We start from the raw sequence: 72,089 nt of genomic DNA on the forward strand, positions 1-72,089 counted from the left end.
CACGTATCTAGGTCTCGAATACATCAAATGGGCCACGCATCATGGGCCTAATATACGTCACAATGGGCCGCATGATAAGGGCCTAATACACATCATAAGGGGCCTCGTGTACATCAAGTCGGGCCTCATCATATGGGCCTCAAATACACCAAGTAGGCCACATCAATGGACGGCATAGATATACAATACATTCATCATGGTGATCCGCACAAAAGGACGGTCACGAATGTAAAACAGCTGAGTGGCGTGAAATACACCACATCAATCAAGTGCGCCCCACGGAACTTACTGGCATCAGTACCTCGGCTATCAAGCTGGTGTGAGGTACTCTAGTCAATCTGCATCCACCGTCCATGGATTGGACGATAATGATGCAATACATTAATCAAAGTGGGCCCCACACGCTGCCATGATGGGGCCACATCCAATGAATGGACAGGGTGGAGAAATGCATACATCATAGTGAAATCCCACCATCCTTGCACTGGATGGTGAGGATACAATACTTACATCATGGTGTGGTCCACAGATGATGTGGATAAAACACTTACATCAGGTGGGACCCATGCCCATTTATGGACGGGGTGGATTAAAACCCATATATCATGGTGCGCGCCACACCAGCAGATGGACGGCCTGATGAAAATGAAGGTGGGCTCCACACAGCACCGTCCAGTCCTGGACGGTGCGGATACGGAATACATATAACAAGGTGGGCCCCACTCCACACGTACAAGGGTGGGCCACGTCCTCCGGATGGATGGACAGTGTGCTGTAACACATATCACGGTGGTCAGCACCGTCCATACAAGGACGGTGTGGATATTAAAACGCATACATCACAGGTGGGTATCCACCGTCCAGGCCTGCTGGACGGCTAGGATATACAATAAATCATTAAGGTGGCCCCACCAGAGATTTGAATCTCCTCAGTTTAAGTGAGGTGGGTCCCACGTGGGGCCCACATAATATAATATTATATTATATTATAATATATAATATACATACATATATAATATATAATGCAGGGGGGTGGTACGTCCAGCGTCTGGTGAGTCCCACCGTCCATAACAGTGGACGGTGGGGATGTGTCACACACATCATGGTGATCATGTCCTGATGATGGACAGACAAGATAAAATACATGCAGCATGATGGGGTCCACGTAGTGGATGGTGTAGATAAAACCCATACAGCATGGTGGGCTTCCACATGCTGGACAGCATGTATGTACAACACATACATTTGAGGGCCGCACAGATAGGCGGTGTGGATCAAACCCACACACTGCAGCAGGGATCCATCGTCTGAATGGACGGTGTGGTAAAACCCAACATTTCGTAGGTCCACAAAGCTGGTGACGTCACTACATCAAAATAGCTGGTTTGCACCAGCCAATCTCGTCCAGATGAATGGACGGTTAAGATACAACACATGTATCAGGTGGTACCATCGTCCATGCATTGGACGGTGTAGATTTATGTACATCAAGATGGGCTCCACCAGTCACGGTCGTGATAGACGGACACATACATCATTTGGTGGGCCCCACCCAGCTAGCTGACGTCAATACATCAGCCAATCGGCTTCCCATATGTGGGGTCCACATGCACGAGTGGACTCAGAGTACATCATAGTGCTCTACCGTCCAAACAACTGGACCGTGGATCTAGCCCATATCTGGTGGGATCCACAGGTCTAGCTGATAGTCCAGCAGCTACATGCTGCTGAACGTGTAACTGAGGGACGGCTTGTACACATGAAGTGGGTCCACACACCAGAATATCAAGCTAATATTGTGTTTTCCATCCAGTGACCAGGCAAGACGGACGGCCTGGACTCAACATATGCACGAGGGGTTCTCACTGTCCAGTTTTGCTGGATGGTGTGGACCCAAAATATACATCATGTGGGTCTTGTTGTGGGCAGCAAGGCGGACCCCGGATGGACCGCGGTGTGGATAAAATACATACATTATAGGTGGGGTCCATAGCACCGTCCATCAAGGTGGACCATCCACAAGGAAAATAAATAAATAAATAAATAAAAAGGAGAGAGAGAGATAGAGAAAGAGAGAGAGAGAGAGAGAAACGGACGGAGGAGGAGCCCCGCCACTATGGTCCCCTCAATACATGCATACATCATGATGGGTCCCACTACAAGTGGGCACTCAAATCACAAAATCAAATAAAAGAATCACCCACCTCAAGATCTCTCCGTCCTTCTTCCATCAACACGTTCTACAGCTCCAAAGAACGTTATCCAACGGTTGAGATGAGGCTTTGATGGTGGAGATGAGAGGTAGGAAGGTGGGCCACACATGGCTTCTCTCATGGAGAGCCATGAACGTGGGTTGCTTGGGAGGAAAATGATAGAGAGAGATATGAGAGAGAGGTTGTAAGAGAGAGAGAGAAATGAGTGAGTGATGGGTAAGTGATGGGAGAGTGATGAAAGAGTTGACTTTGGGGTTGCTTGGGGATGGGTTTGTACTTGACATGTTACGTAATGAGTACTTGATTGATGGGATTGATGGGATTTGATGTGATGTTCTCTTGGGTTTTGCAACGCGCGGTATTTTTTCTTGAATTAAACGCGAGCCCACATCTCCTTGCCTGGGTATTGCCTCGGCGCGCGAGACGTAGCATCAGAACCACGGTGACGGCGCGGTCGCACTAGTATAAGTCTCAGGTCAAGCCGACTCAGAATAACGAGATATGACTTAGGGTTGCGCGCAAACCCCGATAACAGAACACGAGTCACCGGAATTCGACCGGAGGACCGCGGAAGCCTATGGAACGGTGCGGGCTAGGATACGGGCCTTACATACCTCATTTTTTATCTCATAATAAAATGATCTAGAAACATAGATGGACGACATGGATGAACACATATATCATGGTGGGGCCCACATAGCACCGACCACCAGCCATTGGCTGCTGGCAGGGGAGTAGCCAATCTATTTTCGGGTCCAATTGAGTAACGAGACTCACTATTGAAGTGACGTCACCAAGTTACGTATGCCCATCACGATGTATGTTTTGTATCCACGCCGTCCATCCATTGGGAAATATAATTTTAGGTAAAGGTGGAAAAAATGAGTAAATCCGAAGCTCTGGTGGACCTCACCATAGAAAACAATGAGGAGAGTGACACGCATCATTAAAAACTTAAATAGGCCCAAAAGTTTTTGATCAAGCTGATATTTGTTTTTTCCCTTATTTCGTGTCTATGTTAACTTGTGAGCAGGTTGTATTTCAAATAAAAATCACCCTACTGTTTGTTGTGGTGGGGTCAACTATATATTTGGATCTACCTCATTATTTAACTCATGCCCTAAAATTAAATCTCCAAATAGATGGACGGTGTAGATAAAGCACATACACCATAGTGGGGCCCACATACATTATAGTGGGCCCACAAAACTTGGTGACGTCACTTCAGTAGCGAATCTCGCTATTCAACCTGTCAATAGCGAATCCACATCTAAAGTAGGATGCGGATTGGCTGGTGTACCTCACACTAGATATATAGTTGTTGTATTGATGTCAACAAGTTCTGTGGGTCCCATCATGAGGTATGTGTTATATCCAAACTGTCCATCCATTTGGCAAGCTCGTATTAAGGCTTGAGATGAAAAATAAGACATATTGAACTATCAAGTGGGCCATAGTGCAAAAAGCAGTGGGAGATTGAACGTCTACCATTGAAACCCTTCAGTGAGCACCGTTGAAGCATTTTTATAGCCATAAAAGTTTTGTATCAAGTTATATTTTAGGTGTTTTCACTTAATTAGGAAAGACCTTATAAACAGTTTGGATAGCATATTAACATCAAGGTGACCCTTATTTGAAGGTTTTGTTGCTACTTGGGAGATAAGGGCAAATGTGTCAAATTAACATATTTCAAACATTTAATGTTGGCTAACAAACAGATACTTTCAAATTCAGTACTTAATTTTCAGACTTCAGCCATAATTATCAACAAAGTTTTTTTTACTTCAGATTTTAGATTCGGACTTCAGATTTCAGATTCAAACTTCAGATTTCATCTTTAGACTTCAGATTTAACAAACGGAGCCTACTTCTTCTGCCAAAAGGACAGTGGGGCCTGCCGTGACACCCCTTGATATACTTGATAAATCCACACCGCCCATCCATTTTAGCAGCCCATCTTATGCTTGGTTTCCAAAAATTAGGATGATTCAAAATTTAGGTGATCCATACCACCTGAAACAATGGTAATTGGATTCTTACTGTTGAAAATTTCTTAGGGGCCACCGCGACAAATGTGATCTATCTAAGCAGTCCAGTCATTCATCCATAATTATCCCCTCTCCACTCCCTCATCTCTCAATCCAAATCGGTTCCAACTCGAACCAACTCAGTACTTTTTACTAAGTTGGACTCGGTCCGAATTAGTCCAAGCCAAACCCGGATTCGGATCGGTTTAGGTATGCTGGACTCAGTACCGAGTCGAGTTGAGTCAAGTTTGGGTCAGGCGTATTTCAAAACCGGATCAAGTCGGATCAGCCCTAACTCAGTCCGACTCGACTCGTTGCCCAGCTCTAGTGTGGAGTGAGCTTTCACGGCAAAAATATTCATATGGCCCACCTTGAGGATGTAAAGTATATCCATCTATCAAGTTTCCATAGATTATTTTAGGGTGGAGCTTAAGATATGAGCCAGATCTACATCTAAGGTGGACACCGTCGGCGGAACAGAGGTCTGGACGCGCGTCCACCATTGAACATGTAGAGGGCCCACCTTCGTACCCGTATCCCAGACACATGTGAAGAGATCTCTTAGATCTATTACGAAGAAAAAAAACAAAAGAAAAAAGATATGTGAAAACACAAAAACAGGAACGACCTTTGTATGTATTAATTCTGTACCTAGGCCGTCCATCTGGTGGATCCCCTCTTGGACCACCATGATGCATGGGTTCATCCCCACCGTTCATTAGGTGGGCTGCACCTAAGATGAAGCAGATTCAAATATCATGAAGATAGCACCATAAAAAATAGTGATGATTTAGTGGTCACCATTAAAGATTCCCTAGTCCACTATAATGTTTATTTGCCATCTAATGTTGAGCCGACCTTGTAAACCATATTGGCCCAACTTGTGGACCCTATTAATGTGTTCACAAGAGCACTGGAGTGGTGGGCCCACGAGCTATAAGGCCAATATGGTTTACAAGGTTAGCTCAACATTAGATAGCTAATCCACGTCTAAAGTAGGATGCGGATTGGCTGGTGTACCTCACACCAAATATATAGTTGTCATATTGATGTCAGCAAGTTCTGTGGGTCCCATCATGAGGTATGTGTTATATCCAAACTGTCCATCCATTTTGTGAGCTCGTATTAAGGCTTGAGATGAAAAATAAGACATATTGAACTATCAAGTGGACCACAAAGCAAAAGGCAGTGGGAGATTGAATATCTACCATTGAAACCCTTCAGTGAGCACCGTTGAAGCATTTTTATAGCCATAAAAGTTTCGTATCAAGTTATATTTTAGGTTTTTCCACTTAATTGGGAATGACCTTATAAACAGTTTGGATAGCAGATAAACGTCAAGGTAAGCCTTATTTGAGGGTTTTGTTGCTACTTGGAAGATAAGGGCAAATATGTCAAATTAACATATTTCAGACATTTAATGTTGGTTAACAAACAGATACTTTCAAATTTAGTATTTAATTTTCAGACTTCAGCCATAATTATCAAACAAGTTTTTTTTTTTACTTCAGATTTTAGATTCGGACTTCAGATTTCAAATTCAAGCTTCAGATTTCATCTTTAGACTTCAGATTTAACAAACGAGGCCTACTTCTTCTGCTAAAAGGACAATGGGGCCTGCCGTGACACCCCTTGATATACTTGATAAATCCACACCACCCATCCATTTTAGCAGCCCATCTTATGCTTAGTTTTCAAAAATTAGGACGATCAAAAATTCAGGTGATCCGTACCACCTGAAACAGTGGTAATTGGATTCTTACTGTTGAAAATTACTTAGGGGCCACCACGACAAATGTGTTCTATCTAAGCAGTCCAGTCATTCATCCATAATTATCCCCTCTCCACTCCCTCATCTCTCAGTCCGAATCGGTTCCAACTCGAATCGACTTAGTACTTTTTACTAAGTTGGACTCGGTCCGGATTAGTCCAAGCCAAACCCGGATTCGGATCGGTTTAGGGATGCTGGACTCAGTACCGAGTCGAGTTGAGTCGAGTTTGGGTCAGGCGTATTTCAAAACCGGATCAAGTCGGATCAGCCCTAACTTAGTCCGACTCGACTCGTTGCCTAGCTCTAGTGTGGAGTGAGCTTTCACGGCAAAAATATTCATATGGCCCACCTTGAGGATGTAAAGTATATCCATCTATCAAGTTTCCATAGATTATTTTAGGGTGGAGCCTAAGATATGAGCCAGATCTACATCTAAGGTGGACCCCGTCGGCGGAACAGAGGTCTGGACGCGTGTCCACCGTTGAACATGTAGAGGGCCCACCTTCGTACCCGTATCCCAGACACATGTGAAGAGATCTCTTAGATCTATTAAGAAGAAAAAAAAAAAAAAAAGATGTGAAAACACAAAAACAGGGACGACCATTGTATGCATTAATTTTGTACCTAGGCCGTCCATCTGGTGGATCCCCTCTTGGACCACCATGATGCATGGGTTCATCCCCACCGTTCATTAGGTAGGCTGCACCTATGATGAAGCAGACTCAAATATCATGAAGATAGCACCATAAAAAACAGTGATCATTTAGTGGTCACCATTAAAGATTCCCTAGTCCACTATAATGTTTATTTGCCATCTAATGTTGAGCCGACCTTGTAAACCATATTGGCCCTACTTGTGGACCCTATTAATGTGTTCACAAGAGCACTGGAGTGGTGGGCCCACGAGCTATAAGGCCAATATGGTTTACAAGGTTAGCTCAACATTAGATAGCTAATCCACGTCTAAAGTAGGATGCGGATTGGCTGGTGTACCTCACACCAAATATATAGTTGTTGTATTGATGTCAGCAAGTTCTGTGGGTCCCATCATGAGGTATGTGTTATATCCAAACTGTCCATCCATTTTGTGAGCTCGTATTAAGGCTTGAGATGAAAAATAAGACATATTGAACTATCAAGTGGACCACAAAGCAAAAGGCAGTGGGAGATTGAACATCTACCATTGAAACCCTTCAGTGAGCACCGTTGAAGCATTTTTATAGCCATAAAAGTTTTGTATCAAGTTATATTTTAGGTTTTTTCACTTAATTGGGAATGACCTTACAAACAGTTTGGATAGCATATAAACGTCAAGGTAAGCCTTATTTGAGGGTTTTGTTGCTACTTGGAAGATAAGGGCAAATATGTCAAATTAACATATTTTAGAATTTAATGTTGGTTAACAAACAGATACTTTCAAATTCAATACTTAATTTTCAGACTTCAGCCATAATTATCAAACAAGTTTTTTTTTACTTCAGATTTTAGATTCGGACTTCAGATTTCAGATTCAAGCTTCAGATTTCATCTATAGACTTCAGATTTAACAAACGGGGCCTACTTCTTCTGCCAAAAGGACAGTGGGGCCTGCCGTGACACCCCTTGATATACTTGATAAATCCACACCGCCCATCCATTTTAGCAGCCCATCTTATGCTTGGTTTCCAAAAATTAGGACGATCCAAAATTCAGGTGATCTGTATCACCCGAAACAATGGTAATTGGATTCTTACTGTTGAAAATTTCTTAGGGGCCACCACGACAAATGTGTTCTATCTAAGCAGTCCAGTCATTCATCCATAATTATCCCCTCTCCACTCCCTCATCTCTCAATCCGAATCGGTTCCAACTCGAACCGACTTAGTACTTTTTACAAAGTTAGATTCGATCCGGGTTAGTCCAAGCCCAACCCGGATTCGGATCAGTTTAGGCATGCTGGACTCAGTACCGAGTCGAGTTGAGTTGAGTTTGGGTCAGGCATATTTCAAAACCGGATCAAGTCGGATCAGCCCTAACTCAGTCCAATTCGACTCGTTGCCCAGCTCTAGTGTGGAGTGAGCTTTCACGGCTGAAATATTCATATGGCTCACCTTGAGGATGTAAAATATATCCATCTATCAAGTTTCCTTAGATTATTTTAGGGTGAAGCTTAAGATATGAGCCAGATCTACATCTAAGGTGGACCCCACCGGCGGAACAGAGGTCTGGACGCGCGTTCACCATTGAACATGTAGAGGGCCCACCTTCATACTCGTATCCCAGACACATGTGAAGAGATCTCTTAGATCTATTAAGAAGAAAAAAAAAAAAAGATAAGTGAAAACACAAAAACAGGGACGACCTTTGTATGCATTAATTTTGTACCTACGCCATCCATCTGGTGGGTCCCCTCTTGGACCACCGTGATGCATGGGTTCATCCCCACCGTTCGTTAGCTGGGCTGCACCTATGATGAAGCAGATTCAAATATCATGAAGATAGCACCATAAAAAAACAGTGACGATTTAGTGGTCACCATTAAAGATTCCCTAGTCCACTATAATGTTTATTTGCCATCTAATGTTGAGCCAACCTTGTAAACCATATTGGCCCTACTTGTGGTCCCTATTGATGTGTTCACAAGAGCACTGGAGTGGTGGGCCCACGAGCTATAAGGCCAATATGGTTTACAAGGTCGGCTCAACATTAGATGGCTAATCCACATCTAAAATAGGATGCGGATTGGCTGGTGTACCTCACACCAGATATATAGTTGTTGTATTGTTGTCAGCAAGTTCTGTGGGTCCCATCATGAGGTATGTGTTATATCGAAACTGTCCATCCATTTGGCGAGCTCGTATTAAGGCTTGAGATGAAAAATAAGACATATTGAACTATCAAGTGGACCACATTGCAAAAAGCAGTAGGAGATTGAATGTCTACCATTGAAACCCTTCAGTGAGCACCGTTGAAGCATTTTTATAGCCATAAAAGTTTTGTATCAAGTTATATTTTAGGTTTTTTCACTTAATGACCTTAAAAACAGTTTGGATAGCATATAAACGTCAAGGTGGGCCTTAGTAAAAGGTTTTGTTGCTACTTGGGAGATAAGGGCAAATGTGTCAAATTAACATATTTCTAACATTTAATGTTGGTTAACAAACAGATACTTTCAAATTCAGTACTTAATTTTCAGACTTCAGCCATAATTATCAAACAAGTTTTTTTACTTCAGATTTTAGATTCAAACTTCAGAATTCAGATTCAAGCTTCAGATTTCATCTTTAGACTTCAGATTTAACAAATGGGTCCTACTTCTTCTGCCAAAAGGATAGTGGGGCCTGCCGTGACACCCCTTGATATACTTGATAAATCCACACCGCCCATCCATTTTAGCAGCCCATCTTATGCTTGGTTTCCAAAAATTAGGACGATCCAAAATTCAGGTGATCCGTACCACCTGAAACAGTAGTAATTGGATTCTTACTGTTGAAAATTTCTTAGGGGCCACCACGACAAATGTGTTCTATCTAAGTGGTCCAGTCATTCATCCATAATTATCCCCTCTCCACTCCCTCATCTCTCAGTTCGAATCGGTTCCAACTCGAACCGACTTAGTACTTTTTACAAAGTTGGACTCAGTCCGGATTAGTCCAAGCCAAACCTGGATTCGGATCGGTTTAGGTATGCTGGACTCAGTACCGAGTCGAGTTGAGTCGAGTTTGGGTCAGGCGTATTTCAAAACTGGATCAAGTCGGATCAGCCCTAACTCAGTCCGACTCGACTCGTTGCCCAGCTCTAGTGTGTAGTGAGCTTTCACGGCTGAAATATTCATATGGCCCACCTTGATGATGCAAAATATATCCATCTATCAAGTTTCCTTAGTTATTTTAGGGTGATGCTTAAGATATGAGCCAGATCTACATCTAAGGTGGACCCCACCGGCGGAACAGAGATCTGGATGCGCATTCACCGTTGAACATGTAGAGTGCCCACCTTCATACTCATATCCTAGACACATGTGAAGAGATCTCTTAGATCTATTAAGAAGAAAAAAAAAACAAAAAAAAAAAAAAGATTTTTGGAAACACAAAAACAGGGACGACCTTATGCATTAATTCTGTACCTAGGCCGTCCATCTGGTGGGTCCCCTCTTGGACCACCATGCTGCATGGGTTCATCCCCACCGTTCATTAGGTGGGCTGGACCTATGATGAAGCAGCTTCAAATATCATGAAGATAGCACCATAAGAAATAGTGATGATTTAGTGGTCACCATTAAAGATTCCCTAGTCCACTATAATGTTTATTTGCCATCTAATGTTGAGCCAACCTTGTAAACCATATTGGCCCTACCGGAAGACCCTATTGATGTGTTCAAAAGAGCATTGGAGTGGTGGGCCCACGAGCTATAAGGCCAATATGGTTTACAAGGTCAGCTCAACATTAGATGGCTAATCCACATCTAAAGTAGGATGTAGATTGGTTGGTGTACCTCACACCAGATATATAGCTGTTGTATTGATATCGGCAAGTTCTGTGGGTCCCATCATGAGGTATGTGTTATATCGAAACTGTCCATCCATTTGGCGAGCTCGTATTAAGGCTTGAGATGAAAAATAAGACATATTGAACTATCAAGTGGACCACATTGCAAAAAGCACTGGGAGATTGAATGTCTACCATTGAAACCCTTCAGTGAGCACCGTTGAAGCATTTTTATAGCCATAAAAGTTTTGTATCAAGTTATATTTTAGGTTTTTTCACTTAATTGGGAATGACCTTATAAACAGTTTGGATAGCATATAAACGTCAAGGTGGGCCTTAGTTGAAGGTTTTGTTGCTACTTGGGAGATAAGGGCAAATGTGTCAAATTAACATATTTCAGACATTTAATGTTGGTTAACAAACAGATACTTTCAAATTCACTACTTAATTTTCAGACTTCAACCATAATTATCAAACAAGTTTTTTTTACTTCAGATTTTAGATTCAAACTTCAGATTTCAAATTCAAGCTTCAGATTTCATCTTTAGACTTCAGATTTAACAAACGAGGCCTACTTCTTCTGCCAAAAGGACAGTGGGGCCTGCCGTGACACCCCTTGATATACTTGATAAATCCACACCGCCCATCCATTTTAGCAGCCCATCTTATGCTTGGTTTCCAAAAATTAGGACGATCCAAAATTCAGGTGATCCGTACCACCTGAAACAGTGGTAATTGGATTCTTACTGTTGAAAATTTCTTAGGGGCCACCACGACAAATGTGTTCTATCTAAGCAGTCCAGTCATTCATCCATAATTATCCCCTCTCCACTCCCTCATCTCTCAGTTTGAATCGGTTCCAACTCGAACCGACTTAGTACTTTTTACTAAGTTGGACTCGGTCCGGATTAGTCCAAGCCAAACCCGGATTCGGATCGGTTTAGGCATACTGGACTCAGTACCGAGTCGAGTTGAGTTGAGTTTGGGTCAGGTGTATTTCAAAACCGGATCAAGTCGGATCAGCCCTAACTCAGTTCGACTCGACTCGTTGCCCAGCTCTAGTGTGTAGTGAGCTTTCACGGCTGAAATATTCATATGGCCCACCTTGATGATGTAAAATATATCCATCTATCAAGTTTCCTTAGATTATTTTAGGGTGAAGCTTAAGATATGAGCCAGATCTACATCTAAGGTGGACCCCACCGGCGGAACAGAGGTCTGGACGCGCGTTCACCGTTGAACATGTAAAGGGCCCACCTTCATACTCGTATCCCAGACACATGTGAAGAGATCTCTTAGATCTATTAAGTAAGAGAAAGAAAAAAAAAAAAAAGAAGATAAGTGAAAACACAAAAACAGGGATGACCTTTGTATGCATTAATTCTGTACCTACGCCGTCCATCTGGTGGGCCCCCTCTTGGACCACCGTGATGCATGGGTTCATCCCCACCGTTCATTAGCTGGGCTGCACCTATGATGAAGCAGATTCAAATATCATGAAGATAGCACCATAAAAAAACAGTGATGATTTAGTGGTCACCATTAAAGATTCCCTAGTCCACTGTAATGTTTATTTGCCATCAAATGTTAAGCCGACCTTGTAAACCATATTGGCCCTACTTGTGGTCCCTATTGATGTATTCACAAGAGCATTGGAGTGGTGGGCCCACGAGCTATAAGGCCAATATAGTTTACAAGGTCGGCTCAACATTAGATGGCTAATCCATGTCTAAAATAGGATGCGGATTGGCTGGTGTACCTCACACCAAATATATAGTTGTTCTATTGATGTCAGCAAGTTTTGTGGGTCCCATCATGAGGTATGTGTTATATCCAAACTGTCTATCCATTTGGTGAGCTCATATTAAGGCTTGAAAAATAAGACATATTGAACTATCAAGTGGACCACAGTGCAAAAAGCAGTGGGAGATTGAACTTCTACCATTGAAGCCCTTTAGTGAGCACCGTTGAAGCATTTTTATCGCCATAAAAGTTTTGTATCAAGTTATATTTTAGGTTTTTTCACTTAATTGGGAATGACCTTATAAACAGTTTGGATAGCATATAAACGTGAAGGTGAGCCTTATTTGAAGGTTTTGTTGCTACTTGGGAGATAAGGGCAAATATATGAAATTAACATATTTCAGACATTTAGTGTTGATCAACAAACAGATACTTTCAAATTCAGTACTTAATTTTCAGACTTCAGCCATAATTATCAAAAAAGTTTTTTTTTTTTTTTACTTCAGATTTTAGATTCGGACTTCAGATTTCAAATTCAAGCTTCAGATTTCATCTTTAGACTTCAGATTTAACAAACAGAGCCTACTTCATCTACTAAAAGGACAGTGGGGCCTGCCATGACACCCCTTGATATACTTGATAAATCCACACCACCCATCCATTTTAGCAGCCCATCTTATGCTCGGTTTCCAAAAATTAGGACGATCCAAAATTCAGGTGATCCGTACCACCTAAAACAATGGTAATTGGATTCTTACTGTTGAAAATTTCTTAGGGGCCACCACGACAAATGTGTTCTATCTAAGCAGTCTAGTCATTCATCCATAATTATCCCCTCTCCACTCCCTCATCTCTCAGTCCAAATCGGTTCCAACTCGAACCGACTCAGTACTTTTTACTAAGTTGGACTTGGTTCGGATTAGTCCAAGCCAAACCCGGATTCGGATCGGTTTAGGCATGCTGGACTCAGTACCGAGTTGAGTTGAGTCGAATTTGGGTCAGGTGTATTTCAAAACCGGATCAAGTCGGATCAGCCCTAACTCATTCCGACTCGACTCATTGCCCGGCTCTAGTGTGGAGTGAGCTTTCACGGTTGAAATATTCATATGGCCCACCTTGAGGATGTAAAGTATATCCATCTATCAAGTTTCCTTAGATTATTTTAGAGTGGAGCCTAAGATATGAGCCAAATCTACATCTAAGGTGGACCCCGCTGGTGGAACAGAGGTCTGGACACGTGTCCACCGTTGAACATGTAGAGGGCCCACCTTCGTACCCGTATCCCAGACACATGTTAAGAGGTCTCTTAGATCTTTTAAGAAGAAAAAAAAAACAAAAAAAAAATATATGTGAAAACACAAAAACAGGGACGACCTTTGTATGCATTAATTCTGTACCTATGCCGTCCATCTGGCGGGTCCCCTCTTGAACCACCATGATGCATAGGTTCATCCCCACCGTTCATTAGGTGGGCTACACCTATGATGAAGCAGATTCAAATATCATGAAGATAGCACCATAAGAAACAGTGATGATTTAGTGGTCACCATTAAAGATTCCCTAGTCCACTGTAATGTTTATTTGCCATCTAATGTTGAGCCAACCTTATAAACCATATTGGCCCTACTTGTGGACCCAATTAATGTGTTCACAAGAGCATTGGAGTGGTGGGCCCACGAACTATAAGGCCAATATGGTTTACAAGGTCGGATCTGAACTCGATCCGATCCAGGACCAAGTCCGGGTCATCTGACTCGATCTGATTAGATGCAGTGCTAGCTTGACCCAAACCGAGTCCGACTCAATCAGAAAAACTGTATCGGATCAGGTTTAGTAACGTTTGGATCGGAAGAGAGAAGTGGGCGATACAAATTGGAAGCAGATCGGCTGGTGGTGGTGTATTGACGTTAGTAAGTTTTTTGAGTCAAACTTTGAGGTATGTGTTATATCCAAACTGTCCATCCATTTGGAGAGCTTGTTTTTAGGCTTGAGATAAAAAATAGGACAAATCTAAAGATCGGTTGGACCACACTGCAAAAAACATTGTGGGATTGATTGTTTACCATTGAAACCCTTTTCAGATTACAGAAGTTTCAGATAAATATGAAATTTGTTTTTTCACTTCATCCATGTATTTTTAATATTATTAAAAGATTAGATCAAAAGTAAACATTATGGTGGGGCCATGTAACTTTGATATCATTTGAGTTGTTCGTACAACTCGGAGCTCGAGGCGCGTATGCGCTCGTCTTCGCACAACATGTATTTACAACAGGCAACAGCCTGTCACCTGTGCCGCTAGCGTGTGGGACGAGGATTAGCTACTGACAGGTTGGAAGCAGATTGTGTACTGAGTAACTCAGTTCCCTTATCATACTTAGTAAACCCTGTGGGGTCCACCGTTATTTATTTATTTTATCCACTCTGTTCATCCATATTAATAGATAATTTTACGACTTGAGCCCAAAACGGAAGCATATAAAAATCTCAAGTGGACCACACCACAGGATACAGTGTGATTGAACCTCTACCATTGAAAATTTCTTGGAGGCCACAAAAGTTTTGAATCAAGCTGATGTTTGTGGTTTCTCTTCATCCATGTTTTTGTGATCTTACGAACATGTTGGATGACAAATAAACATTACTGTGGGCCTTAGGAAGGTTTCAACGATGGAAATCATTATTCCACACTATTTCCTATGGTATGGTCCACTTGAGCTTTGGATTTACTTCAAATTTGGGATCAACCCTTAAAATTAGCAGGAAAAATTGATGGACGGTGTGGATAAACCACATACATTCACAGTGGGCCCAACTGAGTTTACTCAGTACGATAAAAGTGTACAGGTGTAATTTAGTACGCAATCCGATTTCTGACAGGTTGATTGATACACACACACACACAAAGCAAGTCTTAAGTCTAACGGGTTAGATGGTAAGTTACGGTACAACTAGTAGATAACTTCCAACCATTCATGTTTGTACAACATCCAAACCATCCAATAGGTTGGCACCAACATGATGATCACCTTATATGTAAATATTCTATATCGACTCATCAGGTGGACCACATTTACATTTTTCTATTTATCAATGGCTACACATTGTTCTCATGTGTGGCCCACCTGAGGAGCCAATAGGGTTGATTCTGCACCAAATGAACAACCTAGTGGATCTGATCATCTGACTGAGGTTAGGGTTTGGAATCATTTGGTTATGGACTTAGGGAAAAGAAATTAAAAAAACGAAAAAACAAAAAAACATACCTGTCTTCTTCGAGTTAGGGATGGCCGGACTTGTTGCTGTAGGTAAGGGTGTACACGAGTCAATCCGAGACGAACTGGGTTCAACTCGTCCTGGCCCGGTCACCAGCCAAACCCAGCCCAAACTCGGCCCGGCTCGGTCACTGGGCCAACATGTCCAGCCCGAACTCGGCCTGGTCAGCAATCGGGCGTGTTTAGACCGAGTTCGGGCTAGTTTCAGACCTTACAGTAAGTTCATGGGAAGGGCTTTGGCAGGTAATCCGCGTCTCAGTTTCGGGGCAATTTAGGGTTTTTTTAAAACATCTCTCTCTCTCTCATACACACACACACACACACATACACCATAAAGGCCGAGTTGGGCCGAGTTGAGTCGGGTTTCGGATCGAGTCAGGCCGAACTGGGACCTCTCCAAACTCGGCCTGAACTTAATTTCGAGTTAAAGAAAATGGCCCGTTACCGAATTTAATTCCGGGTCGGGCCGAATCGAGTGAGTTAACCGGGCTAGCCCAGTTCATGTACGGCCTTAGCTGTGGGTTCGGATCGAGATTTGAAGAAGAAGAAAAGAGAATCGTTCAATGGGTAGGGTCAGAAAAAAAGAGGGTAAAAGTTTGTTCGATGGGTAGGGTAAAAAAGAAAAAGGGGTAAAAGTATTAGCATAAAAAACTTAAAAGTTATATATATACGAAGTACCCATTCCGGATTGGGTCGGGTTTTGGGTCGGATCGGTTTGGATGGACCACAATCCGAGATCGATCCGAATCACGATCCGAGATTGATCCGAAAGACGGTCGGATCTGATTGATCCTACTTGATCTGCATCGATCCAGGCCATTGGTTCAGTTTTGATCAGATCGGATCCATCGGATTGGGTCAAGAATGCCCAACTCTTGACCAAATATCTCTTTTAAACCCTTGGGTAGACAGGGAGCAGATTAGGTGCTATGCGGGTAACACCTTACCATGAGGCCCACCTTGGCGATGTGTTGTATATCTATGCAGTCCATCCGTTTCTCAGATCATTTAAGAATCTGCTTCTAAAAATCACGCGGATCCAAATCTCAGGTGGACCACACCACATGAAATAGTCTTGATTGACCGCTTCACCATTAAAAATTCCAAAGGGCCCATTGTAGGGTTTTTATAATGCTTGTTTCCCATCCAACCCGTTAATAATGTCGATAATACATGGATGAAGGGAAAAATACAAAGATCAGGTTGATCCAAAACTTCTGTGTCCACAAAACGTTTTTAATGTCCACTCATCAATTTTTTTAACGGTAGGATTCACCTTAGATTTTGATCTTCTTTAAGGTTTGGAACCGCATCCTAAAATGGAATTGAAAAACAGATGGATGGTGTGGATATACAAAAAATACATCAAGGTGGACCCCACACGGTTGGTAACAGGCGGGTAACGGATTTCCTGCCAAAGGCTCTCGCAAGACGTTTATTCGTCGGGATTCTATTTAGTCCAAATGTGATTTTTGTGAGAAATCAACGTCGTTCATCCGTTTTGGAAGCTCATTTCAGGCCACAGGAGAGGAAAAATTGGGTGAAGGAATGCCCACCGTTGAAACCTTTTTGGGCTCCACTTTGATGTTTATATGCCATCTAAACCGTTTATAAGGTCATTCACAGTCACAGTGAAACATGAAAAACCTAGCTTGATAAAAACCTTCCGTGGCCATCAAAAATTTTCAACAGTCATTGAATCTCCACTGTTTTCTCTCGTACGTTCCAAATGAGTTTTGATCTACCTTATTTTTGGTCTCACGCACTTAAATGAGCTGTTATAACGGCTGGATGTGGTGAATTTCTCCAGGCAAAAAACAAAAACAAAAAAAAAAGAGAAGACGGTGGGCCTGCAGAAACTTCCTGCCAAAGCTTTTCGCAGGAAATCCTGGTCTGAACAGCGAATCCGCTCCCGAGTAGACGACGTGGGAAAGAAATCCAGTCCGTCCAAAATGCAATATGTCAAACATGAAATCGGATTGCGTACTGAGTTACTCAGTACACTTTTATCGTACTGAGTAAACTCAGTTGGGACCACTGTTAATGTATGTGGTTTATCCACACCGTCCATCCATTTTTACTGATAATTTTAGGGGTTGATACCAAAATTTTAGTGAATCCAAAGCTCAAGCGGACCATTACACAGGAAACATTGTGGAATAATAATTTCCACTGTTGAAACCTTCCTAGGGTCCAAATTAATTTTTATTTGTCATCCAACCTGTTTATAAGATCACAAAGACATGGATGAAGAGAATCCACAAACATCAGCTTGATCCAAAACTTCTTTGGCCTCCAAAAAATTTTCAATGGTAGAGGTTCAATCAAACTGTTTCCTGTAGTGTGGTCCACTTGAGATTTTAATTTGCTTAATTTTTGGGATCTACCCCTAAAATTATCTGTTAACATGGATTAACCGAGTGGATAAAATAAATAAATAACAGTGGACCCCACACAGTTTACTCAGTACGTTAAGGGTACTGAGTTACTCAGTACGCAATCCGCTTCCGTCAAACATCCCCGGACGCGGATTTCCTGCGAAAGCCTTTCGCAGGAAGTTCTTGCGCAAGGATGGTGTGTGGGGCCACCACCATGTTTTTGGAAAATGTACTCCGTTCATCCGTTTGGTGAGCTCATTTTAGGGAAAACGACCGAAAACGAAGTGGGTCCAAAGTTAAAGTGAGCCACACGAGAGGGAAAATTGGGGAAAGAAATATCTACCGTTGAAACCTTCCCGGGCTCTGCTTTGATGTTTATATGCAATCCAAACCGTTTATAAGGTTATTAACACAGGGATGAATGAAAATACAAAAAATTTAGCCCGAAACAAAGCTTTTATAGTCATAAAAATTTTTCAACGGTTCTAACTGAATTCCTACTGTTTCCTCTCGTGTGGCACACTTGAGTCTTTGATCCACCTCGTTTTTAGTAGCTTGTCCTAAAATTATCTTGCAAAACGGATGAACGGAGTATATTTCCCAAAAACTATGGTGGTGGGCCCACCCAGCATCCTTGCGCAGGAACTTCCTGCGAAAGGTTTCGCAGGAAATCCGCGTCCAACATCCCCTGCTTTTCCTTTCTCCACGAAACCGACCAGGGTCTCGCTCTTAAACCCTTGAATTCTCTCTCCTGCCTTTCCTCTCATCTCTCTCTGACCGAAAATTCCTCCAACAAAAACCTCTCCTCTTCCTCTCTCCATCCTCTGTAAAAATCCAAGCTCTCTCTCTCTCTCTCTGAATGGGAACCTCAGATACGTCGCGTGAGCCCTGCCCAGACCGAATCCTGGACGACATTGGCGGGGCCTTCGGCATGGGTGCCGTTGGTGGTTCCGCTTTCCATTTCATAAAGGGACTCTACAACTCCCCCAGAGGCGAGCGCCTCCTTGGCGGCTCCCAGGCCGTCCGTATGAACGCTCCCCGCATCGGCGGCAGCTTCGCCGTCTGGGGCGGCCTCTTCTCTGCCTTCGACTGCTCCATAGTCTTCATCCGCCAGAAGGAGGACCCCTGGAACTCCATCATCGCTGCCGCCGCCACCGGCGGCTTACTCCAGATGGGCCAGGGCCTCCGCCCGGCCGCACGGTCCGCTATCTTCGGTGGCGTCCTTCTCGCCCTCATCGAGGGCACCGGCATAATGCTCAACAGGGCTCAGAACTTCCCGCCCATGGAGGAGCCGATAACGAACATGGCCGGTGGCGGTGCTGGGTTCCCGATGATGGGGTCGATGCAGAGCCCCACCCTCTCGCAGGCGCCAGATGGGTCCAGTGATGGGTCATTGTCGTCTTCATCTTCTTGGTTTGGGGGTTTTTTTGGTGGCGGGAAGAAGCAGGAGACTGCAAAGGGTGGCAGTAAGACAGAGATTTTGGAGAGCTTTGATACACCAAGCCTGCCGATTCCCTCATTCGAGTACAAGTGAAATGCTGATATCGATGATTTCTAAAGGTAACTATTCCATTACTTTTTGCTCTTTCTATTACTGTCATTCATTCTCTCTTTTGGATTCTATATGATCATATTTCACCAGATCCTAAGTAGTTTGTTAGTAGGGCCCATTTGAGTTGTGAGAAACGAAGAGAAAAGAAAAGTTTAATGATGAGACAATAATGGGTTCCTTGAGTGCTATCGAAACATTGATTCCCATGGATTCTATTTTGGGGTCTTGTTTGTATGTACCAAAAAATGCCCACAAAATAATTGATGAAAATAATAAAGGGGAACTTGTTTAAAAAGCCATAGACCAGCACTCACTTTAACAACTAATTAAATAACTGTTGATATGATCTAGAAAGCACACTAGGAACACTGATCTTTCCTCAGATCAGTTTACACTCTCAACGTGGTAGATGGTTGCATGGTCCATATCCTTGATCAGGACCCTTCCGTGGGCCTAATCTTTGATCAGCTAGCTTTTGTTTCCTGGATTCATCAATTCCCCATGACTTGAAAAAAAAAACTCATAACTCATCCATGAGGTGGAAGTCGGTGTTTATTCTAAAAAATGATGTGCCTTTGTGTCCAATCTTCTTCCATCTTGGTGGAAATTGATGGTGATGGCCTATGCATCTCTGATTGACATCTCTCTTGTGTGATGGTGTTGTAGATTAAGCCACGTTTTTTTTTTTTTTGGCTTTTATGCTCTCCATGTTTTAGGCACCACCTTTCACTTATTTGGTGTTGGCTTCTTGCGCTAGATAGCTTTGTCACATTGTCCTTCTCAATACAAGTCCAATGTAGGCCGAAGGCCTGCCTAGAGCCCAATATGTGCTTATTTTGGGCTGTTTGTTACAAGATTTTGGACCTAAATTGAAAGAGGCGAGCTAATAGTCCTTTTGCGAATAAAACTTTAAAGTACAGATATAATGAATAAATCACTAATCTCAATAGCAGTAGTATTGAGAAATTGATTCAAACTTTGTTCATAGGACAATCTTACACCAAAAACAAATGTTTTAAGTAGGACAAAAAAAAAAAAAACACTCAGAACTCATCCATGAGGTGGAAGTTGGTGTTTATTCTAAAAACTGATGTGCCTTTGTGTTGAATCTTCTTCCATCTTGGTGGAAATTGATGGTGATGGCCTATGCATCTCTGATTGACATCTCTCTTGTGTGATGGTGTTGTAGATTAAGCCACGTTTTTTTTTTTTTTTTTGGCTTTTTCATGCTCTCCATGTTTTAGGCACCACCTTTCACTTATTTGGTGTTGGCTTCTTGCGCTAGATAGCTTTTTCACATTGTTTTTCTCAATACAAGTCCAATGTAGGCCAAAGGCCCACCTAGTGCCCAATATGTGCTTCTTTTGGGCTGTTTGTTACAAGATTTGGGACCTAAATTGAAAGAGGCGAGCTACCAGTCCTGGAATAGGAATATACCAAATAAAAATTCAAAGTACAGATATAATGAATAAATCACTAATCTCAATAGTAGTAGTATTGAGAAATTGATTCAAACTTTGTTCATAGGACAATCTTACACAAAAAACAAATGTTTTAAGTAGGACAACCTGATTTCATGAACGTAGTAAGGATCAAGATCGCAAACTAAGCAAGTGACAAGAGAGAGAGCTATCTATTACAAGCATTCACCACACAATAAAATTACAATCATTCACCACATATATAGAAATTTAAACCATTCACCACAAACATCAAAAGTTATAGTGGTTCAGTGTGTACACCAACTGTTCTCAAACAACCACACTTACTACACTCCCAATAATCACAACCCACGTGATATTGGCGTTCACTAATAATCAAGGTTTTCACAGGTTCACCTTAAAACCTATATAGTTGTGTTTTTAGATAGGCTATCACAAACAAAACCCCACGCTGAGATTTTCTGGCTATCTCAGTCAAAACCAATACATGAGATTTTCTGGATATCTCAAAGAAACCAAAAACAAAAGTACAGAATGATACTTATCTTCCTTTTTGAAGACGATATTGATGTAGCCCGTAGAACCGCTTCGTTCGATGTAGAACGTTCAATGTCCAGTAATACAATCAAGGATTCTAGGTTTTAATTGATTTTAAATTAGTTCAAACCTCAGGCTATTTGTTTGAATCCTTTAGATCTCAAAAAGAACAGTGATTACTCTCTTTTAAAATATAAGATTCATAAACTAGAGATCAAAGAATCAAAACAAAAGGTATTAACATAAATTTAAAATACCGTGCAATAGCGTGAAGATAATAGGGGCTTCTCTCTTTCTGAATGGAGGCTTTTCTTAGTATGAATTCATGATTTTGGAATGAGAGAAGGCTTCTATTTATAGTTTAAAATTCGGTTGCTTCCACTCATCTAAGGTCTCCTTTGACTCGTCTAAGATCCAACAAAATTTCAAATTTTCGGCGTGATCGGATAAAGCCGTTCTTCAACTGGTCGAGGGCCCTGCTCGACTGGTCGAGCACCGACTTTGACTGGTCAAGAGTGATAAAAATCAGTCGCTGGACTTTGAGTTGAGCACCCTTTGACTGGTCGAAGGTGTTCCTTCGACTGGTTGAGCACCCTGCTCAACTGGTTGAGAAACCACTAGAAATATCCGTTTTTTGAGTTTGAATCTTTGATTGGTCGAAGTTTTTCTTGGACTGGTCAAACCAAGGCTTTGACTAGTCAAACTAAGGCTTAGACTAGTCGAACTAAAGCCCAATAAAAGTATAAAACCCCATATAAGTGTAGCATTTGAAAGAACCTAAGTCCAAGGTCTTTCTATGGTTATTTATACTTGAGAAAGCTGGACATTGAAGTGTATAGAACAAATCTTCTACTTGAAAGTGGAGCTTGATCTTCTACCAGTAGTAGAATTTGAGTATTCTTTAGCTCGCATTATCCATGTCTTGAACTTGTTCTTGTACTATACACACTTCATGGTTTGTTCTTGAAGGTGAACTTTCTATCATTTGAAGTTGAACTTTCCATCACTTGAAGGTAAACTTTCCATCACTTGAAGGTGAACTTTGTGAACTTTCCGTCACGTGAAGGTGAACTTTCCATCACTTGAAGGTGTTTTGTCTTATCGAAATTTGACAAAATAAAAGTGTGCACAACACTTACAATCACAAACGTGTGCACAACACTTACATAAATGTTAGAGGTCACATTACGAAAGATTCATTGGACTGACTAGACAAGATGAATTAAGGACACACCAACTCAACGTAAAGAAAAAGCACTATACACACACTGAATTTTCCACATGAGTAAGTACTAAATAATTACGTACATGTGGTATTACCCACATTCACGTTATGACTCATGTATTTATAATAGTTTTTCTAATTGTAATATATTGATTATGTTTTGCCTCATGCATATCATTGTTTGAAAGATGTGCATATTTTAAGAATATGGGGAGGGAATGAGAAGAGCATTTCGTGTATGTGAACACCAGACAACTCGGGGAATGAGATCTCTTAAATAGACGGGGGGATAGGTCCTGGGGTGCGAATCCTCGATCCTTGTTGGTACCAATTGGGCCTCCATCTCAGACTGTGAGTTGGGTGGAGGAGTCTAACCAGCTCGGAATGAGTTACCCATTGTTTGAGGCCGGGTGATTGCGCATGGTAGGTGAGGGAGCTTCTATATGTGTTAAAGATCAACTTATGCATGCCAAGTGGGTGTTGGTAGGCTGAGGCAAAAGAGATTGGGCCCTGGTGGTTCAATATATTAATTGTACTGGAAATGTGGTGGAAGATTGCTATCCATGCATTTATCCTTTGTGTGTTATGAAATCTTGTAGAACGTGTACTTGATGCATGCCTAATTGTGACAGCATGTGTAGAAATTGCTTGTTGATCTTCATAACTTACCCTGTTGGGACTTAATTTTCCAAGATAAAGAAACCGTTAGGTGTATTCGGGAGTGGCCATGTGATCTGGAGAATGTTCCCCTTGAGCAAAGAGAAAAAGCAAAAGAAGTGATGTATGCTTACGAGCAAAAGAAGATCCAAGAGCATGACTCTTAATCTTTTAGTGTTGTTTCAAATAATGAGTTTATTAGTTGAGGTTGGCTTAGAGAAAGAGAAAGAGCAAGAGAAGAAAAAATTATTTTATTTCTTTTATTTTTCATAGAGTGAGATTATTTTATTATTCATTGAATAATTAGTTTGAATAAACCAATGTACTTGGATACCGTCCTTTTTATTTATCAACTTAGTGATGCCTTTTGATTTTCTACATCTTGGTCGAAAAGATGGAATGGATGTTTGAGTTGTATGTAGTTCATATAATGAGTCACACCACGACTCAATGACAAGGCCGAGCAGGCTCAAGTACCGGAATTTGGGGTGGGACAAACTCTGTGTCCATCATCTCAGTTTGGATGTATTTACTAGTAACCTCTTCCTTGTGAGTTCTAGATGTTGCTTTCGTAGGTCAACACTTCTAATCTTTTGCCGGTTCAATCTCTCTCTCTGTATTCCCAATAGTCCATTAGTCGAAATTAGTGATCAATTACCCCCTGTTTTAGTGCCAACAATGCATACCTAAAGAGAGCAACATATGCTAAAACTTGGAAAAGCTCTAAAGGTTTAACAACCATAGACTTTTGACAACTAAAGTAAAATGCCCTTGAACTTGTCAAAACCATATAGGCATACTATAAGTTGGTTGTTACTCAGTGTCAAAATTGCATGATGTTGGATTGTTTAAAATCTAACTTAATAGACTTTTATATGGGAACTAATTTTATATAGTTCTAACATTGTTTGATAATCGGAAAGTGCCCCACTAAACAAAGTAACAAAAATACAAAAGGGATACTTATTGAGATAAATAACAAATAATTAAGATAAAGAAGTCCTATAAACTTGATGCCCATTCAATGGATATCATGGCCACCTCAATGTGATCTAACCATTGATCCTATTTGATTTAGCTCAAACCATGGATCTCTTCCTTTTTTTTTTGAATGGTAACACTAGCAGGGATTGAACCCTGGATCGCTCACACACACACTACACAGTCTCTACCAACTCATCCAATGAGCAGGAGATGATATGGGCAGTTGGATTGGTTAAATCTTTGATTGACCAACTTGTGTGGCATACAAGTTGCATCAATTTCACCCGACTTAAAAAGAACTCCTTGAGTTGAAAGTCAGTAGCTTCAATTTTCTGTGGAGTTCTTTTGTACTATGCCTTACATGGCTTCAAAGAAAGTTGATGGTGAAGGCCCATGTTCCCAGCTGGCAGCCCAGCTTGTGTATACCACAACATTGAAACACATGCCATTTATTTTTATGCCTGATTGTCCTTTGTATTCCGGGCATCCACTTCCACTACATGTTATACTGTATTGGCTTGCATTGGTTGTTAGATTGTGGATCTTTGCAATGTCAGTTGCCCCTAATCAACTTCTGTTGGCTATGATGTCGATATGCCTTTATTGGCCCTCGATCTTTGCACCTTGATCCTTATTGAGTTGGAATTGGGGTGTCAATCTCCGTAAAGTTTGCCAACATGTTTGTAAACATACTTATCTTCTTTATTGTAAAGTTGTCCATATCTGTGGTTCCATCAGTCCCTTCTATCGGATCCTCTATTAACTATCTTTAGCTTCAGACCCTTCATCCAGCTGTGACTAAGGTGTTCCATAACGGTAACGGCCCCCATAATGCCAGTTATGGCTCTTCTTTTAGTTGGAAGATCTATCTCAGCCTGTTACGAGATGTTATGGGACCTGTTACGGCTTGTTTTTTCTTTTCTTTTCTACATCTTGGTCGAATGGATGTTTGGGTTGTATGTAGTTCATATAGTGAGTCACACCACGACTCAATGACTAGGCCGTGCACGCTCGAGCGCTGAAAATTCGGGGCGTGACAAACTCTGTCCATCATCTCAGTTTGGATGTATTTATTAGGAAACTCTTGTGAGTTCTAGATGTTGCTTTCACAAGTCAACACTTATGATCTTTTGCCTGTTCAATCTCTCTCTCTCTCTCTCTCTCTCTCTCTATTGCCAATAGTCCATTAGTCGAAATTAGTGATCAATTATCCACTCTTTTAGCGCCGACAACACTACCTAAAGACAGCAACACATGCTAGAACTTGGGAAAACTCTAAAAGTTTGTGGGTTTTTTTTTTTTTTTTTCCTTCAGTTTCAAATATTATATGTTGTTACAACCACATACTTTTGACAACTAAAGTAAAATGCCCTTTAACTTATCAAAATCACATAGGCTTGCTATAAGTTGGTCGTAACTCATTGTCAAAATTGCATGATGTTGGATTGTTTAAAATCTAACTTAATAGACTTTTATATGGGAACTAATTTTGTATCGCTCTAACATTGTTCGGTACTTGGAAAGTGCCACATTAAACAAAGTAACAAAAATACAAAAAGGGGTACTTATTGAGATAAATTACAAGCAATTAAGATACACAAGTCCTATGAACTTTTGATGGCCATACAATTGATATCATGGCCACCACAGTGTGATCTAACCATTGATCCTATCTGATTTAGGTCAAACCATGGATCTGGTCTGCATATATATATATATATATATATATATATATATATAACACTGGAAGGGATTGAACCCTGGATCACTCGCACACACTACACAGTCCCTACCAGCTCATCCAACGAGCAGGAGACAATATGGCCAGTTGGATTGGTTAAATCTTTGATCGATCAGCTTTTGTGGTCTACAAGTTGCATCAATTTCACCCAACTTTAAAAGAACTCTCCCTTGAGTTGAAAGTCAGTAGTTTCAATTTTCTGTAGAGTTCTTTTGTTCTACATCCTTCATGGCTTCAAAGAAAGTTGATGGTGAAGGCCCATGTGCCCAACTGGCAGCTTGTGTATACTACAACATTGAAACACATGCCATTTCTTTTAATGCCCGCTTGTCCTTCATATTCCAGGCATCCACTACATTTTTTACTGAATTTGCTTGCGTTGGTTGTTAGATTGTGGATCTTGGCATTGTCAGTTGCCGCGAATCAACTTCTGTTGGCTATGATGTCGATATGTCTTTATTGGCCCTTGATTTTTGCACCTTGATCATTATTGAGATGGTATTGGGGTGTCTGTAGAGTTTGCCAATATGATTGTAAACATACTTATCTTCTTTATTGTAAAGTTATCCATATCCGTGGTTCCATCGGTCCCTTCTATCGGCTCCTCTATTAACTATCTTTAGCTTCAGACCTTCATCCATCAGTGACTGAGGTGTTCCATAACCGTAACGGCCCCCAAAATGGCTGTTATGGCTTCTTTTCTTTTTCTTTTTCTTTTTTAATTTTTTTTATTTCTGTAATGGCCATTTCGGCCCCATGATGCATAACGGTTACTACTGTTACTGTTACGTAACCATTTTGGCATACCATGTTTTTGACCAATCAACAGACCCATCGGTGGATTCAATGGTGGACTCAGCCTGTATCACTCCACTTCTAGATACTTCCTTGTCTAGATCTTCAGAAATAGTGGACTTGGATTCATTGTGAATTTTTCCTTTCATTTGAGTGACAAAAATGGGCTTGGGCTGCTTCTTCTTCTGTTTTTGTTTTTTTGTTTTGTTTTTTTTTTTTTTAAAGTTTTTTTAAATTTTTTTGGAATTTCTTTACTGACTCTTAAAACTTTATCATCTCTTCCACCCACATCTTCTGTAACGTTCTTGTTCCCTCATCTCTTTCTCACATGTCCCATTATGATGAGGTAACACATGCTTATAACTCATGAAATACTCTAAAAGTTTGTTTTTAATTCCAAAATATCGTAATGGGCTCGTTTTAAAACCATATCAATAGGCTTTCAAACAGGCCCAACTTCTTTGTTGTTCTAAAATCGTTTGATACCTAAAAATTGGCCCCAAATAGTGATACCTAAAAATTGGCCCGTAAAAGTGGTGGAAATACATAAGGTAAACTCATTGAATAAATCGTGACTCAATCTAATCCTAACAACTAAGATGAATGATCCTATGAACTTGACAACCATTCTATTGATCCCATGGGCCCCATGATGTAATTTGACCATTAATCTTGTCAGATTTAGCATCACACCATGGATTCTGTCCATATGATGAATCAAGGCAAGCGGGATTGTTGGATCTGTTATATCTTTGATTTGCCAGCTTGTATGGCCTTCTCATTGCGTCATATATTTTGGTGGAAACATAACCTAACCTGGGGCAATCATTTTAGCATTAGAAAATGTGTCTATGAATATGATGGAACCTGATTTTTGGCAATCATGTCAACACAACAGTTTGTTCTGTTGTATATCCTTATTTTAGAATTAGAAAATGTATTTATGAATAAGTTGGACACAGGAATTTCTCTTGATGTGGTTGTGTCTAGAGTTCTGGAAAATTGGAGATAAACCCTGAGTATGATAGGGTATGTGTTGAAATCTAGAGGGAATGTTTTCACAAAGACTGGTCTGCTGCTCTGAACCTCAAGCATGCGCAGCACTTCATGGATCTTACTCTGGCATATCCATGGAGATAGAATTTGTTGTGATCACTGTAAATCACATCTCTTAGAATCAGGATTGTACATCATGTCATCTGCCAAAGAATATTTTGGGTGTTGGGCTTTCATTTCTTACAAAATCTGGATCCTTCACAATTTTCCTTTATAATTTTATACCCAGAGCTCTGTGTGTGTGTGTGTGTGTGTGTGTGTGTGTGTGTGTGTGATATCTATCATTGATTTGAACCGTCCATTCATTCACACAACTTGGGCCAAGCCATGGCGCAAAACTCACACCAACTAGATGATCCTAAACATCCGATCAATATTGTTGAAAATGAACAGTCAATAGTTAGCGAAGAAACAAAATAGGTCCAATCATCATCTTGAAACATCTATTCAATAGATCCACTTTGTATTTTTATGATTCCAAAGTAGCACTTCCGTTTGATGATTCTAACCATGAATGGCCTGTAAATAACACGGTCGTAACAAGTTGGCCCATTCAAAGGGTTAGGATTATCCGATTGGCTTGATTCTTGCACCATGGCTTTCTCCAAATGATATTATTGAATGAACCATCCCGATTGATGATTGAACATTCACATGTCATTCACAAGAATTGGGGTTTGGGGGCGTTAGTAACATCCTTGAACCTTTTAATCGGCGCACTGGGTGACCTATCGTCGGTCTGATCCATTCATGCATTCATACAACTAGGAGTATATATGCATACACTGAGGTACACGTTCTAGCATCATTCTTTCTTTTTAGAAATAATCATTCCAAAGTGTTCTTTATTTTCATGTTGAGCAGTTCTATCATTTTTGCTACCTCAGCCTTTTTGCTCACATGAGTTCATTACTCACATATCTATTATCAGACTGCGTGTAACTGCTTCTGCATTTCTCACCAACATGTACTTGAAATTCTCGAATCTCTCATCCTTAAGTGTTTGCTTCTTCTTCCTGTAATGTGTACGCATTTGCTTTTAGTTTGGAAGGCTAAAGGAGGTTAATCCCACTTGATATCCATTGATGTTGTTTTTTGTGATGTGTTCAGATCATAAGCCAAAGAAGCAGTTTTGTTCGCCTCCCTATGACTTCGGGTTTGTTTTGATGAAAAGCACCAAATTGGAGGGGTTTTAAAACATCATAGTATCTTCAAGCAACAGCTCAAAATAGCAGCAGATCTGCTGGGCATGCATCTCTCCTTACAGTGTTTTGGTGTTTTATTAGCAATTGAATAAGGTGGTGAAGTTTTCAGGTACGCTGTTAGTATTTTAGTGTTCTTCAACAGTCAATTCATGAGACGAGATGCATGCACCCTTTTCCAAGTTTAGGTGTATATATAGTGATACAGAAACATTACGAACTAACATGATCTCTTCTTACATGCTTTTAATAAATTTCATGTACATGCCGCACATGTGCCAGCATGGTGCATAGGTGTGAAATCCAATCCATGTAGTTGGTCTGACCTCATACACAATTTGCCAAAAATAAATTTGGTCCACTCAACATGTGGGCCCCAATATTTAAAACAGGTGGATGGGTTATAAAAGCTCAACCAAGTTTTCAGATCCGTACATTTGTTTTGCAAACTGGCCCACCCCGACCAGTGGATCAACCTTTTATTGGGCTGGGGTGTCAATATAGTGATGCCATTCTAACAGATTGTTGGATCTTGGACCTATCATGGCATGATGGACATGTATGGTAGGTACATTAGCTTTATTGCACGCATGTGTGGGCTTAGCAAAGCTCTTATAGCATATCTCCTCCCTATGGACTGTTTATACAAAATATCCCTTGCTATGTTTTGCTTCCTTGAGCATGATTAGGACTGTCAACGGGCTGGGCTGGGGGAGGCAAAATCAACAGGCCTGACCTGAACAGTTCAAAGCCTGGGTGAAACCAATCCTGGGCCCTGCCCATTGACAGCCCTAAACATGATTATTAAATTCGACATGTGGCTTTGGAAGCTAGATGTGATTCTTCTTCTTCTTTTTGTTTCTATCAAGGACATGTCAATTATAGTAACTCAGTGGGTCGACTTGAAACTTGGCTGAGTCTCACTTGGAAACTTGCTAGGGAGCTTGACTTGATTGGGTCTTGACAGGACTTGTGGAGTCCATCCAAATTTGGTCAACTTGAACTCGGTATGACTTGACCAAGTCACTTCTCCATTCAAGTGTTTGACTTTTAAAAAAATTAAATGTTGACAACCAAGGTATCCCGTATCGGTATCGGTTGGCGTAATGGTGCCCTCCGATATCGATTGGATACGGGGGCGTAACGGTGCAATTTTATTTTACTTTGCTAAAAAAAAAGAAAAAATATGGATTAAATCCGTAATATTCTAAGCATTCCAAATATGCATTCATTTATAAATTGGAACATGTTTGGTGGTGTAATGGTCCACTCTTTGGTGAGAAGTTGTATCAGATTGTCTGATAAATTTATGAACCAGATAACCTGAATTTGACTACAAAATTCATATATTTAATGTTCTAACTATCTATTATCAATGATAGATATATTAGAATGAATGTAATATGAAAATATCTTACATTAGGTGTTTGCAATTATTTTTGAGGAATTTCTCGAACATACTTGTAAAATGACACCACAAATCTGTAAAATGCACATTAACATGTTCTACTATGATTAACACATCATATTCTATGATTAAAACAACAAACCATTCATTAAAAAATTAATTTTCGAATTTTAAAAAAAAAAGGGCTGAAATTAATGCGTAAATAGAAAAAAATATAAAAAAATATAAAATGACACCACAAATCTGTAAAATGCACATTAACATGTTCTACCATAATTAACACATCATATTTTATGATTAAAACAGCAAACCATTCATTAAAAAATGATTTTTCGAATTTGAAAAAAAAAGGCCGAAATTAGTGCGTAAATAGAAAAAAATATAAAAATATATAAAAAAATATAAAATGACACCACAAATCTGTAAAATGCACGTTAACATGTTCTACTATAATTAACACATCATATTCTATGATTAAAACAACAAACCATTTATTAAAAAATGATTTTTTGAATTTAAAAAAAAAGGGCCGAAATTAGTGCGTAAATAGAAAAAAATATAAAATGACACCACAAATCTGTAAAATGCACATTAACATATTCTACTATAATTAACACATCATATTCTATGATTAAAACAGCAAACCATTCATTAAAAAATGATTTTTCGAATTTTAAAAAAAGGGCCAAAATTAGTGCGTAAATAGAAAAAAATATAAAAAATATAAAATGACACCACAAATCTGTAAAATGCACATTAACATATTCTACTATAATTAACACATCATATTCTATAATTAAAACAACAAACCATTCATTAAAAAAAGAATTTTCAAATTTTTTTAAAAAAGGGCCAAAATTAGTGCGTAAATAGAAAAAAATATAAAAAATATATAAAATGACACCACAAATTTGTAAAATGCACATTAACATGTTCTATTATGATTAACACATCATATTCTATGATTAAAATAGCAAAACATACAATAAAAAGTATAAATACCTATTTTTGACGAATTTATGAAAAATGGCCCACCGAGCTTTGATTTAAGAAAACCCATAATATAATGTGTTTTTATCTCAAATATCAAGCCAAGATTGATCAAAAATAGTAATAGAAGGATTGAGTAAGAGTTTGGAAGCAAGTGGTTTCAAAAAAACTGAAAAACAGAGCTTGAAAAGAAAAAAAATGACCGTTATTCGACCGTTACGGGCTAGCCGTTACGGGTTAGTAACGGCCGTTATGGTGCCATTACGTTACAAAATCGGGGGGTCGCCCGTTACGCCCCCGTATCGCGTAACGGGTACGACCGTTACCGTTACGTATCGGCCGTTACAACCGATATGTAATGGATTCGGGACACCTTGCTGACAACAGGATTCAGACAACAATTTCAGATGAGGAAGTTCACAGTCACCACCATTGCTATGTAGAGTGCAATTTTGTGTTCTTTTGGATATTCATAATTTATGCCTTTCTAAGAAATTTGAGATTTTCTCCCCAACATAAATACTTCAAGTTTGATTATTAAAATATTGATTTTGAGTCAATTAATGACTTGGTTGAGTCTTCAAGTTGACCCGACCCAGCTGGACATCAAGTCTAGTTGATGCAGGACAACCAACCACTTGCTTTAAAAGCTTGAACTAATAGAGCATGACAAATCAATCCACTTCACAAGGGTCCCACCTCACACGAGCCGCCCACCCTTAGTTGGACATCAAGTCTAGTTAACTGATGATTTTTTTATTTTTTATTTTTTTCTTGCATTGAAGACGTGAGAATCTGAGTGTTTTAATATTTTTAACATCCTCTTCATTTTGTACATTTTTATAAAAATTTGGATTTTTTTTTTTGGAAATTCGTACTACCATGAAAGTGGAAATGGGATGATGGTTGGTGACTAATACCCTACTTAGAGGAATGCTATTTATCATTTAAAAAAGAGGAATGCTATTTACAGCCAATCCTATGTATAAGTGCCTCACATGCGGATGCAGAATGTGCATGAGGGATCCAATGTTCATCAAGTGGGGGCCCCTCCCTAGTTGTGTCTCAGACTAATAGTAGGGTGGCCACCTGATGTGCTTGAATCCAATTCATTGTATTCGTGCTGTCTCTCATAGTCGAGGTTAAATCTTTCATCTCCCATGCTACCTCATGAGGGACTTTGGCTTTCATCTTCTTTTGTGGCTTAGATGATTATGGCTTAACTAGTGGAGTGTTACTTGTTCCAAATACAGGCGATGTAGCTGGGAATAATTCTGGTTGTGTATCTGCATCAGAGAAATTAGATAGAGCTCTCCTATAAGGGGCTTTTTTTATTTTTTTATTTTAAAAAAAAAAAAAATGTGGTTCCGAGTCAAATGCATCCCAGACTTAGAATGCGCCCATGATCTAAAGGCAGTAGCATGATCAATCCCAATTATTTTTATCATATTGTAATAATAAAGAAATGGGTTGTACTGAAAGTCCCTCACTTCATAATGTTTCTGTGAACATTAAAATAGGAAAAAATATTATATACTTTGCACATGCAAGCTATATTTATTAAGAGAGCACATAAAAATTAATTACAAAAAGTTACTTCAATATAGGCATCCCATACTTCTGGTTCTGCAGTAACGTGCTGACAGTCGTTATCCCATCCAAATCCACTGTCTTGTGCAAGGTTTTCACAATGTAGAAAATCTTTTTTAATGTTTTGATTTAGTTTTGGCAATGCTTGTCGGTTAGCTCGATGTGTAGTTTGTCACGGATTGAACTACTTGTTGCAGTATATGTTGTTGATTTAAATGTCCCGTTTTCACAACAATAGCGTCAGTCGGTATGTTCCTATAACACCTCAATCACTGTGCTATCCATCACTATGTTCCATTTAATTGTTCTTCCATGAGCCAAAGCAAATTCGTTTGTGTTGACATTTCTAATGGAATTCAATCAAACATGCAAAAAGTAAGGCACAAGAAAGAAACATATGATTCTTCAAATACCAAAACATAGTTACTAGCAAACATTTAGTAATTACAAAATATCTATTCCAACAATAGAATGAAAATTTTCATACATAGTTTCTGCAAGTTTATCACGAAATTGATTCCAAGCATCTCTCCCTTCTACTTGGTTCATTTGAGATCCAAAGTCATCTCTTTCCCCAATTCCAACCGCTCGTTTTCAGTTGCATTAGTGCATAGAAGGTCTTTGTCCTCTGAATTTCTATCATCGCCTATATTGTTGCCTTCATTAAGAAGCACATCATTCCTCTTGTTGACAATGTGATTATGAATGATAAAACAGGCTATTACAATCTTCAACCATCTCTATTGGATAGGATGGGGTGCACCTCAGTATTGGAAACCTTGAATTCAATACTCCAATTGCTGGTCTTGTAGCATTTCTTAATGATGATTTATGAAAACCAAACAACTATTTCTTATCTCTCAGCATACAACTATGCTTAAATTCCTTGAGATGGTAATGAACACATCTATTAGGTGCTAGGAAACAAGGGGTGCTGGGAAAACCCAGATGAGGTAAATACTACTTTCCCCTAGATAGAGGCAATTTTCCCTTCCATGTGTGTGCAGATGCTAACAAATGTGAATCCGCTGTAGATCCTTCCCATATAGTAAGGACATAAACATTTTAACTCAAACAAGCAGGTTGCTAAAACATTTTGGGATATATACCTTTTTCTATTACGTCGGGAACATTTTGGGATATATACCTTTTCTATATGTCAGACAAGACAAATATGGACAACCAATGGGAATTACCGCTTCGATGGATCCCCAAGTCCTTCTGATGGAAACTATCATTGCTTTGGTTGAGAAAACGACCAGACAAGCTGAATGCGATCATCCCACGCCAGCCTTCAAGTTGCTACATTGTTGAATAAATGCCATGTTGAATGATGAAGTTAATTAGGCAAGTGAAGCCAACATCACGGCTACTACATCTATCTATGATAAGCATGAAAAATACAACTAACAAACACAAGATGGCTAATCCTAACATTCTTATTAAGTGTTAAGATTGGCCGAATGGCCAAAGCACCAGCACATGACAACCATATCACAACCACTTTATCTTGAAGAAGAAAGTAAGCTAACTAAAATGGTCGAAGTATAATCACACGCATTCATGCACATTCAAGGATTGATCTTAACAACCAATTAGAAGTAGGGATGGAAGAAGACGTCAGCCCTATTAGACGAAACGAGCTTGCAAAGAAGCGTATGGGCATTGGCTCTTGCCATCATTTGAAGCCTCATAACACTGGAACCTCAAAGAAAAAGTCACCACAATGTCTGTTGAAGGAAGCTGCATGCCTACTCAGTCGCCTCTCTCTCTCTTTCTAGTTAATCAGTTACCGTGGCCTCCATTGCTTTGCGTCGCTCCTATAGGGTTAGAATTTGATAATTGATAGTTCAAATTTCCTGGTGTAGTTGATCAATGCTGCCACTACACTTCCCATGATCTCCCTGAATCCTCTTGGCTTCTCATTTGAATAGTTTGTTGTTTGCCAGGAGATTGTTAAATCGAACACGCTCTCTTGAAGCATCTCTGAATTTCATGTAGGCAACTATCATCTTCCCCAACACCTTTATCAACATCTAAATCGATAGCATTGTGAAGGCGATCAACCAAGGAGGGACTTCATAAACAAGTTTAGTAGAAGTAAGGGCAGAGAGATCCATAGAAGATTCACCATAAGATCCTTTGGATCTAACCCTAAAGAGGAATTGGCACCCGCAATTGTTTTCACTTCAAAAGGAAATATAAAATGATAGTATAAATCCCTTACAATAAAAAATAAAAATAAAGTACTAAATAAAAGAAAGATATGAAAAAAAGGAAACTGATCATACGAGGAATAAAGTTAGATTTTTTCTTTTGACTTCGAAGAAGAAAAAGTTAATAGTGGTAAGGAAGAACTTCAACTATAAAGTTAATTCATAGAAACTACGCCCGTCGATTCCTACAATAGGAATTAATAAGTGAAATCATGAAAAACGATTTTCGATACAGGAGGTTATGCATGATATTGTAGATCGATAGAATGCTACCTCGTGACATCTATAAATGCCAGTCGAAATCCTTTAGAACGTCTCTTTACATCCTGTAAGTGCAAAGAGATGCAGTGGGACATTGTTTACACTTGACCTGTCATGACCAACTTCAGCAAATAGGATGCCACCACGTGTTGGCACATTCGTATAAATGCTAGTAAATATACTTACAGAGTGTAGAAGAGAGATCGTGAGAATCCGAAACACACCTCTACCAAAGATGTGTGTCATGCTAGGAATGCCATAGCACCCAGAGACGTGGGCACGATTGAAACTCTAGAAGCGGTTATCCTCTTGTTAACACATGGATAGAGCACGCGTAACACAGTGTAATGCTAAGGTGATGATATTCAACAACATGGCTGAATTTAATTGGCAATGTACTTCTGTAGACCACTAAGTAGTGTACCAAGAGAAGTCATCTGCAAACAGAAACATAAGTGCGCATAGCAATACAATAGTTAGCTAGCTTTTCTCAAAATATAATCATATCGAGCCAAGGATGCTAACCGATCAGATCATTTGATCCCATAAGCCAAAGGGCTATACGCAAGGCCACCGCCTAACCCAAGTCTATAAAAGCAATAGGAAATGAAGAGCTTTAGGCCCTCGTTAATCCAATCAAACAAACATCTTATTTAGATCAATGTTGTCTATCAAATCTTTTTCGTCCTATATAGGCATCTATTTTAGCTTAAATTAGTTTAGCTTCTCCACTTCTATCCAACATCATGTTGTAGTAAGTCCAGATCGATTAGCATAGCTTTACTTTAGTTCCTCCACTTCTGTACAGTGAATTCCTGCAACAAGTTAGAATTAGTTTAGTTTTATTCAGAACCTCGCCATTGGACCCCAAATTCCTAAGTTTTTACTTAGTGATTCCCTAGGCCACAACCTACTGGCCAAACTAGGACCGTCTCATGATCATCCATGTTCAAAGGACTATCAACCAACCATGGCCACTTCGCCCACTTAAGCAGCCATTGTTAAGTCTTACTTTATTTTCTTTTCTGTCGATTGTACTGCATTCTCATTTAGTTTAATAAAATTGGCACTTGACTTTATATTTCATGTTTCTTCCTTGAGTACTTACTTTGTTAGTAAATGCGACAAAGCCATCACTATTGCAATAAAAATCCTTGTTTTCAAGGAAAAAAGAACGCATCCGAAGGATAAACCCTCCCCTTCACAAATCACCTGATTCCTTGTCAATCGATAGCCGAGTAGTTAAGCCAATCTTCACAGATTTGGTCCTAATCCGATTATTTTGGCACATAGGGTCACAAGGCGTTCGGTTTGATTCGAGTTGCATACAACTCGGGCACACCTGATACATACATACTTGCACATGTACAATCAAAATCAAGCCATTTACTACGCGTGTGGCCGCGTGTCTGAATTGAAGCCCAACACGAACAAACCTTTTATCCAACTCAAATCTGTCTATTAAATCTTTTTCATCCAACATGGACATTTGTATTTGCCTAGTTTAGCCTTTCCACTTTTGTCCAGTACTATGTTACAGCAAGTTCGGATCAATTAGTATAACTTTAGTTTAGTTCTTTTACTTTCATACAACGCATTGTTGTAACAAGTTGGAATTAGTTTAGTTTCATTCACAACCTCATTTTTGCACCCCAATTTCGTAAGTTCTTACATAGTGATTTTCCAGGCCACAACCTACTGGCAAAACCACGACCATCTCTTGATTGTCTAGGTTTAGATGACCGTCTCATGACTGCCCATGGTTAAAGAACTGTCAACCATCCACGACCGCTTTGCCCCACCTGAGCTGCCGTCAGTAATTCCTTTTAAGGCTAGTTTGGGAGCTTGTAAATGGAGGTAAATGAATTGGGAGTAAATGACTTACTCAATTGTGTTTGGATGTGAGTAAATGAAATGTATTTGAAATTCAAATATTCTGTTTGGATGGGAGTAAATGAGAGAAATTGGAATATGCATTGGGATTTTTTAATATATTCACAGGAATATATGTTATATCCCAAATAAGCTTTAAATCCCAAATTACTGTACATATGTGATATTTGATAGGATGATTGCAATAAGCCCTTTGAATATATATACTTCAGCAAAAAATGAGGAAATTTCGACCTCGGGTGGGTCACAAACATAAGAATCACTAACAAGCAACTTGCCAACATTTTTTAACCGTCCATTTCGAGGGCCGACCTTTGGACGGTTTGGAGCATTCTATTGGTGTGATTTTAGTAATTTAGCCAACAGTTGGATTGTTTCGGAGTATCATTAGTGGGTCATGTGTACGACATGCATCTGTGTAGCAACACCTTTATTTACTCGTGCGACTCTCCAAGGGAGCCTAAAATCTCTCATTTGAGAGAGGATTTCATATACGTGCCTATTTACTCCCATCCAAACACACCTCAAAGACATTTACCGCCATTTACTCTCAATTCCTCTCATTTATCTCCATTTACTCCCATCCAAACGGCCTTCACTTTATTTACTTTTCCGTCGGATATGTTGTATTTTCATTCAATTTAATAAAATTCGGCCCTTGGCGTCATTTTTCTTGTTTCTTCTTTGAGTACTTCATTAATAAACGCGGCAAAGTTATCACTGTTGTGATAAAAGTCCTTGTTTTCAAGGCAAAAAGAACTCATCTGAAGAACTAACACTCCCCTTCACAAATCACTTGCTTTCTTGTCAATCGGTAGCAGAGTAGTTAAGCCCATCTTCACAGATCTGGTCCTAATCTAGCTTTTTCAGCGCCTAGGGTCACTAGGTGTTCAATTTGATTCGAGTCGCATTCGACTCTGACAAGCCCAACGCATTATACACACACGCAATCAAAATCGGGCCATTCATTACTTGTGTGGCAGCGTGTCCTAATTGAAGCCCAACATGGTTTTCTGGTACACCTAGTGGGACTCGGTGTGCTAGTTACAATTCATAATCGAACCAACATGGTGAGCAAACAACGAACCTAGAGGCTGAGTAATCTTCCATATGTTACGAAAGAACCACAAGACGAGCTCGCACAGGTTGAACCCGTTGATGTGGATGTAGGATCTTCCTCTCAAGGCAACGCCTCCATGGAGTGTCATAGAAGCCTTGCACAATGTGCAAGCCAGTTTGCAGTAGATCTCTAAAATAGGAAGAACCCAAGTAGGAAACTTCAATAGGTTTATAGGAGTGTTCCTCGAGAGGCTACCATTATATGATAATCATCAAAAATACCGAGAATCTCGTAGTGGATTCAAATGTAAAAACACCGGCTAATCCTCCACCAAGACTTAGCTAGATTGAACCACAAGGCCGCCTCACACCACCGAAAGTGGTTCTAAGGAGGATGCTTAAACAGTGACTTTATGGCCAATATGATCGGTATGACCCCCACAACGGATATCCTGGGGAGCAACATATGTCTGCACCAAATAGTTTGAGGGGCAACCTCCTATGCCACTAGTGCCACATCCTTACTACACAGGAGCTCAATAGCTCGGTTGGCTACCTCCTATGCCGCCTGCACCTCTCTAACACTATGCAAGGGTCGACCCACTCGAGGATCAACCTCTGGTGCCTCAAGCCCTACCAACTGTTAATCCTGTGGTGCAAAGACCCGCAACCATGACAGTTGGGCTGTGAGAAAGTTATTAACATCATCTAAGAAGTGGCTAGTCAAACTCAAGGCCACAAGGTTGTTAAACCCATCTATCTCAACCCTTACCTTGAAAGGATTAATCAATACTTCAAGCTACCCATAAGGTATAAGGTCCCAAAGTTCACCATTTTCTCATAAGAAGGTGACTTGTCAACAACAAAACACGCCAGTCACTTCATTATACAATGTGGGGAAGTTTCAATCAATGATTTCTTAAAACCTCAAGTTGTTCAGAAACTCCCTAACAAGAGCAGTCTTCACATGGTACATAAACCTACATCCATATTCAGTACACTTGTGGCTAGAGATTGAGGAAAGGTTTCACACGCAGTTCTTTTGAATCGAGCCTATGGTTTACATAGTTGATCTGTCCTGCTTAAGTCAATTACCGAGTGAAACGACTGAGAGATTTATAACTCGCTTTAAGAAGGCAAGAAATCGATGTTCAATGGCTTTACCAGATGTTGAATTTGTCAACTTATCTCAGGACGGTATGGACATCGAACTTCGAAAATTTGAATGTATAGACTTCAAAGATTTCTTTGAGCTCTTTGCCCATGCTACAAAGTACGAATGGATTCTCCGAGAGTTGAGTCAAATAAGAAATTTGTCACAAGGGACCTACTTTCATACCTAAACTACGAATTGGCCGCCACAAAGCTGGTGGCCAAAAGGCCGTCCGTTTGTCTTACTTTGACCAGGAAGGATGTTCAAACCCCTTCAGGAATGAACCCTTGAAAGAATGCATATGAATTTGAAGAGTAGTATTCTTTCGACATCACCAAAGTCAATAAGTTATTCAACTATCTCCTGACAGCTAAATTTATCAAGTTTCCAGAATAACAAATGATTTCATGGACCGAAGAACTAAAGAAAGGTGAGTTCTGTAAGTGGCACGGTACTAAAACTCATTCAACAAACAATTGTATCATTTTTAGGAACATCATCCAAGAAAATATCGGCAAAGGCCTTCTCAAGTACCTAAAAAAAGAGGTCATGGGAATCGACAGAGATTTATTCCCCAAGACTGTTGACACAAGCGTTGTGTTGGGTGACCTCGAGACACTGAAGCGGCCCATGGAAGAAGCATTGACATCAAGGTCGCAGCCCTCGGAAGAAACTGCTCGTAAAGCCTTAAAATGCCACTCCTGAGGTTTTAAAAGAGCAATGACCCCAGTAGAACTCTGTCGAAAAAACCTTGGTGGCAGACCTGTGCCCTAAGCATGTACCATGGGAGTGTTGTTCCCACCAGGTTCTCATGGTTGACCAACGGCCATCCCTAGTGATCCTACAAATCCTACCCTCACAACAGTCTCAATCGTGAGGAGAACAGGACAAGCCAACACACTTAAATATTGCAACACTGCAGCAATATTAGTCATACAAGCTGCTTCGTAAAGTCGACAAGTCAACGCCACCACATCCTAGTATTGCCACATCCCACGACTTTGTGAGAAAAAATCCTCTACATCGGGTCAAGGTCAAGAGGAATTACAATTAGAGGCTTCCACAACAACTCCATTGTAAGCTGAAAAAATGCTTTTAAAAGGACTAGGACCATCAAGCAAATGGCTGTCCTAGACACATAAGGATGGTCAAACTAATAAAGGCACGATGGGATTGTTGGATAATAGTTGTCCATCGTAAGTTCCCTCAACCAACCCAGGGGTTAATCAGAACACAAAAATGTCAACTACAGAGACGACGAGTTGCAACCAGAGCCTACACTATAGCAGACCGCACCATCGATAGCAAATTGTTTGGGACCTTGAGTTCTAGATCGATCATCATATGAAGCTTCGTATGTTGTTGGGTGTTTTTCTAGTTGTCTCTTAAGCTAATCTAGATGACAAATTCATGGACGAAGATTTGTAGAAGACGACTTATCTCTTAAAGAACTCTTAACGGGGGAGACATTACTAGAGAGCTCTTCCCAAACGCAGTACCCACTTATGGTTTTAATTAGTCGAATTGTTTACAACACAAGTTTTACACAGTGGAAAAAATAACCTGTCTGGCCACCATCTTGTATAAGTAAATCCACTCCGTTCATCAAGTGGGAAAACTTATTTGAACCGTAAATTTTCTCATAAAACCTTTTTAATTGTAGTGTGGCACGCCTAAGTTTTGGATCAAACTGATTCTTTTATGTTTATGTGCCATCCAAATTAGCCAAGAAGTCATTCCCACTAGGATGAATGAAAAACACAAAAGTACTAACAAATCCAAAACTTGTGTGGCCCCACGAGTGTTTCAATAGTGGGCGTTCAATCCCCATCGTTTCTTATCGTGTGGCCCACTTGAGCTTTGGATCTACCTCACTTTTTAACTCGTGTTCTAACATGAGGTGTCAAAACAATTGGACGAGGTGGATTTATCAAAAAATGATAGCGGCCCCAAATGTCTTAACAGTGTCCATTCTATCTCCATTGTTTCCTACAATGTGGCCCACTTGAGTTTTGGATCTTGCTTCATTTTTGGGCTCACCCCCTAATACAAGTTGGCAAAACTAATGGCAGAGTGGATTTTTTTTTCAAATACATTATGGTGGGCCTCACAAATGATTGAATGTTTTGCATTCAAATTCAATACACACTTTTTCCTTTCGTCTAGCATCCTTGAGTTTTGTATCTGCCTCATATTTTTTGGGCCCATCCTTAAAATGTTTCGGCGGAACTAGCGGACGGGTGGAATTATTAGAACCGTCACTGTTGGCCCGAGTGTTTCAAGGGTGGCATTCAATTTCCGGTCCTTATGTAGTAATGCATGACTATATTTAGTAAGAGGTGGTGAATTGTCATTGGCTACAGTCCTTTGATAGTTATCCAACACTTGAAAAGATACTGGTAACTCTACCACCATACACATACACAAGGCATGCTTGTGCTAAAATCTAGATCTCCAGGCCAATTGTGGATGTGCCATGGCCCATAAGTACATTGGTCAAGCAAGTAAAGTAGGATAGTAAACATAGGTTTGCAAAGTGCATCCAAACACATCAAAAACCCTAATATGACTTTAAAGGGTTTTGCCTCAAATGCCCCTTTGGAGTGTCCAAACTGTTGGGCTTCAATTTGGATAGGTGGTTGGCCACACATGTAGTGAATGGCTTGATTTGGATTGCGCGTGTGTGAGTATGTATGTGTCTGGCGTGCTGGAGTCATATGCAACATGAATCAAACTGAACGCCTTATGAGCCTAGGGGCGGAAATAGCCAAATTAAGACATTATCCGCGAAGATTGGCTTGACTACTTAGTCGCCACCAATTAACAATAAACCAAGTGATATGCAAAAGGGTTCCTTTTGTCTTGGTTGAAGGACTTTTTATTACTACGGTGATAGCTTTTTTATGTTCACTAACGAAGTAAACACGTAAAGAAGAAACAAGGAATATAAGTTCAAGTGCCAATTTTATCAAACTGAATGAAAATGCAGTACAATCAGTAGAAAAGTAAATAAAACAGAAGAAATTACCGACAGTAATTCAAGCAGGCAAAATGACTATGGATGCTTGATAATCCTCTAAGCCTGGATGGTCGTGAGACAATCATCTAAACCTGGACGGTCATGAGATGGTCATGGTTTGTCTAGCAAGTTGTGGCCTAAGGAATCTCTAAGTAAGAACTTAGGGGTTTGGGGTCTAACGATGATGTCATTGATGAAACTAAACTAATTTTGACTTATTGCAACGACGTGTTAAACAAAAGTAAAGGAACTAAAGTTATGCTAATCGATTTAGACTTGTTGCAACATGGTGCTGGACAGAAGTGGAGAGGCTAAGCTAAGATAAATGTTTGTGTTGGATGAAAAAGATTTGATAGGCAATGTTGAGCTAAATAAAGGGTTTGTTTGATTGGAAGGCTATGGCTTGTAGTTCTTCATTCTCTACTACTTCTATAGGCTTGGGTTAGGTGGTGGCCTTGCGCATGGCCCCTTGGCTCACGGGATTGATAGTCCCATCGGTTAGAGACCTTGGCTCGGTATACTTCTATTTTATGAAAAGCCAGCCAACTTTTGTGTTGTTGTGTACATTTATGTTTCTATTTCCAGATGACTTTCTTCTCTTGATGCATCACTTAGTTGTTTATGGTTGTGCGTGGCCAATTAAATTCGGCCATATGTCGTTGGATATTACTGCCTTAGCATTACACCTGGTTATGCATGCTCTCTAGGCGCTCTATGTATGTGCAACATATATCTTTTGTCCACTTGTCACCGGGAGGATGACCGCCTCTAGGGTTTCGGTCGTGCGTACGTCTTTAGGTGCTATAACATTCTTGGCATTACACACCTCTCTAGCAGATGTGTGTTTTAAATTCTCATTATCTCTCTTCTGCACTCCACGAGTCCCTTTTCTAGCTTTCGTACGAATGTGCCAATACGTAGCGGCATCTTATTTGTTGGAGTTGGCCGTGACAGGTCAGGTGTAAACAATGCTCTCGCGTCTCTTTGCATTTAGAGAATGTAAAGAGACGTTGCATCGTAGGGATTTCGACTAGCGCTAGCAGATGTCATGTGGTGGCACCCTATTGGTATACGATAGTCATACATAGCCTCTCGCATCGGATATCGCCTATCATGATTTAACTCATTGATTGCTAATATAGCAGCAATTGACGACCGTAGTTTCTATAAATTGATTTCGTAGTTGAAGATCTTTTTTGTCACTACTAACTTCGTCTTTTTCAAAGTTGAAAGAAGAATTTAACTTTGTTCTTTGTTTGACCAGTTTTCCTTTTTCGTATTTTTCACTGTCATTTTCTATTTCCTTTTGAAGTGAAAATGATGGCGGGTGTTGGTTTCTCTTCAAGGTCAAAGTTGAAGGACCTTGTGATAAATCTTCTGCGACACAATCCTCCAAACTTTTTGATGAAGTCCCCTCCTTGGTTCACCATCTCAATGGTGACAATTTAGATGTTGATTCCTAGATGCTAATAGAGGTGTTGGAGGAGGTGATAGTCGCCTCAACAGAATTCAGATATGCTTCAAGAGAGCATCCTTTGTTTGACTATCTCTTGGCGAACAATGAACTGTTCAAAGGAGAAGACCAAAAGATACAGAGGAATTATATGAATTGTAATGACAACATTGATCAATTACGCTGGGAAATTCGACCCCATAGGAGCAACACGAAGCAATGGAAGAGAGGGTGTGAGTCTTAGTTAACGAGAGAGAGGATAGTGAGGTGGGTTGAGAAGGCATGTGGCTCCCTCTAATGGGCACTAGTGGAGATTCTAGCATTAGGAGGCTTTAGAAAGGATGGCAAGAGCTAGCGTCCGTTACTCTTCATTGCAAGCTCATTTTGTCTAATAGGGTTAACGTCTTTTTCCGTCCATGCTTCTAATTGGTTGTAAAGATTGATTTCTCTTCTTTTTTTATATTTGTGGCACATGCGATCGCGTATTGGCCAATGGTCAGAAATCTAACCAATTTTCAGCTTGATCCAAAACTCTGGTGGGCCCATTGCAAAGAGAAATGCAAATCAAGGGAGGAAAATGTTCCTTTTGCATTGGCCCACCAGAGTTTTGTATTGGGCTTGTGAGGTTTCAAGGGATGCCTCATCACATGGATCGTTCAGATTTTGTGCCCGTGACACGTGCAAAGGTGCGCATAATTTTTTTTTTTCTTTCTTATATTTCATTTTTTTATAAAATTTTTCATAAAAGAAGTATATGCGGCATATGTGATTGTGCGATTGCGTATGCAGTCGCATACAATCGCATATGTGATTTGAGAACATTGACCATAACATCATTAATGATGGCCATTTCCTCTTCTGCCTTGTCACTTGGAATCCATCAGCCACATCTTATTTGACTGCCCTTATGTTCAATGGATTTTAGAGAAAATTCTTCAGAAATTCTATCATCCTTATACGCTCTCTCCTTCCATTGCTCAAGCGGTAACTAACCTTGTGGAAAATTGCACTAGTCCTGTTTTCATTCTACTAAGCAATTTCTGCTTTCTGGCTCTTGCCTGGACCCTCTGGAGGAAACGGAATAATCGGTAGTCTTCTTCTACCTTCCTTCAAAAAAAAAGGTTATTCGTAGTTGTATTCTAAAGGAAGTGTGGTCCTATATCATTTTTGTTATGAGGCCATTGCTATGATTTCTCCTGCCAATATTCCTGCAGCTTGAAACCTCCCAATTGCTATCTGCCACCCTGGTAGCCTGCTTGCTACTAGTGCTCCAAATCTCCCAGGTGACTCAGGCCTTTGTTGGTCCATCACTTGTTCTGAAATTAGCATCCACCAAAGTCAGGCTCCAATGTTTTTCCCCCGCCTCTAGAATAATTTGGGGTGTAATCTCTAAGGCTGAAAAACATGGGCTCGGGGATAAGAGCCTTCTTGTTTTATTATATAGTTTTCTCAGACTTTCTTCTACTATGTTTTCAAGTGTCCGGATTGAAGTGCAAAATGAGGACTGTCCTGTGGCTATCAAAGATCCCTCAGATTCTTCTTGGAGCATGTGGCTGTTTGTTTGCATCTTGCACTTGAGGATTCTGTCTTCTAAAGGAATGGTGAAGGTTGTTGATAGGCATAAGAGAGCTTTCATTTCTATTCTAGTGAGCACCCCGCCATCAGTTGCACTCGGATCATTACTTCCTCTGAGTTGGCCTCGCTGATGCCTTCTACCATGATTCCCTAGTCTCCTGTTTCTAGCAGGCTAGATTTGCTCGTCTTGTTTTCTTTTCTTCTCCCCGGCCTACGGTTTGGGCTTCCCTTGGCCCGGGGTGTGGACATTTCTCTCACCCTGCCTGGGATTAGGGTGCTTTCTCTTTGGCCCAGGATGTAGGCTCCCCTTTCTTTTCTTTCCTTGGCCTGGGGTGTCGGCCCTCTTATATTTTTGGGGTTCACGCCCTTTTGGAAGATATAAGAGTATTTTTCGTTGCCTTTCAAAAAAAGAAAAAGAAAAGAAAAGACGATGACTCAACCTTAAAAGCACACACTGGCGAGGAGATGGAGGAAATCCAACCAATGTGTCTCAGAACTAATGGTGGACCTAGAATGTTTGATTTTCTACATTTAGTGGAGAAATATTATGTATTTGGGTTATTTTTACTCTGTTTTTTGGCTATTGCTATCAAACTTCTCTAGGTGAACGAGGACCATTGCAGATACTCGTTTTCACTGTATGTCATTGTCTAACCATGATCAGATGATGGGAGAGTCTTCCAGCTATGGCCCACCCACCATGTTGCCAGATCATGAGACTGATGTGCCACGTAATGATGAGTGCAATGTGGTTCAGCCAATGCCATTTCATTAAACTAGAAGTAGATTATCTCAAAGATGACTTTAGTTAGATCCATCATTATGAAGTTTCTTGGTTGTAGTTTCAAATCCTTATTCATCATTTCCATTATCACAAACATTCAAAAACCGAAAGGTGAGAGCATGATCATTGCAGTTGATTTCTACATTATTCCTTGAATTGTTAATCATTCATGTTCAGTCATGAGTAGAACTAGTTTGGACATCCTCAGAAACATTTGCAGTAAAAACTGATGAATAGCTTTTTTCATTTGTGATTTTCAACCATCTACGCTGAGTATCATTGGTTGGACAGTTTATCTGGACTGCTCCATTTGTAACATATCATTCATTAAGCCATCAATGCCATTTTTGTATCCAATTCAAATTTTCATCGATGCACTTCCCCATTTTCCTCAAAATAATTTCCATACTGCAACAAAAAATCTAATACATCCATGCACGAAATTGGTAGGAAGAAACGAAAATACTAGGCAACAGCTCCCCATCTAAATCTCATTGAAAAGCACTCATTGTTGAAGAACACATTTGAACAGCAGGTGGGGTATCCAAACCTGCCGAGTCCATATCAAATTCAACCATCCACTTTACTATGACAGCCACATAACACAGTCCAAAAGTTCCCATATTCTTAAGCAACATGTAATAAGAGGTATGCTAGAATAAGATGAGGTAAAATATCAGGAGCAAAATAACAATTCCAACAAGCGAGCTATAACTAGATCCCCTCTACTATCTTCACAGTGGAGAAGGATCGTTGAAGGTGGACCATCCAATGAAATATGCAACAATGCCACTACATATCACATCCCAAGCATTGTCAAGAGAAGGTCAAAGAGGGAGACCAAGACATCATCACATTTCGAAGAATGAATATTGGGTCCTTTAATATTTTAGGGTGTTTGATTTTCCAAACCCTCTGTAAATACATTGCAAATGGGTAATAATTATTTCCTTTGGTAGTTACGGCATTGTTACCAAATGCTTGATTTGGCTCTTTTTTTAGCTCTAAAATTGAGGACACTGCCAAATATATGTGGGGCCCACTGTGATGTCTCTGGCCTATCCACACCGTCCATCTGTTATGCTAGTTGAATTTACGGCTTGACCAAAAAAATGAGGCTGATCCAAACTTTAGTGGACCACATCACAGGATTTAGGGAATCAAACATCTACCGTTAAAAACTTATTGGTGCCACTATTTCCGTTGGTGTGGGCGATTTGAATGTTGGATTGGCCTCATTTTTTGGCTCATGCCTCAAAATGTTATGCTAAAACGGATGGATGGCACGGATATATCATATATATCACGGTGGGGCCCACAAATTTAAACCGGTCCTTTTGAACTGGTTTTCGGAACAGAAATACAAGTGCATTTTCAAGAAAGGTGGAGGAATAATTACTTATTCACAAGGCATTTACATAGGATTTGGAAAATCAGAAAGGCCCTTAGTATTTTCCAGTAAGCAATTTGATTATTTAGGGAAGTGCTTTATTTGTTTTGGAAATTTGGTCTCATCTTTATTTAGCTATTTAGAGAATGTGTGGTCGAGATTCAACCTTAGATCTTCACCAATGGTTAGGATTTAAGTTAGGCCTTGATGTCTTTTGTATAAGTATTCTTCAATGTAATTGCAAGGGGACTTTTTGGGATTTAAAATTTGCTCTAGGTGAAATGAAGTTGAGTTGCAAGCATGCAACTTGTGGTGTTCTTCTCATCTAACAGTGACGTCTTGAAGCATCTGTATTTTCTCGTCTCCATCTTTGGGTGAGGAAGACTGCATCAATCCTCTGAGCAACCGCCTCTTCTGTCCTCACACTGGAGAAGGAATCTCCGCCCAGAACTGCCTCTTCTGTGTAGGGGTTATGCGTCACAAGCTGGAGTGAGTAAGCCCTTGCTGGCCAGCTTCCTCATAGGTGGAGAAAAGAACTGTAAGAGCAGTCATTAGACTTGCTAACTTGTAGGTGACACTCCTCCCATGTATGGTAAATTCCAAGCTGCCTCTTGACGAAAATAACATAATTCTTCACTGTTCCATTCAGCTGTAAGATTTGTCAAATAGACAATTGGATACAAAATTCACATCAAGTCATCATACAAGAACTTATATAACAACATACTGCATGGGGTCAAGTCGAAGGCATTTCCTGTATGGTGCGGCAGTAACTGTAGGGTCCGTCGTCATCAGAACTGTTGATCTGAATTGATAGACCATAGTTGGTGAATCAGGACCATCCATCTAATGGTCCCTAATGTTGACGACTCAACCTTAAAAACCCACTCTAGTTACCTTTGCAATCTTAACCTCTTTTGTTTTGTTTTGTTTGTTTTTTTCTTTCCTCTCCTAGAGTGGGGTTCTAAGGTCGAGTAGTCAACATCAGAGACCATTGGTTAAAACTCCACCACAGGAAGTTAGTCTAAAATGTCCACTTGTTTTCTTTTCCTTTATAACAGGTAGTGGAGCTGAAAGCCTTGTGGGGTCCACGTGATGTGCGTATGACATACAACCTTTGTGAAAATGTTCAACCTACCATGATGATCAGTTGAACATAAAATGATGTTGATTTAATCATCAAGTGGACTACACCATAAAAAATAGTGTAGACCATTCAAATTCATGTGTGGCCCATGTAATAATTGGATCAGCGTAATTTTTGTTTAGCCTGTATCACCAAACCATGGCCCCACATGTTGATGATGAGCAGGACACTATAATTCCTTCACAAATTATGGACTTCTACTGTAACGTGCAGGTGGACGGTGGACCAACCATTTGGTGATCCAAACCGTTCTTGTGGCTGGGACCACAGTGGATTGGAGATCCTGAAAAATCGCCAGTGGGAAAAGTTCATTGGCGCAAGACCACTACCATTTTTCATTGAACCGCGAGGATCATATGACTGTAGATACTGGGGCATGAGATGATTGGGGTGGTACCCAAAGGACCATTCGCCGCACCTACAGTCTATATAGTGTAACTAGCCCAACAACCATGCATTTGGATCTACCAATATTTGATCTAGGCCGTTCATCTACTAGGAACCATCCTGACTGATTCCCTGGAAACCTTCCTTGACTCGAACCCTTGACTCGCTGTTGAAACTCCCGAGAGTCTACCATCCGAGTAAGACTAAGGAACCCCCTGGAAACCTTCCTACACACATGAAGAGCTGTACACTGAGTTAGCTCGCTGGACTCGACTCGAAAAAGCTCGATTCAACTCTGTTCGAAACTGAGTTCAAGCTGATTTATTGAGCTCGAAAAAATTTCCAACCGAGTTCAAGCTTGCCCAAGCTCGACTCGGATCGAACCAGTTCTGTGACTCAGTACTTTGATATTGATGTTGTTTACCAAATGTTTGATGAAATGACTCAACAAAATGTTGGTTGGTGACGAGGAAGGCATGGATATGAAATAAATATCTTTGTATCTTGAATTTGATGTTGCCTACTGAGTGTTAGATGAAATACCTGTAAGCTACTGCTGCTGTTTTACATACCATTAGGAATTGAAGGTGTGCCCCATTTGTTTGTAAAAATGCTGCGCAGGCACACAGGCTCGAACTGGCTTGAGTTGCTGACTGAACCCAGCTGAGCTGGCCAGTTAGGCTCGAGGACCAAGCCTAGACGAGCTGGGGTCAGCTAGTGGCCAAGCCAAGTATAGCTGTGCCAAGCTGGACTCAGTTGGACTCGTGTACAGCTCTAAATTGGTGATTGGATTTTCTGGTCGAAGGTAGAGTTGTATAAACCATCTATTTACAGGTCACAAGCAAGACGGCTCAGATCGTTGGGTGAAAGAGATTTTTCGAGCATGACCTTTCCAAAATAGGGTCCACCAGATGAAAGATCAAGGTCATTGAAAGGTGGACTCCGACAACACGTTGTGCAAAACTTCATAGACTCTACAATCCAATAGAGGATGATCCTGACCATTCCATTAGTAGACTTCTATTGGTGAGCTTATTTCCTCCCAATATATGTTGCTTGTTGAACAAGGGCCCATATTTCCTTATCTTGTGTGCCCCACTTCAATGGACACTTGATCAACGGTCCATGATCGACGTGTTTATCTCACTGATCAATTGATGGTATTAAATGGATGGAACAATCGAAAGTTAATAGAAGCTAAAACTAGGGCCTGTAAGGTTGGTGTTGAGTGCCAAAAGGTCCACCAATTGGATGTCATGGATCGTCCAATCAGGTAATTCAAGAGCAGTTGTCCATCCACGTCGTAGGGACCCACTTAAACATCATTTCAGACCATGGATGTCCATACCACGTGTCAATTTCAAAAGCAGGGACAAATAATGAAATGAGTGTAATGTAAGCTGGTTAGATTTGACGCCAAGATCATCATTCGCAAAAGCTGGCCGATCCACTAGACTGTCCAAATCAATGTTTTATTACAAAAGTTATTGTTGAGAAATCTGGTCAATCTTACTTCACCTATTGAGTACCTGTGATTTAATAAAAAACAAGAGAAGGCATTGGGGGCATCAGTCATCACCTAAGGCAATCTACACCATCCAAACTATCCTCATTCCAAACCATCCTCATCATGGACTGTACATACATTTTAGTATCCACACTTGATTACTGGAATGATAATAGAGACCTCATTATATTTTTTAGTTGTGGAAGTACTTAATGAAACTAATCCCATTAACTATAAATTAAATAAGCCAAAATCAGCACCTTAAAGTATAAGTTACTGATCCAACGGTTCAGATCTGATAAATCCACGGCCTAGATCTCACACAAATGTGCCACATCAGCAACCGTGAACCCAATCATCTGTTCAGACTCCAGACCAAAACCAATACTATAGTTTCCATAGGTGTGCGTTTAACAAACCAAATGGCTCACGCACATGCATGGTATATACCATATGATAAAAAGGCCCACCTATCATTCAAAAATGAAGGGACAAGGCAGACAAGGCCTCACGAACATCATCACAGCCATTCATTGATGTCTCCCTTTCTTGCATGGTTGAAGAATCCCCTAACGAGAACTTGAAGGTGAAGCACTCTTTCAAAGGGAACTTTTGGTTGCTTTTAATCCCACCACCTCTTTTATTATGGTAGCCTGGATAATCAGACTTCCTAAATTCAACACATTCCTTCAACACAAGGCCTGCTCTTTTGGCCAGCTTCTCCAACTTCCAACGGTTGTAAGGGTAGTCGTTCCGGTGGGCCACGTGCACTTCACCACCATCAGTCAGCATCTTACTTGCACTATGGAAGAAACCCGAGAGGAGATTCTTGTGTTGCCTGTTTTCCCAATGAAATGAAACCAGTCATCAAAATTAGCTTAATACGTTAAAAACAGGTTATCTGGTCCATTCATCTTCTTCTAGATACTGTCAATGGGCCACAATCGAAAAATCACATGGGGCGACATCATCCTAACTGTTGATTGGTGCGATACAAAAGGGAAGTTATAAACCAAACTTAAATGGCCCATATCCAATGTAGAAGAATGGTCATAATCATCAATTCGACATAATATTGTAGATCATGGCCTATCAGCATTTATACACAGATTCTTTAGGGACAATGGGTCAAGTTGAAGTTTGCAGACCCATTCATCAATGGGGCAACAGATTCCATTGCAAACCCAAACCTGACTGATGAGTCACTAACCCATGGCCCTAATAACTCAACACAACCCAGCCAGACCCAACTTAGCTTTAATAATGGAATATGATGTAAGAATTCTATAAGGTGGGCCTTATTGATCAACAGTCTGAATTATCCTAAGTGTTGGATAGTATGAGCGGGCATACCAATAGACCATTAAGTTGTGATTCATCTAAAATTGTGTAAAGGATGGTGTGCTACAACTGTGTCACATGCACAATGTTCCAATTGGATTGAAATTGCCACATTCATGTGGAGCATTAGGGAGATGAGTTTTGATAGGTTTCAAACTCCTCAACCCTCTAAACTATATAAACAGGACTGGTTCCTCAAGCCTACATACAACAGAAGTTTTCATTCTCATCCTAGTGCTTCTCTAAGGGTTTAAAGTGCAAAAGACTACGGCATAAAGCCTACAGCAATGATATCCCAATAAGATATGCTATTTAGTTTATTTGATCTCCATATTTGATGCATAGCACAGTCCTTTGCAATTCCGCATATAATTTACATATGAAGCTAAGGGTATGTATTTGGAAATTTGGGTCACATCAGGCCATCTGATTCAATACATTGATAAAAATATATTAATATGGCCGTTTGGTAGTCAACCCAACCACAAACCAAATGGGTCACACTTAAAGCCCAACCTCATATTTATTCCGCGCTACAAGTGGACCCAAAAGAGGCCCACCAACATAGCCATTTTACAAACAAGAGATAACCAACAGATAAGATCAATATATGGCCCACCTTCCTCTGTCAGATCATTGGACTTAGTTGAAAAGTCTCCCAACACATGATCACAAGCCATCAAATAGCCCCAAGCTAATAACAAATGAAGATCACATGAGCATTTAGGAACATGACAATGATAATTTTATCGACTCCAATGGCCTAGCTAGCACGTGAAAATGGTTTCTCCGCACCCAGAAGTATAAATGAAATTTGAATTAATAATACCATGTGTACAATTTCTATATGCATGTGTATCTAGTGTGCAGAAAATCAAATAATTCCCCCAACTGCTACAATTCATTGTATAGTACACTTACTCAATGAGGTATGTATCTCGCTCCTTGAAAAACGGGATGTGGCCCGCGTGTGGGAAGTTGAAAATGATTCGATCAAACTTCATGGTCTTTAAGATTGGTTGTTTGTTCATGTCATGCACATCAACATCATGCAAGACCATGCATCCCAGTCCATTCAATTCTTCCAGGTGGGCCTCTGAACTCCAATGCTTGATCCTCAACATCTCTGAAAAAATGTCATCCCCATGCATGCAAGAGAGAGTTGGTTAGTAAAAAGAAAATGACGAGGTATACAATATCTACAAGCCTATGATACATCATATGTAAGACTTGATTGTCCAATGTAGATAATCTATGCATCGATTATGAAAATCGGGTCTAGATCTTAAGCTCGTACCTAAATGGTGGTAGGTTATTTGGATGTGAATCGATGACTTTGACCTTTTGCACTTTACACCCTTCTTAAAACCCCTTTGAATTGGACTTGAGTTTTCAATAGGTGTGACTGTAGGGCGAAAGCATGAATTTACAGAAGCAATTGGAGTAGTTTTACTCATCACAAGTATTCTCTCAAGAGTCTTCACACTAAATAGAGTCCACGTTCAATTGAAGTATTGTGGATATGTAATACAGTCTAAGCCCACAACTCCATTATGTATCTAAATCAATCACAACTATTGTGTGGCCCACCAATATGCTTAATCTAAATATCTAGTGGTCAAATTATCTAAAACCTTGATTATGTGCGGCCCACCTAATAAAAGTCTTACATTCTCCCACGGATGTGGATTTCCTACGAAAGTCTTTTGCAGGAAGTTCCTGCGCTGGGAACCCAGGTGGGGCCAACTGTGATGTTTGTGAAAAATCCTCCCCGTCCATCCGTTTTGTGAGTTCATTTTAGGACATGTTGCTAAAAATGAACCGTATCCAAAGCTCAAGTGAGCAGAAAACATGATAATTAAACATCCACAGTTGAAATATTCGTGGGGCCACAGACGTTTTGATTCATGCTAATATTTTTGTTTTCAGTTCATCCCAATAGGAATAACGTTATTAACGGTATGGATGACATCTAAACATCATTGTTGAACCCAAGAAGGTTTCAATGGTAGGAATTTCCCTAACCACATTTTCCTTTAGGGTGTGTTTGATTTTCCAGTGAACTGGTTAAATACCAGGTAAAAGAGTAATAATTATTTCCCCGTGTATTTACAACATACCTGATTTGACTACTTTTTTTGACACAGAAACCGAAAACATTACAAAATATATATGGGTCCCACCATTGCATTTCGCTTATCCACACCATTCATCCATTATGTCATTTGAATTTATAGTATGAGCAAAAAAATGAGGTATATCCAAAGCTCAAGTGGACCACACCATACGAAAAAGTGAATCGAATACTTATCGTTAAAAACTTTGTAGGGCCACTGTTTCTTTTGGTGTGGGCCACCTGAGTGTTGTATCTGCTTCATTTTTTGTCTCATGCTTCAAAATATTGTAGTAAAATAAATGGACTGAACGGATATATTATATACATTACCGTACGATTCAAAAATTAAAATTATCTCTTTTCAACTCGTTTCAATGGCACAAATACATATAAATTTTCAAACACGGTAAACCGTAATAATTACTCATTTCTAGTATATTTACACTGGCTTTGAAAAAACAAACAGGCCCTTAGTACGGCTTACTTGAGCTTTAGATACGGTTCATTTTTGGCAACATGTCCTAAAATGAACTTACAAAACGGATGGACGAGGAGGATTTCTCACAAACATCACAGTGGCCCTACCTAAGTTCCTAGCGCAGGAACTTCCTGCGAAAGTCGACATCCGCGTCCTTCTCCTAGTTGGAAACACTAACCAATAAAAATAAAAAAAAAATAAAAATATTTTCTAAAATTGTTTACTAGAAACATTAGTTTAATTAAAACTTCCTAATTGGTACCGGTAAGACTTTAAAAAAATATTGTTGTTGGATTTCATGAACAACTCTTCTTAAATTTACTTCATTAACACTATTAATATTGAATCATGATAGTCATCATAACATTGGTTCAAAGTGAGATAATCACAATCACAAATCCAGCAACCTAAATTATATAGATCATCGACATTGAGTTTTGTATAAAAATTACATGTCTGATGCAAGCATACATACTTATCTTCGAGTGATCTTATTATCTCTTTGTTAAGAACTTTACATATCTCTAACAAGACAAACTAAATTCCACTTAACAAAAAACAAATATGTACACTAAAGGAGAAGCGAAAAATAAATTGTATTATAGAAATGTCAAAATAAATGAGATCTTTAAATGTTTGCACATAAATCAAATTAAAGTAAAGCTAATACTAATCTAATAATCCTTTGGAATTAACAAGCCCAATAGAAGACATGCATCAAAAGTAGTATGATAGAATGACTTTTAAGGAGTAAATTCACCATTATTTGTTTCGTGTTGAAGAATTTTATAAAAATTTGATAATTTTACACCGAGTAAAACTTAATAACATATCATTTTGTATGTGGGCTCAAGATAAGCTATGTATTTTGCTTTCATAAGAGGTAAAGGTATATTATTTTACGCTCTCAATTATATAATTGCATTATGAAAACATAGATAGAGTAGACTTTTATCATCATTGTGGTCAACAAAGTTTGAATCTATATATCCAATCGATCCAAACAATCGGATCTCTAATATTTGGAAGTGAAGTTCATTATTTATTTGTTTAAAGTACAATACTTACTTTTATAGTGAAAATGAGGTTTACTTAAGACCAATGCTTATATATATTAAAACCCCATGAGCAAAGACTTTGGCTTTATGTATGTCAACATCACGTATGGTGTTCCATTTGATTTACAATACTCATTTAATACCAACTCAATTTATTTGGATTATTCAACTATATTCCATATTTTGCTATCCCTCATTGATTTTAATTCATCTTTAGTGGCATTAATAAAAGGAGTTTCACTCTCACTATTTATAGTATCATTAATGAACATAAAATTCTCAATATTCACAATTTTAATAAATCTTAATTGAGTATAAGTGATAATAGAATTTGAAATATTTTAATCTTTTTTAGCATCTAATAATTAATTGTCATTGGGTTAAGCTTAGCATCTGTAAGATGACCTCATATATAAAGGTGCCACAAATTGAGGTCTTCGATATAGCCTTGCTTGGAACTCTATTAAGAATATTCATACTGTATCATGTGACGTGTCACGGTCCTATAAGTATTTTGTAAAATCTACAAGTATTTACGATAACTTATTCATTGTATATACATGCCCATGATGAGAATAGTTATCTAAATATGATAAAATACTTTCACCCATTTTAAATGTAGTACAGAACAATCCATAAATGTTTATAAATATTACCTCCCATGATAAAAGTAGTCATCAAAAGGTAATAAAACGTGTTGCGTACAAAATATTTTGATCTAACTGGTGCAACATACATTAGTTACATACAAACAATGCCATGTGGTTGTTGTTGTATATTTTGATCTAACTAGTGCAACATACATTAGTTACATACAAACAATGCGATGTGGTTGTTGTTGTATGATTTTCATTGAAATCAGGATCTTAACATAAAAGGGTGTAAGACTATAAAATGAGACTTCTATGAAGGACAAAGAAGTCATTTACCACTTAAACTTGTAAACATGGTAACTATTTGTCAGCCCAAGGGGCAAAAGGTCCGAATGTTAAAATAGTGGTCTCTCTCACAACTTTTTCTCACACATTTAAAAAATGAAATTTATTGGACATATGCACTTCATTTTTTACAGGGCACAACATGATGTGTATATGAAACCCACTCATACTATTAGATGTCTAATCCCACGTTAGGCCCAATACCAAAAAGTCAGGCTATCCCGTGATTCAAGTGAGCACACCAAATAAAATAGTTGAAGCCATCCACCCTTGATTTTCATAGGACCCACAATGATGGTTATATAAAATACACTCCACCCATTAGATGCCACACCAAATTTAGGACTGGAACTCAAAAATTAGGCCCATTCATGATTTAGGTGGGCCACACCAAGAAAAACAGTTTGGAGGATGAACGTTCCCCATACACTATTTTCAATCCTTCATCCACCTAAGGATAGAGCTAATTTTTGGGTTATAGGCATAACATGGAGTGGCACACCTACTAATTAGGGTGGATTTCATATAAACATCATAGTGGGGGCCTACCCAACCTACAAAACCCTTTGCTCTTCCCCACACGTGACACGTGACACTCCCTAAATAAATCTTATAAAAGGTACTTTAATGATAATTACTTAAATTAACGTGATAACTTATTGAAAAAGCTTATGAGAATAAGTACAAAATGTAAATTCTGGCTTTTTCTTTTTGGTAAGAGGACACTGCAAACGTACGTGAAGCATAGTTATGCGGCAATCCAAACCGCCCAAATGTCTCACCAACAGAAACCAATGGATAGCCAAGATTGGGAGAATAAGACAAGAAATAGCCACCCAACATTAAATGGTGCACAACCGTCCATTCCCATTTCCACTGAAAAAAAAAAAAGGTGCAAAAAAACACCAATAAAGATATCTTTTTCCTCCAAGCTAGTATTATATTTTCAAAGTTTTCATTGCTCTCAAACAGAGATTTCATTTTAGATTACAATTCGTTAGAAAGGAAGGAGAATGAAAGCACAGTGCTGGTGATTGTCCACCACAATTTCAAAATGGTGTGACCCCTCCATCATCCATCTAGCATGCAAGTTAATCAATATAGCGTGCCCAAAACACTGGGCCCATTACATGAAAAACAAACCAAGGGTTAGATCATAGGGACCCCATTGGTAAAAAGAAGAAGAAGAAATAGAACAAATTAACGCTCCAGATTCAACTGGCAACATCACAAGGTCATGACCGTTCAATCAATACTATTTTACAGCTAAGCTCCATCCACTGTCGACGACACAATATGGACGATCCAGATTACATGCATGTATCGTTCCACATAAATGAGGTGGAAATGTATGTCAGAAATTCATTCCGTCCATCCGTTTTGCGAACTCATTTTAGGACGTGCGGCCAAAAATGAGGTGGATACAAAACTCAAGTGGGTCGCACGAGAGGGAAAATTGGGAAAAGAAATTCCCACCGTTGAAACCTTCCTGGACTCCATCTTGATGTTTATATGCTATCCAAACCGTTTATAAGGTCATTTTAAATGTGATGAATGAAAACACCAAAAATATAGCCTGATACAGAACTTTTATGGCCATAAGAATGCTTCAACGGTGCTCACTGAATTCCCACTATTTCCTCTCGTGTGGCCCACTTGAGTGTTGCATACATCTATTTTTTGGTCTCAGGTTCTAAAATAAGCTCTCAAAACGGATGGACGGGGTGGATTTCACACAAACATCTCGGTGGGCCCCACCCAGCATCCCTGCGTAGGAACTTCCTGCGAAAGGCTTTCGCAGCAAATCCGCGTCCACTACCAAGGTGTGCTACTACTGATATGCTGCTAAATTCAAAGTATCCCAGCTGTGTGTACGTAACCATGTATGTCTATATGTATATACGTATACTTAATTATACGAGTATATGTAGGCATGCATCTGTACCTTTAGAATCATGTGAAGTTGCCACCATGTTAGTAGCTGAGCGAAGGGCCTTTGCAATAGAGGCAGAGAAGGAGAAATCTCCCTCTCCTACCAGCAGTATCTTGTGAGAGCTGCTGTAGTGTTGTATCCATTTCTCTCTCCTCTCTTTCCTTTTTTCCATTATCGTCACCTTTCTCACCATTCATGGAAGAGACTATCTAATATAGAGTAGTTTTTTTGGTATTCTGGTCGAGTATGACCAATGGCATTCATGCACGCTCCCACCATTCACGTGCCATGTATCTAACTCAATCCAAACCGTTCAAATCACGTAGCATGTTCTAGATGGTTCGTGACCGAAAATTTTATAGATTGGTGATAAAGAAAGAGATGGATCACCTGCAGCCAGTAGCATGCTGACTTGGCATGTGGCCCCATCTTTCTTGCCAAAATGTTACTTGTGTAGGAAATCTAATCGATTCAAGTGTTAGGGAGCACCATGAATATCACCTATCTCTCAGATCACGCTCAATAAGTGGGCCAGATCAGTAAGCTGAGTCTGACCGTTGGCCTCCCATTGTTTTCGACGTGTAGCATGCCAGATGAGAGGATCCGTCTGATATTCGTGCCAAGTGATCTTAATGGTGGTGACTGGAAGAGTGAGGAAGCTAGCTTTACCGGGAACTCCATGCGACGGGAAGATAGGTGGGGCCCGCCGTGATGTTTGTGAGAAATCCATCCTGTTCATTCGCTTCACCAGATGATGGTAGTTTAACATCTCAAAAATGAGGCAGATCCAAAACTCAAGTGGGCCGCACGACAGGAAAAAGTGGGTAGGGAAATGCTGACCGTTGAAACCTCCCTGGGTCCACTGTGATGTTTATATGCCATCCATACCTTTCATAAGGTCATTCTTATTGGGATGAAATGAAAGCACAGAAATATTAGGCTGATCCAAAAGTTCTGTTGTCCTGCGAATGTTTCAACGGTGGGGACGTTCGATCCTCAGTGTTCCCTGTCGTGCAGCTCGCTTGAGTTTTGGATCTTCCTCATTTTTGGGTCCATGTCCAAACATGATCTGATATAACAGATGGAACGGGTGGATTTCTCACAAGCATCACAGTGGCCCACCTAGTCTCCCATCGCAGGAAGTTCATAAGGAAAGGCTTTTTCGCAGGCATCCGGGTGCGATATTAATCTAACCGTCCATTTAATTTCCTATCCGTTGATGCCCCCGATGGAAGGTAAAGATTGTCTAATCGGACCCTTTTTTTAGTTATGGTGCACACATAGTGGGGCCCACAATGATAACAGTTTGCATTGGTGTAAATCTACCACGGATGTAGCGTGCAAGTATATGATCTGCGTACTCTCCTCTAGCATCGTATAAAATCGAATTGACTCCAATGTAAGTCTTCCTCAAAAGTTCAAAAATTGTGAAAACTATTTCACACCGTTCACAAACACATGTACCTAATCAGGACCTTCCAAATCATTGGCGTTATTATGAATTGATCATATCCTGGAAACTACAGTAAAAGAATGATCCGAAACCATCTGATTTATGGCCATATAGTGATAATTCATCAGAGTGGATCAGATGGTCATGATCTTCCGATCATTATGATTATCAGGCTAGGTGACATCCACAACGGGTTCAATGATATTCTAATGGTTTAGATCAAGCCACGTGTACACCGACGAAGTTCCGTCATTTAGTAGTTTGTGGGAAACGCATATAAGAGTATCCCTTCCCAAAAAAGATAAAACAATTCTCGAGAGACTCTTTTCAAAGTTCGTTTGACGCGGATTTCCTGCGAAAGGCTTTCGCAGGAAGTTCCTGCGCAAGGATGCTAGGTGGGGCCCATGTTTTTGATAAATCCAATCCGTCCATCCGTTTTTCTATATAATTTAAGGACTTGAAATAAAAAATTAGTTGTATATAGAACTAAAATGGGACACACGAGAGGAAAGAGTGATCATTCAGTGAGCACCGTTGAAGCATTCGTATGCCCCAAAAATTATTGTATCAGTCTATATTTTTGGTTTTTTCACTTAATCCCATTGACAATGACTTTACAAACGGTTTAGATAACATATAAACATCAAGGTGGAGACTGGGAAGATTTCAACGGTAGAAATTTCTTTCCCTAATTTTCCCTCTCGTGTGATCCACTTGAGTTTTTTATCCGCCTCATTTTTGGTCACACACCCTAAAATAAGATCTCAAAACGGATGGACGGAATGGATTTCTCACATACATTATAGTGGGCCCCACCCAGATCCTTGCGCAGGAACTTGCTGCGAAGGCTTTAGCAGGAAATCCGCGTCCCGTTTCAAATGGCGTTGATGGGATTTAAGGGTTTATTTAGCAGCAGACAATCGTTGGGAATTGGAATGGAAACGTTCAGTTTCTTACTTGAATCTCAACCAGGCAGTGCACATGCTCAGTTTCTTACTTGAATCTCAACCAGGCAATGCACAAACGTGATGGGACGAAAGGAGATATGATATTTATTCGAGGGAAGCGGCGCTGGCATCGAGCGCAACCAGCCATAGGTGAGACCCTAACCGTAGCGGCCCACTTCGATGTTTGCATTTTATATCCACACCTTTCATCTGTTTTTAAAGATTATTTTAGTCCCTGAACCCAAAAGTGAACCACATTCAAATTTTAACGATTAAAAATCTTTTATGGGCCAAATAAATTTTAGATGAAGATGATATTTATTATTTTTCTTTCATCCCGGTCTATATGACCTTATCAACAGTTTTAATTTTCAATAAACATTATGCTGGATGCTGAGAAGTTTTTAATGGTGAAATTTCGATGACCACTGTTTCCATTGGTGTGGTCCACCTGAAATTTATCCCTGCTTCATTTTTAGGAATATAAACTAAAATAAGCTGTAAAAATAAATGGACGGCGTGGATATACGATGAACAAATCGAAGTGGGCACTACGGTCAGTGTCTAAGTCGCGTTGGCTGCAATTGTGTTGCCGAGGTATTGAACATACAAAGAGTGAAAAATAGTAAAAACGTTTAATGAATTTATTATATAAATATATACATTTAACTTTTATATTTACTTAAGAATTTAGCTTAACATATTTAAATATTTTTATTTTCTGCAATATTTCATAATCATATTCTCAAAATTTCCTTTAAAATGTCCTAAAATTTTCGGCCCCAGAGATATTGCTCATAACAAGCCACGACGGCAATAAGTAAAAATCATGACTATCCAGAACTAGGGCTGTACAGCGAGCCGAGTCGAATCGGCTTGACTCGTCCATGCTATACTCGAGCTTGAGTTTGAGCTCGAGCTCGAGCTTGCCCTCAAGCTCAACATTGAAGCTTGGCTTGTTTACTAAAGCTTTTAAGTCAAGTTCGAGTCGAGCTAGTGGTTCGAGTCGAGTTGAGTTTATCTTGAGTTGAGTTGAGTTTACCTCGGTAGGGTAAGGGAAAGAAAAAGAGGGAATGGGGACGAGTAAGGTCAGGTAGGGTATTTTAGTAAAAACTTTTAAGTTGTAACTTCTTTTTTTAAACTTATATATATATATATATATATATATAATATTATTAAAATATATTACTCAAGCCGAGTCAAGCTCGAGCTCGAGCTTCGAGTCAAGTCAAGTTCGAGTCGAGTCGAGTTGAAATACACATGGTCGAACTTGGCTTGAACTCAACTCAAGCTTTAGTAAACAAGCTTGACTCGCCTTGAGTAGGCTTTTCAAGTCGAGTCAATCCGAGCTGAGTCGAGCCAAGTTGAGTGAGCTTTTTGAGCTAGCTTGACTCGTGTACAGCCCTATCCAGAACTCAAGATACTACGCCCAAGGGAAAATTTAGGGTGGGACCCACCATTAGTTTGTACAGGGCCCGTCGTGATCTGAATATGCCTCAAATCCATTCATTTGATGTCTCGTACAGATAAAAGCATAGTTTTCCGAAATTCATATGGCCCTTAAAACATGAATTTGAGATATGTTTTTTAGGTATTATTTTGTGGGGGCGTGGATTGCGTCCTACCTGCACCTTTCTCTAGCCACTAATGGGCAGTTATATGGATGGACCCACTGTGATGTATCTGTTTATCCATGACGTGGATACCTTTTCTCATATCATTTTAATGTATAAGTACAAAAATAAGGCATCTCAAGCGCTCAACTGAACCACACCAAATAATAAGCTTAGTTACATTAATAAATGCAAGAGTCTTCTATTGTATGAAGTACTTGAGATCTGCCTATTTTTGTACTCATATCTTAAAATAACATGAGAAAATGGATGGATGGCATGAATAAACGGATACATCACGGTGGGCCAACCCACAGAACTGCACATTCGTGGCTAGAGATGAGGGTAGGATGCAATCCGCATCTAATTTTATTTTTGGAATCACGGCGAATAAGGGATGATGTAGATGATATCATGGAATGATGCAGATGATATCATGGAGGTTGCTTCCCCACCTGTTTATGAAATTATATTTTTGATGAGGATGACAAAGGAATGGTTGATAAGCTTGGCCTTGTGAACGCGACCTAACTTTTGATTGGGCTTGGACCTATTAGATAGGGCCATGTGCTGAGGTTGGCCTACCATGTCAAGGTCAATTTTCGAACCGTGCCTGGGTTTGAATCATTTTAACTTGACTTGGCCTAGCCAGCCCAAGTAGACTTGATTCATACGTGCATGTCTTATATACATCCTACAGGTATGTAATACTAATCCTTGATTAGGTAACCCATGCATATGTATGTAATACTAATCCTTTATTAGGTAACCCATGCATCTTAAATATGGACGCAGATGGATACTACCCCCACTAGGACCTAGCTAGAGACAGACGATCTTGTCAAGGGTTCCATGGAGCCCACTATGATGTATATGTTTTATCCATGTTCTTCATCTATCATGACAAATCATTTTAGGGCATGAGCCCAGAAAGAAGGTGGATTAAAGGCTGTGAACACCACCCGCCTACTAGTTCGACCCTTGTCCTGACATAGTCTGTTGTGAGTGGGGGGAGTAGACGCACATGCTCATCCCTCTTTGGTGTGGTGTAAAATATTCTTAATTGATTTGGTTATTTTTATTTCCTTGGTGCAAACCTTTTATGGAGGGTAAAAACAAGTATATTTGAATGTGTGGAGTTGCCACTAGTTGATTAGACTTGTTTGTGTCCATGGATTTACCATGAGGTCAGGGGACTATGAAATCCCTTGTCCTAAATAAAAAGACTTGTGACTGGCTTGCAACCACAAAAGTTTGGGTAAGGGTCTCAGGAACAAAAGAGGAATGGGTTAGGCACCATATTCTGCCCGCACTTCGTGCGATCTCCACTTTATAAGATGTGTGACTTTTAAATGAAAATTTTAATCTACAATTATGTTGAACGTCTAGCCATACATCTTGTAACCCTATAAGAGGACCGGGTAGGCAAAAAAATTAGTTTCTAGTCTTGCTACGCGGAATCAAGTGACCCCAGGCGAGCAAATAAGATAGATAAGTAAATGAAAATAAAGCGGCTAACGTAAGATGATAAATAGTATGTTGAGATATGCAGAATAGATTGCATTCTGAGCTTGATTAAGATGTTGTAGACACCCCACCAAAGGCCGACATGCTAATTGGATTGGATGTGGTCAAACCCAACTAACTTACCCAATTAACCTAGCCTTAAACTAATGCGGACATCAGTGGTACACCCTTCAGAGTGTACCAGAGGACTACGCGTCGCCGATAGAGTACTGGAGCAGAGAAGTTGATGTAGATGGACGTTGAGTCCATCAAACCATTTTTTAACACGCTACGACTGCAAGGGCGGCATGACCGTACCCTAACCATAAATTCATAGGTCGAATTTCACACCCTATCACATGAGTATTTTAGTTTTAGGCGTTTTTGTTCTTATTTCTTATTTCAGGGGTTTTATTGCACTTTCTTTATTTTTTGTCTTTTTGTTATTTTTCTTGTTTTCAGATGTTTTAATGCACTTTTACTTTTTTCATAGCTTATATATACGTTATGAGAAACCATATTTTCATAATTATTGAATGAATAGAAATTCGTCTCTTTTCTTTCTCTTTATTCAAGGGATTAGAGTTTCAGGATTAGCCCTTAGGTGTTAAAGATTCTACCCCAATTTTAGGTTTCCTTCTTTTTAGATCTTCAAGATGCAGGAAAATGTAAGAGTCGTCTTCCTTCTTTTCTTTTGACAACAAAAGGACCTGTACTTTCTTTATCTCGAACCCTTCATTCTTCACCCCTTTCGTTCATTTCTAAATATCCCATTTCTAGATTGAACGGAAAAGATGGATGGTTAGTCAGTAGAATCAGATCCAAACTTAACTGTGAACTGACTTATGTTAGATTTAGGATATCCTCATATCCCTAAGTCCTCCCTTTTTACTGTTTATGCGATTTTATGCTAAAGGGCATGATCCTAACGGAATGACCTCATCTTTGTTTAGAAATTTACCTAATCCCTTTGACTAAAAACGGTTAGTTAATTGGTATATTTATTTGAATATTCTTTAACCTGATTATACATGCATTTAGGATTAAGTCATCACATGTCCTTGCATCACAAACCCACCCAATCTAAACCCAAAAATCTGCTTAAAACTAAATCCCATTCGAGTCCAAAATCAAGCCCAAACCCTAGCCCATTGGCCAGAACCCTCACAAAGAAAACTCAAGAGAGTTAGAAGGATGCACATCATTCAAGGAACCCCCTTGCGAAGACAAGGAGAGCACCCTGCCATGTGGCAACTTTCCTGGAAAGAGAGGGTGCAAAATCATGTGAGGTTTCTCTAAATCCATAAACAAGCATTTAAAGAAGAGAAATGACTCCTTTTTTCACCCCTTTAACCCGAATTACAATCTTACCAACTAATCCAACCATCGAAATCGTGCCACGTGACAATCTCAAATCCTAACCATTAACCTCTTTTCAACTATAGAGTTCCCAACAATTACCTAATAATCAACTTAATGAGTTATAAATACACCCCAGTACCCTTCATCCAAGCCTTCCCATCTCATCCCTCCACCAAGGAGAAGAGAGAGCATAAGAAGAGGAGTCCAGCCTAGGTCAACCCAGTCTAGTACAACCCTTAGCCACCTGAGCATTTAAGAATTCCAATCCAAGCCACTCAATCTGACCCTTGCGACAAAACCATTCATCCTTCCGTCTAAGCCTAACTTAACCATATTGCATTAGCATTGGGCAATATTCATTCCCTTTTTAACCCCCTTGCTTGTCACATTCATCAGCTTTACATCTCATACATAGCATTTTCACCCAATCTACTTGAATTATGCTATGTGGCTTGCCAAGTTATCGGATCATGCCCATCAAAAGCTCGAGTTAACCAGTTATCCTACTTCTTTGATAAGTAAGTGAGTTAGGGTAGATTTTTCAGACCCGGGCTACCACTTTGGCAGCGATGGTGCATTAACACTATGTTACATACATTGCATCATTAAAAACTCATCACGTTATCACCCAATCAAATTGAGTGTGTGCTTTATGGCTTACCAAGTTATTGGATCCTGCCCATCAAAAGCTCCAGTTGATCGGTTATTTTATTGCTTCGGCAAGTAGGTGAGTTAAGGTAGATTTATCTAACCCAGGCTACTGCTTGTTAGTAATGGCACATTAACACAACATTACACATACTTTGCACCCTCTATATGCAAGGACTAATTCTAATCCCAAATAAATCATATAATCCTGTCAAGAAGAGACTGTATAGTAGTATAAACAAAGGGGGTGTGTAACATCTCATACTTTTTCAGTACTTGAGTGTTACCATAAAGACCCAACTTAGTGTAAACATAAATTTAGATTATTTAAATGTTCAACTTCATGCTAGCTTAAATCCGACCATTGAATATAATTGTCATCCATAAATCAAACCATCCATTCATTGAATTTCAAGTTAGACCATCACATCATTTGGAAAACCATTTTGAGGATCTCAATCTCCTTGATAGGTAGATGGAACCATCCTATCACGCCCCAAACTTGGAAATCGGATTCACAGGAATCCTGATCTCCAAATCTGGTGTCGACAGCCTCCGTAGTACCCCATTCTCGGCTCCCAGCGCCCATATGCTAGGTTTCGATCCTGGGATCCTGTAAGGAGGGTTTTCCAACGTACATTTATCTCGTGAGAAGCATAACCACAAGTTTACCCAAATCACAAAAGTAACATCACCACCACATATCCACTAATATAAACATTTAAATACAATGCTAAAAGGGAAATACATATGTCAAAATCAAAGTTCCAGAAGTCAGTTACATGCTCCAAGCTCCACACTGCTGCAATCTAACATTACCTGTACGCATCTATCGTGCATAAGCTTATAAAAAGCTTAGAGGGTGGTGTAAGTTTGTGCACAAGGTAAGTGCCAAGTATTCAATACAATGCCATAATCATACAATATCAGAAATACTGGTAAGATCATGAATCATACGATATCAAAGTAAGCGGAAATACTGACAAGTTCATAAGTCAATCAATATCAGAATACGCAATATAGATCAACTATGCAAATAAGGAGTCATAAAGAGCCAAATATCATATGCAAGGATGCAACGTAATATACAACTCCTGATGAGTATCACGAATAGCGTCAGCCGTATTTAGATCATATAAATGCAGAAACACAGTAACTCAAAATGCCATATGCCGCGGATATAATGTAACATGCGGTGAGAAATGGAATGACCATGCTGGGGTGTGAAGTCGGGATGATAGTACGTAGTATCGCATGCTATAGGGTCCATCACAAGGGACTTCTATCCAAACTAGTCCTGTACCTAAATTTAGATAGTCAGACTCATTGTGGTAAACTCTTGATCTCAGGTTAGTCGCGCACCCCAACCGAAATCCTGGTCATTGCGAATGTACACGTAATAAATAGTTGCACACAACCAGCCTGATTGGATAGTGAATGAATAAATATACAACTCCTACTCAATAAGTCCACATATCAGTACTGTTCATCTCTGGGATCATCACCGGGGTCTATTACACTCTACACCAGCTTGCCGCCCCATCAAGCGCACAAGTGGATAAGTGGAAGAGACCTCACTATCCGCTTGTTAATATCGGGCTCGGCTCGTCGATAGCGGACCCATTCCTCAAGCTGGCTAGACTCAGCCTAGTATTGCCTACTCCTTGAAGCGGGTAAGGCCACACCCCCTCCCAACAGACCACGACACAGTGGGAGATGCGGCCTACTGGTATACGGCCCTTATGCGCTCATATATATCCACTCGGTCTCAACGTTAGGGCGTCCTCTAGAACCAAGAGGGTTTAGGAATTTTCACTAAGGGCCATCTATAATAGGCCGATGCTAATAACATATTTCCAGTGTCCCATCTGACCATCCACGATATGCCTTTGGAGGCTACGGCCTTGATGTCGCTAGGGCGTACAACAATCACAACACAATACAAGATGCATGAGTCATACAATCCAATCATACATCAATCCTGCGCATGTCGTGCGCCATGTGAGATAACCTCCGCCTATCAGGGGTCTGATATCATCCTACCCAATGACATATGCAATGGTCAATCACATCTCATAACAAACATGCAAATGATGCGTATGTGCATGTATCATGATGTTATGCTATCACATACTCATAATCGGTATCAATAACCAGCATCAACAATCGCCTCGACAATGTGGACATTTAACCAACATTGCCCCCAAGGAATGGCCCACATAGAGTCAAACATATAATGGGCCCAAGGCCTCGCACAAAGGTCTAATATACAACACAATGGACCTTACTCAAGGGCCACATATACACAACCGGTGGGCCCTTCTCATGGGCCTCAAATACATGACATGTGGGCCCTGCACATGGGTCTCAAATACATCAAATGGGCCATGCATCATGGGCCTAATACATATCACAATGAGCCTTGCCCATAGGCCGTGAATACATTACAATGGGCCTTGTTTATGGGCCATGAATACATTACAATGGGCCTTAACTATGGGTCGCAAATACATCATATAGGTCTCGACAATCGGCCTTGGCAATCAAAATTGACACTCAGAATCGGCCTCGATAATCGAAATCGGCCTATACAATCAGCCTCGATAAATCAAAATCGGCCTCAATAATCGGCCTCGACAATCGAAATCTGCCTCGACAAGAAAGGGCCTAGCAAGGCCTAAGGGAAGGTCACAATGTGGACATCCAACCATCATTGCCCATTAATGTGGATGTCTAACCAACATTGCTCCCAAGGAGTGGCCCTTATAGGGCTGGACATATAGTAGGCCCTTAGCCTCTCACAAGGGCCTCATACACAACATAATGGGCCTCATCGTATGGACAAAAAATATATCACAATGGGCCATGAATAAATTAAGTCGGGCCCCATTCAAGGGTCGGAATATATGTCTTCAAATACACAACAAGTGGGCCCTGTGCATGGGTCTCATATGTATCAAATGGGTCACACCAACGGGCTTAATACATACCACAATGGGCTGCACGATATGGGCCCAATACACATCACAATGGGCCTCACTCAAATGGGTCGCAAATACAACAAATTGGGCTCATACAAGGGCCTCATACGTCCCATCGGGCCTTAACAAATGGACCAAAATACATAACATCGGGCCTCATCAAATGGGCCCCAAATACATCAAATTGGGCCCACAGTTCTAGGTGGGCTATCTGCACCATACATCTTTATTTAGAGATCATTTTAGAGTGCTACCCAAATGGATCATAATGGGAAATAACAATGGTGATAATGATTTATCACCGTTAGATTACCAGGGCCCACCACAATGTTTATTTTCCATCCAAACCTGCTCATACGATCACAAAAACCTGAATCAAGAGGAAGAACAAATTTCATACTGGTCCAAAACTTCTGCACTCCCAAAAGGGGTTTCAATGGTAGACATTCAATCCCTCACTAGTTGCAGTGTGGTCCACTTGATAGACAGCATGGATATAGAATAAATACATCAAGGGTGAGTCCCATTAGTAAAACAGGTGGACGGTTAGATTTCCAGCATGTACATCAAGGTCGGCCTACATGGTACCATCCAGAAATGGATGGTACAATATACAATACATATATTAAGGCGGGGTCCACGCCTCATGTAAAACAGATGGACAGCTGGATATATATATCACCCATGTGAAAGGGGCCCGCCGTCCCTAGTAGATGGACAACATGGATATATCATGCATGCATTTTGGTGGATCCCATGGAGGGACGGTGTGTGTACAACACATGCATCTAAGGTGGGCCATACAATGCAATGGGGCCCACGGCCCAAAATAGTTTAACTGTGTGGGTATGATACACACACATCATGGTGGGGCCTGGGACTTAAAATTAAGTCAACCTGTGGCTTGTGTGGGCCACACCGTACACACAAGTAAGAGGTTACCCTCCATTAAAGTACTCATATTCATTTGTTGGGCCCACCAAGCTCTAGTTCACAAATCCAACCCATCCATTATGTGTGTCCCACTTGGTTAAAGAGTCAGACAAAGTTTAAGGTACATCCAGATCTCATATGAGCCCTAACAAGTGCTTTTATATGGCTTAGCATGTCTTCACAAGATTGTAGATGGTGTAGGCCACCTGAGTTCTATTTATGGCTGATTTTTGGCCCATAAATAAAAGGGACCCATCAAATGGACGGTGTGGATGCTCCACATGCATCACGGTGGGGGCCTAAGGTAGGTCCCTCTCTCCCTGCCCGTCCTAAGTTGGGATGCTGCTTGCATCAGCGTCCTTTGGATGCTGGCAGCAACAGCATCTAGAGTCACCTCTATTTATTTTTTTTTTGAATTTTGGTTATACTGCAGATTTTCGTACGTGAGGCTCACATTAGGGCAATCCAGTCCGCCTACCGGGTTCCTGGGCTCGGGACAGGTCTAACAAGCCCAATATTGGGTATATTTTGGCGTACAAAAACATTATAGTGGATCCTAACAATTTATCATATATTGAAATAATGTTTTTGATGTTGTGGCATACCAGAGATTTGGATTGGTTCCAGTTTTTGGCTCAACGCCTAAAATGAGATGGGAAATGGGATGGATGGCAGAGATGTAATATAAGTCTAGGTGGGATCCTACATCAAGGAAAACGTATGAACAGTGCGAATGCAACACTGTTGAACTAAATGGTTCCACCGTTCAGAGACTGGACAGTGGACGGTGTGTGTATGAAACACATACACAAGGTGGGTTCCACGACAGCATGGATGGACGCATGCTTTAGGTGGGGTCCACGTACACGTGGCCACCCCATACATTAAATATATGATTGGTGGTGGGGTCCACAGATCATAAATGGAGGGGTGTATGAAACACATACATCGGCCAACCCACAGCATACTGACGTCAATTGAAGCAGCTATATGTTGCTGGGCTGCTGCCTAATAGCTCAATAGATGGACGGTGCAGATTAAGTGGGTCCATACGTGTGGACGCCACATGGCATCAAGGCGGGCCATTATACAAGGGAGAAAAAAAGAGAGAGAGAAGCGGTGAAAATGGGAGGGACGCCACCACTATGGGCCCCTCTAAAATATAAAACATACATAAAGATGGGTCCCACCATAACTCACCCACCATAGGATCTTCTTCTTCCTTTTTCCATCAATGCGTCTAGAGCTTAGAGGGAACAAGATTCAACGGTTGAGATCGATTTTGGAGAGTGGGATTAGGTGATAGGAAGGTAGGCCACACATGGCTTCTCTCTTAGGGAGCTTGGACATCCACCTCTCATGGGGCTGCTTAAAAATGAATTTTGAAATGAGAGAGAGAGAGTGATGGGGTGAGTGATGGGGTAAGTGATGGGTGTGTAAGAAGAGGGATGGGTTGGGTTGAATTTTGGGTAAAAGAGGAATGGGTGGGGAGAGAGAGAGTTGACTTGTGAGGGATGAGGTGGCATGAGGCATGGGTGGTGTACTTGATGTGTACTTGATTAATTGATGTGACGGGACATAGAGATTCTCTTGGAATTTGCAACGCGCAGTGTTTCTTTGGAATGAACGCAGGCCCACATCTCCTGGCCTGGGTATTGGATCGATGCGCGAGTCGCGGCATTGGAATCGCAGCGACGGCGCGGTCGCTAGGGTATAAGTTTTGAGTCGACTCAACTCCAATATACAGGACTTGGCTTAAGATCGTGTGTAAACATCGGATACAGGTCGAGGGTCGCTGGAATTCGAGCGGGAGGACCGCGGAAGCCTATGGAACGGTACGGTGTAGGATACGGGCCTTACAGCTCTCCCCACCTAACAAAAATTT

General features: G+C 40.2%; 2 protein-coding genes across 4 annotated transcripts; one reads left to right on the top strand and one right to left on the bottom strand.

Annotated features, from left to right (window-relative positions):
• The first annotated feature begins 18,568 nt into the window (after positions 1–18,568).
• LOC131255563 (mitochondrial import inner membrane translocase subunit TIM17-2-like) lies at positions 18,569–49,024 on the top strand. Of its 3 annotated transcripts, XR_009176174.1 has the most exons (5): positions 18,569–19,434; positions 23,324–23,494; positions 28,974–29,177; positions 48,133–48,636; positions 48,918–49,024. XR_009176174.1 is itself a non-coding variant. In XM_058256310.1 (2 exons), the coding sequence occupies exon 1, from the start codon at positions 18,734–18,736 to the stop codon at positions 19,406–19,408; it is 675 nt and encodes a 224-aa protein (XP_058112293.1). In that variant the 5' UTR covers positions 18,569–18,733; the 3' UTR covers positions 19,409–19,434; positions 23,324–23,665. The 3 variants fall into 3 exon arrangements, 1 of the variants encoding a protein (XP_058112293.1); XR_009176173.1 differs by lacking the exon at positions 48,133–48,636; XM_058256310.1 differs by lacking the exons at positions 28,974–29,177; positions 48,133–48,636; positions 48,918–49,024 and having other exon boundaries at positions 23,324–23,665.
• Positions 49,025–51,059: 2,035 nt separating this feature from the next.
• Positions 51,060–58,933, bottom strand: LOC131256394 (uncharacterized protein At4g26485-like). Its single transcript, XM_058257316.1, has 3 exons — positions 58,774–58,933; positions 53,160–53,364; positions 51,060–51,735 (listed from the first exon to the last, which is right to left on the bottom strand). The coding sequence occupies exons 1-3, from the start codon at positions 58,931–58,933 to the stop codon at positions 51,375–51,377; spliced, it is 726 nt and encodes a 241-aa protein (XP_058113299.1). The 3' UTR covers positions 51,060–51,374.
• Positions 58,934–72,089: the final 13,156 nt, after the last annotated feature.

Source organism: Magnolia sinica, chromosome 9 (genome assembly GCF_029962835.1).
Source record: "Magnolia sinica isolate HGM2019 chromosome 9, MsV1, whole genome shotgun sequence".
Classification (NCBI taxonomy): domain Eukaryota; kingdom Viridiplantae; phylum Streptophyta; class Magnoliopsida; order Magnoliales; family Magnoliaceae; genus Magnolia; species Magnolia sinica.

Bases quoted from the DNA above. Each gene is read 5' to 3' on its own strand.
- LOC131255563 (XM_058256310.1), top strand. From the start codon at position 18,734: ATGGGAACCTCAGATACGTCGCGTGAGCCCTGCCCAGACCGAATCCTG.
- LOC131256394 (XM_058257316.1), bottom strand. From the start codon at position 58,933: ATGGAAAAAAGGAAAGAGAGGAGAGAGAAATGGATACAACACTACAGC. The intron at 53,365-58,773 runs GTACAGATGCAT...ACATTTTTTCAG, and splicing joins AACTTCACATGATTCTAAAG to AGATGTTGAGGATCAAGCAT. The intron at 51,736-53,159 runs GTAAGTGTACTA...TTGGGAAAACAG, and splicing joins CGAGATACATACCTCATTGA to GCAACACAAGAATCTCCTCT.